This window comes from Elgaria multicarinata, chromosome 16 (genome assembly GCF_023053635.1).
Source record: "Elgaria multicarinata webbii isolate HBS135686 ecotype San Diego chromosome 16, rElgMul1.1.pri, whole genome shotgun sequence".
NCBI lineage: Eukaryota > Metazoa > Chordata > Lepidosauria > Squamata > Anguidae > Elgaria > Elgaria multicarinata.
In genome coordinates, this window is record NC_086186.1 from 10,018,171 (window position 1) to 10,090,259 (window position 72,089).

At 46.3% G+C, this 72,089-nt stretch overlaps 1 protein-coding gene across 1 annotated transcript; it reads right to left on the minus strand.

Moving 5' to 3' along the window:
* Positions 1-12,515: 12,515 nt before the first annotated feature.
* TBC1D21 (TBC1 domain family member 21) lies at positions 12,516-45,795 on the minus strand. The gene is made up of 11 exons (XM_063142639.1): positions 45,694-45,795; positions 41,711-41,818; positions 34,161-34,264; positions 33,567-33,661; positions 25,299-25,415; positions 24,101-24,201; positions 22,334-22,430; positions 20,965-21,062; positions 17,233-17,349; positions 16,726-16,815; positions 12,516-12,677 (listed from the first exon to the last, which is right to left on the minus strand). The coding sequence occupies exons 1-11, from the start codon at positions 45,793-45,795 to the stop codon at positions 12,516-12,518; spliced, it is 1,191 nt and encodes a 396-aa protein (XP_062998709.1).
* Positions 45,796-72,089: the final 26,294 nt, after the last annotated feature.

Below are 72,089 nucleotides of genomic sequence, written 5' to 3' on the forward strand. Positions count from 1 at the left end.
AGGGTGTGGATGGATGGGATTTTGCAAGGTGGCGTGGGAAGGCGGGTGAAAATAACCAAACGGGGACTCCAAATACTGCATTTCGGGGGGGGGGGAGGTTTTTTTGAAGGGGGTGTTTTAACTTCAGCAGATCCAAACCAAAGGTTTTTGGATCTAGAGAAAGATGAATGGTGTCTTTGAGCAGCTGCCCCGGTCTTGAATTGGATTGGCTCTTGGAGTGCGTAGTGAGTTGGTTAGGGAGCGGGAAAATGGGCTTCACAGAGTTCCCAAACGCTGGCAGATAGCTGCATAAAGACCTGTGTAGTTGAGAAAAGTCAGTAGATTTTAGCAGGCTTCTGCTGACAAAGATAGGCCCCATTTCCTAGGCGGGCCTCTCATAGTAACGTCACTCTTTTCTCATAGGGAGTAGTGTCTTATCTCACCCACGGGTAGGGAGGCTTTCAGTCCTAACCAGGCACTGTAAAGGCAATTAAGTCTGCAAGATGAGATGTTTTGGGTGAGAGGACAACCTCTCTCCTGATAGCTGCTTCTGAGAAGGGGGGCGGGGGAGAATGCCAGCTCATGAGCTGGAGGAAGGCAGAGAAGCTCATAAGATCCAGCCCATAGGCTTTGTACTTTGGTCTTGCTTATGGTTTGTGCTTTGGTCTCATGCATTACTGATTTAGAAGACTTTTGGGGCCTGAAAGAATGACTTTGGTCTATTGTGCTTCCCCTCCTTGACACCCAGCTATGAGAGCTTGATCAACTAGAAAGAAATGTGAACTTTCTTTACACGTTTATATTCTGCATCCATTTTCTATCAATAAACTGTCAAGTGACTTGATTCCATTATCACCATCCACCAAGCTGATAGTAAAAAAAAAAAACTTTAAATAAAATAAAAACAAAAACCGATGCCATATTTCTCTGGTGCTGCTGAGCTGGTTACAAAGCGCAATTAACATACGAACACTGTAAGTACAATAAATCCTTCCTGATCCTAATAGGTCATTACAATGCTTATTGCAGCAAGTGAGAAGGCACAGCAGAGACGGGCAAAGGGATTTCTCTCTCTCTCTTCATCAGGCCTACTCCAGGGTTGTTCCAAAATAGCAATCATGGGCCTCTGTTCAAAAAGGCCAACTTCTCCTTTGTGACAGCTATTTGTTCCATCGGACGATGTTCTGCAATGCCAACTCCTGCGGATGCCTCCCATAGGTGGGTTTTCACACTCCAGATTTGGGATGTCTGAGTTTTGTGAAATTCTTCCCACGTGCATTTTATGTCGTTCATTCCAGCATCCATTCACAGACGGATTTGAGGTTTTGGGTTTTTTCCCCTGTTATGCAGAAAAATACGGAAATAACTCCGGAAGAAAGTTCACAACAATTTACCTAATTTATGTTAGTACGTAACATTGAACATATTGTCCCGCATTCCATTTGACTTTTCCCCACATGTATTTTCCAGCAGGGCATACGTCTCAGCAGAAACATGTCTGTTTTCTTGAAAATACATTTGTGTACGTTTTGTGAAAGTAAATATAAAAAAATCTGGAAGTCTGCAGACTCCATGTGACCTGGGGAGGCCAGTTCACAGTGGATTCCTCAGGTCGGATTCCTAGAATTCCAAATGCATTTTAGTCCGTCTCAAATTTCTCCAGTATCACTAACCTCTTTGGACAAGCAGCGGATCAGCAGTAATTTATTATGAAGCAAGAAGCCTTCAGGCTAAAGCCAGAACCATGTAAAAAGGTACATTCCATTCCATGATAACAGGTTAGCATCGAAAGCGCGCACACACTGTTTAATTCTACACTGGTTTGGTAGTGCAGTTTTGAAATCAGAATATCAGGGATCCAATCTAGTCCTCTGGAGTTCCCAAATGACCATGCTTTCCCCCTAGCTTTCAACAAGTTGATGGTTTCCTAGATTTTCACAGCCCTCTCCATCCATTCTAATGCCACCCTTAAATTTTAGTTACTAGCAGTGAGAAGTTTAAGCTAAAATCTTCTGGTTTTTTTGTACCGAATGTCATTTTTGGTTGAAAGGTAGGGGGTAGAAATCAAATCAATCAATCAAATCAAACTAACAGGGACGGGACAGCGAGATCTCATTACGCCAGTCCTTTTACAACTTCATTGGCTGCCAGTCCAGGTCTGGGCCCCATTCAAAGTGCTGGTATTGACATTCAAAGCCCTAAATGGTTTGGGGCCAGGTTATTTGAAGGAACGCCTCCTCCCACATGTACCTGCCTGGACCTTAAGATCATCCACAGGGGCTCTTCTCCGTGAGCCCCTGCCAAAGGAAGTGAGGCAGGTGGCTACTAGGAGGAGGGCTTTCTCCGCTGTGGCACCCCGGCTGTGGAATGAGCTCCCCAGAGAGGTCCGCCTGGCGCCTACACTGTACTCTTTTCATCGCCAACTGAAGACCTTTTCATTCTCTCAGTATTTAACACTTAATTTTAACTTAATTTTAAATGTTACTGTTCTAACTCTGTATTTTAATCTTATATCAATTTTGCTGGTTGTGCTTTTTATACTGTATTCTGTATTTGTGTTTTTAACCTGCTGGTTGTTTTATTATGGTTTTAATGTTTGTGAACAGCCCATAGAGCTTCGGCTATTGGGCGGTATAAAAATGTAATAAATAAATAAATAAATACATATTTTGCTCCCCACCCAACTATTTTGCCTTTGGCCCCATCCTCCTTGATTTCAGTCCTGCCCTCCTCTGGAATAAAGCCATGAAGAGCTTGTCCAGAAGGGAATTCATCTGAAAAAAGGTTTGACACCCGCACCGTATACAATTATGTGTTGGCAAAAGGGCTGTCACTGTACATGGATATTCCAGCTGGCATACATGGCTCTCTCCCCACAGCTCCTATTTCATGCTCACCACAACCCTAAGACTTGGGCTAAGAGTTGTTGGGTGTGGATTTGAACTCCACATCCTTTCAGTCCTAGTATTATACCTTTAGCCACTACACCATCTTAGCATTCTTTGTGACCGTCTCTGTGGTTACATGTACGGGCAGGGTTGAAATTAACTCAGTCCACATTTTTATGCAGTCCACATAATGTTGCACTTTTGAATGAATAGGCCAACCGAAATGCAATTGTCCTTCAAAATTTGCTTCAGAGTTTTTGCAAAGGAGATCTCCAATGCATATATAAGAACACAACAATGCATACAAATGCTCCACGTCTGAGACAAACTGAATTTAAGATTGGAAAAATGAGAAACCAAAATTGATGAAATTATCGGTCCCCAGATGGAGTTCTTTGAAGTGTTACACCCAGCTTCACTATCACTCTGGCTTGTCCTCTTTGAGCCTTTTATATTTACCACACCTTTTCTTCTGGTGGAGTTCCTCTCCATGTAATGGAGAACTGGCAATGAATTTGAGGAATCACTAGAAATAATAAATTAGAAAAACAAAAACAACCAAAGTGACAGATCAATTATATTTGTACAGTAACCATATTACAAAGCTCTGTCTTCTCTTTGTCAGAATTTTTTTTTATCAACTAGCAATATATTATAAGATGTACTTATAACAAGATATGTTGTATATATAATAGATCTGTCACATTGTGATTGATTACTTTTCTCTTTTTGGGTGATTACTCTACGTTGGGTCCGATTTCTGGTTCTTACACGGCGAATCACCCTTTCCTTCTCAATTATTTCATGCAGAGATTCAACAGGTGCAGCCTAAGCTAACCATACAGGTGCTGTAACTAAGGTAGACCAATAGAATTAATACAGGCCAGGGGTCTCCAGTTGCCAAACTGAAGAGAGAATGAATTTCTATGCTTTGATCATGGAAGAAGCATCTTCCTCCAGCTTGGGGCATGTCTAGACCTCCCAGATTTCCAGGAGGGAGGGGGAGGACCTTGTGGTATTATGCTTGCGAGATCCACCCCCTCAGTCTACACATGGCATCAGGAGGACGGAGGACGTCACACCCGCCATTTTGGTTTTTTAAATTTTATTCAAGAGGAGTGCTCGAGCTCTCCAGTGCAAACAGTGTGTGTGTGTGTGTGTGTGTGTGTGTGTGTGTGTGTGTGTTTTAGAAACCCACAACCCTCCTGCTCCCCCACCCCACTTGCAAGGAGCTGGGACAAAACCGGGATGGGTGCCCACTCGTTCTGCAGTCTCGGGATCATCCTGAGACCATGGGAAAAACTGGGACAAAAGTGATGCCCACTATCCCGGGGCAAGGGAGGGACCATTCCTCCCTGCCCCTGGATCCCCTGTGCATCATGTAGACACACAGGATTGATCCCAGGGTGATCCCCAAGATAAACAGTCATCTAGCCATCTCTTTGGTCAACTCCTTTGGAGGAGGCAGCACCCAAGAGTGGGGCTGGAAGCCTCCTGCAGCAAGATGGACCTTGAAAAGTGGCTAGCAATGCCAACTCCTGATACTGGCCCTAAGGCGAGGCCTTCCCTTTGCCACTTTTATTATTACTGTCTTCCCAGTGCCTATCTGAGATGATCATTCCAGGAGCTATGATGATTGCAAAATATAGGTGTGTGAATCATTTGAAAATTTGCAGAGACATTTCCATTGCTGTCCATGTTTAGGGGCGTTTGGTCATGTCCCATGAAGATGTGAAACTCACAAAGAGGCTGTAAATCATACACAGAGGATGTTAAAGAAGAAGGGAGAGGCTCTATCTGGCATCATGAATCCACTCATTCTCTTGCAGGTTGGCAGGTAGAGCAGAAAATCTGCCAATATCATATTTAGAGCCTCTAATATGTGATGAAGGTGTCCAGATGTTAATACTGAGCTATGTCTCCTTTCTTCTGGCAACTGCTTTTTATTATTCCAGACGTTTTGCTGACATCAGACTATTTTTTTTTTGGTTGTTGCAATGGAGGCTCCTTGGGTATGAATCACGGGAGTCTCCACTAATACAGCTTGACATGCTTCGTTTAGAAGATACCAAAAGTTGAGCAGGAGAAAGAGGCAGAAATAGGAAATGCCCCAAGCAAGAAGAGCAGTCAACTTCTTCTCTAGGGAGGGGCAAAGGATCCTGGAAGGCTACACCATAAGCAGAAACTGTCCCTATGGATCAAACATATTTGTTCAAACTATTTCCTGTCCTCTGTTCCTGATCAATCATTTCCCCCAACCCCCCCCGCCCCTTTCACACCTTACATAGAAACCTCCCTTATACTGAGTCCATTTAACCAAGTACTGCCAACACTGACTGGCAGTGCCTCTCCAGGGTTTCAGACAGGACTTTTCCCTATTACTTCTTGGCAATGCCAAGGATGGGACCTGGGACCTTGCAAAGCAGGGATTCAGCCATTGAGCCACAGCCGCTCCCTTGGTGCATACCTTGTCAGGGCTGTTGCTGTGAGAATTTAAAACTTGAAATCCTTCAGGATCCAGCTCCCCCCTCCCCTGGATCCAGTGGAGGCTGGTGGCTTTGATCTCTGTGTTTCAGCCAGCACCAGTTCACACTCCAAAGAAGCTATCCAAGGTGCTGAACCTTGAGGAATGGATGCACCTGGCTTCCACCTTGATGCTGTCTTTGCCCCGGGGTCACTCCGAATCCGTGCTGTGTAGGTTAGATGACACAGCTAAAGATTCGAAGCTGTGAAGAGGTGAAGAGGCACAGCTGAAAAGTGGGGGACTTACCCTGACTTTTCCAGCCAGAGTGCGGTTAGCCTGGCTCTTCCACCAGTCTATCCTTGCTCAGAGCTACCCTGGGGTGTTCCCAGGTTGAAGGCAATTTCCTATAGCTCGCTGGAAGGGGCTGGGCCTGACAAGCCTAATGGTCACAGCAAAGCCCGTGCTCCCTCCCCTTGTTAGAACAACTTGCCGCCACTGCGTTCCAGGGATAGCGCAGGGTCTGTCGGTGGGGCGGCACCAACCCAGTGCCATGAAGACAGCCCATTGTCTCTAACGCATATGCATTATATTGAACTCTTGATATAACGTATTCTTTCTGCTCCTGGTTTTGTGTGTGTGTTTGTGTGTGTGTGTGTTTTAAATGGATATGTTTTTATTCTGTTTTTAAGTCATTATAGGGTTTGCATTTTGAATATTTCTCTTGATTGTTCACCACCTGAGCAACTAGAAAAGGCGGGGTATAAATCTGCTATAAAAGTAAATAGACAAAACATTTTGTGATCTTTACCACCACCAACAACACACAGCACTGATTTTCAGTAACAAAATTCTAGGCAAACGAACATCCCTGAACCAAAAAAAAAAAAAAAAAAGCATTTGAAATTCCTATGCATCTATTCCACACCTTTGTATTTGTAATTACAACCTGCTTCTCCAGCTGTTCAGCATCCATGGGAGAAAGATTTTAATGAGTGTAACTCTTTAAAACTCAGCAGGGGGCTCCCTGGACTCTCTTTCCCTCTGCCCTCCCCCTACATAGTGAGAAAGATAAAAGGAAGATGTATAAAATGGAAGCTCCTGAAAACCCCAATCCAGACAATTACAAATAGCTCTGCGAGGGAAGACCCTGTGATGTAGTTTCACCTGCGGCCCTCTGTCTGCAGGTCTATCCTGGAGATTAATGGGGATGTTTGGAACTGTGCCCCCGTTTGGTCTTACTTCTGGCTGCTTCCTTTCCAGCATTGCTCAAAAGGGTCATTAATTGTTGGGAAGCATCCAGGAACCCTTTAGAGATGGACTCGCCGTGAGCGAAGCACAGTCTGCTGCCTTCTTTGGATAGCATTTCCCAAGCTCCCTCTCTGCAATCGGACCCTGATTGCCCATGGCCAGCAGCAGAAGCACACACAAATGTTGATAGGGCAAACATTCAATGGAGTCACCATTCTCTCTGCGATGGTGGCTTATTTTTTTAGAAGAACTCTCAGGGATAAAGCGAAGACCCTTTGTTTCTGTGTGCCACTGCCCCCATGTGGCAAATATCAGAATGGCAGCATGGAACATCTCATTGGCAGTGAAGTATTCTCAGGCTCTAGACAGGCTCCGCCCACTCAGGCTGGCTATTGGGCCCTCTTGAACAGGAAGGGGTATAAAAGGCTTCCTGTTTGGGCTGTTTGCTTGGCCTAGAAAGCTCTTCCTGGTTTTGGTGTGTTTCTCAGTTCTGAGTCCCAGCTGGGACCAGGGCCAGATCTACACGTCATAGCGAAGATCTACACCCAGTGGCTCTTCTGGCGCGTCCCGGCGGTGGCGGCTCCTCCTGCAAAACCCTTTTCTCCCTCGGTGTGTTGGTATTTGTGTTTGCGTGCGTGTGTGCAAGCACACACCGAAGAGAGTCCTGGGGAGATGACACCGCAGGGGAGAGCGAGAGGCAGGAGCTGAACTCATCCGCCACGCGCACGCAAACGCAAATACAAACACACCGAGGGAGAAAAGTGTTTTGCAGGAGGAGCCGCTGCCGCCGGGACGCGCCAGAAGAGCTGCCGGGTGGGCGGGGGGATTATTCGAATGGAAGAACACGCGAGGGGGAAGCGGCCAGAGCAGAGCAGCGTCTTTGAATGGGGTAGAGATTCTTCCGCAGGCGGCGCTGCCTAGCTCACAGTACACACAGTAAAGAAAGAGGCACTTCTTTTAGGTACATCTTTAAAAAAGGCGCACGGAAGCGCCTTCGCTACGACGTGTAGATCTGGCCCAGGTTGCATGGGCTGTCAGCACCTCTCACTTGCCTTCTCTGTTCCCCCCATGCATTGGAGCGTCTTTCTCATTCTCCTGTTTCCTTGTCATATAAACCCTGCTGCCAGAGGCTGGACATGTGGGCAGTACCTCCCTCTCCACAGTGGATAGGGAGGAAAGGAGAAAAAGGTGATGATGCCAGGCCAGCAGCACAGATGGAGGAAGTGGAAGTGGCATTGTGGCTGGAGAGGAGAAAGCAACAGCAAGGCTGAGGGACCAGACTGTTGGCACCAGCCCTAACATTAGGGTGGGTCCTTATGCATCGCACACACACACACACCCTAAAAAAAGAAGAGGACACAGATTTGCACAATGTTTGCATATGCTACTTTATAGGTCTGCAAGCAAATTTAGCAGATGGGAAATGTAATCCAAAACAGTACATAATTAAACTATGGAATTCGCTACAAGATGTAGTGATGGCCACCAATTTGGATGGCTCCAAAAGGGGGTTGGATCAATTCCTGGAAGAGAAGGCGATCCATGGCCACTAGTCCTGATGGCTATGCGCTCCAGTTGCTAGGGACCATGGGTGGGAGGGTGCTTGTGGGTCCCTGGTCGACAGCTGGTTGGCCACTGTGTGAACAGAGTGCTGGACTAGATGGACCCTTGGTCTGATCCAGTAGGGCTCTTCTGATGTTCTGATGAGGGCACAAGGTTGGAAAATGCTTGAGTAGACAATGCTCAGTTTGTCAGATTAATAGTCTGACCAGGCATAATGCAGGTTACATAGACGATTTTTCCACTGTAGGAGATACTATGCTAAGGCAAAGGGTTGTGTATAGTGCGAGAACACCTAAAGGGAAGTCTTCTACTCACAGGACCTGCAATGAACTCATCCAAGTGGATGCTTGTACTCATAGGCAACACACTAAACTAATCATAGCAATGGAGTTGTTAAAGGGGGGAACTCTACACCTGTCTTCTCCAGCCTGGTGCCTTCCAGTTGGCTTTGGATTACAACTCTCATCATCCCTGACCATTGGCCATGCTAGATGGGGCTCATGGGAGTTGCAGTTCAACACGTCTGGAGAGCACCAAGTTGAGGAAGGCTGCTGTGCCCAGAGGACACACACTGAAAAAATAACCAGTAGCAAAAGGTAGATCCCAGAGAAGTATATTTTCTGGATATACATTAAAGTTGAGGCCAAACCCCAAATCAGAAGGCAGAACCTCAGGCCCAGGGGCCAAATCCAGACCTCTTGAGGTCCTGACCTGGCCTTTCAGGAATCCTCTGCCCCCACCCACTTTCCTCCGAGCACCAATCGCTGGGGGGGGATGCCCAGTTCTTGTGCAATTTTCTAACAGGTTGAAATGCCTCTCCTAAGGCTTTAGTGACTGGCAATAACAGCTTCAAGCTAAACTATGCTGATATTTTTGGTATTTTGATCCCACCCCCTTTTGCATCTGGCCATGACCCATTTGCCTCTGCCCCCTCCCACCACCACTGGAACGCCCCCCCCCCCCAAGAGCGCCTCTGAAATTGAATTCCACCCTCAGACTGGAAGGGTTTCAGCCCCCCCCCCCTCAATGCATAGCTGATTGCCCTGCAGAATTCCAGTTCACGAGAAGCAGCACAGCCCTGCTGCTCTATTTTGAGCTCAGGAATTATTCTTGCGCAGTATTTTATATATATATATATATATATATATATATATATATATATATATATATATAAAGATTTAGCTGTTTTTCCAGCTTGTTTAAGAGACCTCAAAGTGACATGCAAAGTATTTCTTTTAAAAAAACAAACCAACCAATACCACATCCATTAAAACAGAAAACTCTTAAAATCGCTGAGCAGCAAATTAAAATAACCATCATCAGCAAAAAAAGGCAACAAAACCTTTTTAAAACACAGTGTAAATCAACAGGATGTAGTAAAAGCTTTACCACTACCCCGAAAGATTTCAGGAGCAGTAACAGCAGTTCAGTCCAGAGAAGTGTGCTTGGACCCAACCATAGATGAAGGGGTCCACCAGAGGTTACATTGTTCAAGTCCCCCACCCCATGAGTTTAATGGTGCAGGTTGGATTTGAACTCAGCTCCCCCCACCCAGAGACCGTACTCCAGCTAATAGTTGCTGCTTCTCCTGTAATGACTTCAGTTTCTCAATGGGGCCTTAGTGAGTCTCTGAAGTGCCATTAGGTTCTTTGGAAAGGTCCACTCATTCATGTTTGCCTTTTGATGATTGCCACATCAAGTCGTGACCATTTGCATGAATAGATGAGCCGCTACCAACCACAACAACATTTCTATAGGGCAGATCCAAAATGACTGACCCGGCTGAATTGCTCTATCTTCGGGTGGGTCACGAGGAGGGCGAAAACCCGCCCTGGTAAGCGTGACCGGCCCCTTTGCTTTTGACACAAAATGAAATGGAGATGAATTGCAATGTTCAGCCTGCTCACTCAGTGGGAAACAATGCTTTACCATGAATGAGCTGCAGTGAACAGTAGGTTTATGTGCAATTTGCTCCTTTTCTGTGTCCACAGGGTTTTAATCCTCAGCTTCTGTGGCATCCAAACATGTAGAACTGTGGTTTGTTTAAACTTTGATTGGAGAACAAGCCAAGATCTGATATTATGGTTGATCCTGGCTTGTTCTACGTGTAGTTTTGAATTCCCAGAGTTTGGATGTCGTAGGAAATGTGGCTAATTTAAAATCAGTCATGGAAGCTTTTGATCTCCCTGTAAATGTAGGGTGACCATATGAAAAGGAGGACCGGGCTCCTGTATCTTTAACAGTTGTATTGAAAAGGGAATTTCTGCAGGTGTCATTTGTATATATGGAGAACCTGGTGAAATTTCTTCTTCATCACAACAGTTAAAGCTGCAGGTGCCCTGCCCTCTTTTAAATCTGGTCACAGTTTAGCTGCAGCATAGCTCCTGCAGCTTAAACTGTTGTGATGAAGAGGAAATTTCACCAGGTGCGACATGCAGACAAAGGACACCTGCTGAAATTCCCTTTTCTATGCAACTGTTAAAGATACAGGAGCCCTGTCCTCCTTTTCATATGGTCACCCTATGTAAATGCAAAACCAGGGGAGAGAGGAAGTGGGGAACCTGTGAGGTTGAGCACCAGGACTTGTTCTGTTATGGTTTCCCATTACATCTGAACCAGGCTTCCATGCTGAACCAAGGATCGGAGTTTGGGCAGAACTCAGATTGCTGTAGGTGCACAGAAGGAGCATTAAAGCATCTGGGAAAGACATGTACATAAGTGAGGTGCTGACCTCATGTAAGTGTCAGATATTATGGCTGGAGGTCACAAAGAATTGACCTCCCTTGAGATCCAAACATTCCTGCACAAGAATGAGGAAACAATTGGCTTTTACCAGAGAGAGAGAGAGAGAGAGAGAGAGAGAGAGAGAGAGAGAGAGAGAGAGAAGTTAAGAACCCAACGAATTAAAATTCTCTGCCAGATATTAGATCCCATGTGGAAATCCATGCTTGCAGAATCACAGCTCCACTAATAAGCAATGACATAGCCGCCAGCTATTTGTACACAGAGGTGGTCTTTCATGTGAGGGACTGGGCTAGAATTCACAGCACCTTCCTACATGCCTTGAAAATCGTATTAATTATGAAGAGTTTTCCTTTCTGCTTTAGGGAGCCAACCTATGCCTGGTTAGACAGGAAAAAGTCCTTCAACTCCTAGCATTCCCCAGGAGCCATGGGAGTCGTAGGAGCCTTTCCGATGACATGCATAGGATTGCACCCTTTCTGGTTCTCTCCTATCTACCAGCTTCTGTGGATCCTCTCCCGCTAAGACAATCATGGATATATAAGGATAAATCTCCTGGCATGTGGATCCTGACAGATCCCCCCTCCCAGGGAATGTAGCCCTGATGGAACCCTTCCTACACTCTGTGCCTACTAGACTAGCTTCAAGAGTTGCATGTGTGTGCACAAACCGAAGGGGAACAGGTTGAAATTGCTTTTAAGCTTTGCTTTACAACACTTCTAAGGCTCCTTGTGCACTGTTGCATTTTTCTTTCTTGAGCTCCACTAATTTTTGAGGGCCCTCGGGCAAGTCACCATCAGTGGACCCCTCCCTCAGTGAGTCTACCTTCTCACCACCATTGCCACCAGCTCCTCCTCCTCCTCCTCCTCTTTCTAACCATTGCTACCTCTTGCTGGCTTGAGAGGCAGAGAGGCAGTGAGCAAGCAGACAAGGGTGTCTCCATCTCCTCCTTCTCCACCATCACTGTTGTCTGGGCCAGAGCGAGAGGTGGTTGCAGTGGTGAAGAGAAGCAATTCCAAGGACCTCTTGTCAGTGGGCAAGAGATCTGGGGCCTTGGCAAGTGCCCGAAAATGCCTCCCCTTGATGACAGCCCTTCTGGAGATGATAGGAACTGAACCAGGACCTCCAGCATACAAAGAAAATACTGTACCAAGCGACGTTAAAAAACTCTGCAACAAATACAAATGAGTTTAAATCTGACCTATGGACTTGGGGAGTGGGTTTTTCAAAACTTTCTTGGGGGAGGGATTGGAGCAAATTCGCACTGTGGGTTGTTTGTGGTTAACAAACCATGGCTTGTCCGCACAGCTGGGTTCACACAACACAACAACCCATGAGTCAATGACAACCTATAGTTCAACGACAACCCACATTCTACCCCCTACCCAACCTGTACTCTGGCTTGTTGTGTTGTACGAATCAGGTCACTGAGCCAGACCATTGGTCCATCTAGCCAGACTGACAGCGGCGCCCCAGAATTCCAGGCAGGCTTCTTTCCTAGCCCTAGCTAGAAATGTCAGGGATCGTGCATGCAAAGCCTCTGTTCCACCACTGAGCTATGGCCCTTTGCGTATGTGTTTCAGTGGTGCCCCCCTCCCCTCCTTCTCTGCCCCTGTCGCATTTGATCAGTGTCAAATCAAGGTTCTACCGACTCTTGTCAAGGTCACTTTCAACATGTCACAGTTCGGCGGGCAGCCTCGCTCCACTTCGTTTGCAATTTTCTCCCTTTCGTGTTTGCTTATTTTGATCTTAAGTAGTCGTGCGCCCACGGAAACCACCAGCTGTGCGTCCAGCTAGAGGAGGAGAGGCGGCGAGGCAGCGGTGGAGAAGTGCAGGCAAGGGGGGTGAGAAAGCCAATGGAAACATTTGGTCTGCAGGGACCTCTTCGCCTCTGCCCTTCTCCCTGAAATGAGCGTGCGTGTCAGGCGGCTGGCACCTTGCGTTACCGTGAAAGGAGCCTGGAAGCTCGAAAGAAGCACCAGATGTTTTGTACAGAGGATGGAGGTGCAGAGATTCAAGAAGCTGCCATTTCACTGGGTCACAACAATTGCCTATCTAGCCCAGTATTGCCTACACTGGCCGGCAGCAACTCTTAGAATTGCCAGGAAGGGAAGGGCCTTTTCCATCACTTGCCATCTGATCCTTTCTCAAGGTGAGATCCCAAAGGCTTTCTGCTTGCAAAGCATGGACTCCCCTGCTACTGAGCAATACAGAAGGACATACAGAGGAGAGGCAGGATTAAGCTACAAACATAGACATGCATCTCTTATCTGGACTTCCCTATCTGTAAGATCATCAGTAGTCCTACTCGAGGTGGACTTGCATTCAGAAGTTAGAAACTCTAGAGACAGGGGCTGGGGTCGGGGCTTTCTCAGTGGTGGCATCCCATCTGTGGAACTCCCTCTCCCCTCAAGGGAGATTTGTCTTAACACTATGTTTGGGCAGTTTGGCTTCTGGCTGACCATTTCTGTCTGGGGTCTCCAACGTGATGTCCATGGGCACCAATGTGCCTTCAGACACCTCTCTTGACACCCAGCTCATGATTTTTATTTCACTTGTTAATATTTTTAATTTGTAATATTTTTAATTGTATTTTTTTTCTGGAAATGGCCCTTTACAGACACCATAGTTTCCAAGAGTAGATTTACAACAATGAAGGGCAGCCATCTTCATTAAAGATGGTGGCTCCCAGGGAGGGAGGATGGATGGCTACCAGGCACGAGAGGATGGGTCAGGTAAGTCACGGCTGCTCAGATAGCTCAGCGGATGGGAGGCAGTGGTTCACTGGGTTCAGGGGACAAGGGTGGGGTGGGGAATGGAGTCCTACAGACTCCCGGTTGGACTCATGACCAGGAAACCACAACATCCAACCCACTTAGGATGTTCGGATCTCTCTTTGGATCTGGATCCAAAGCATATCGGGTGGGATCTGGATTCAGCCGAGGTGGTGTGGGGCCAATTCAGAAGCTCCAAATCAGCCTCGAGGTAGAGCTACAGAGCCCTAATTTTCACCCTTTAGCCTATAGGGGAAAGCCGCATTTTTGGCTGTTTTTTTTTAAAAACGTATTTTTCTATGACTAATTTTGCATAAAATTATTATTATTTATTATTATTTAAAGCATTTTTATAGCGCCGCCTCACCATTTCTGGCATCGAGGCGCTTTACAATAACATATAAAACAATTCCATTAAAACCCTCAACCCACATTAAGACAATTCCATTAAAACCCTCACCCTCAAACCATTAAAAGCCCTCAACCCCAATTTAAACCACCCCCTCCCCAAACTCTTGTGAAAATAAAAACTCCTTACAAGGGCGTTTGAAGCAATTGAGAGTGGGAGCTTGTCTAATCTCGAGTGGCACATTGTTCCATAACCGGGGGGGGGGGCAGCCACTGAAAAAGCCCTGGCCCCCGCACATTCCAATTTGTAGCGGGGGACCATCAGGGCGCCCTGCTCCTGCGAGCAACTCTGCCAGTGGTGAGACACAGGAGAAAGGCGAGTGCTCAGGTATCCAGGACCCAAGCAATGCAGGGCCTTATACATGATCAACAAGACCTTGTAGCGCACCCTAGCAGCCACCGGCAGCCAATGGAGCTCTTGAAGCACCAAAGTGATAGAAGACCACTTTGGGAACCCCTTGACCAACCTGGCTGCTGCATTTTGTACAGCCTGTAGGCATTGGATTTGCTTCAAGGGAAGCCCTGTACACAACCGGTTGCAATAGTCCAGAAAGTAAACACACACACACACACACACACACACACACACATACACACACACACACCCCACCAGTCTGCAAGTCCACAGAATCCATGTGACTTGGGACATGCCAGTCTGCTGCAGAATCATAAAAATCCAAACTCATTTGATTCTGTTGCAGATTTCACTACCATCCCTACACCCACATGCACACCCACCCACACACCACAACATGGTTACAGAAAGGGGTTGCTTCTCTCTTCTCCCTGTGGATCTGATGCAGGGTAGCAGATCGGCTGGCTTGTATAGGAGCTCCCACTTATATTCTGCTCGAATATTTGCAAATAAAGCAAACGTGACCTAAAAACCCATCCAGTGTTCACTCATCCAAAGGATACCAAACACTGCTCACAATACCACGGAATGTTTTACATCATGTGTATGTTCGTGTGTGTGCATGTCCATAGCGGCTCTTGAAATGAAATGTATAAGGCTGTCACATGAAAATTTCAGCACTCCGCATGGACAGTATGCAGAATGCAAACTTGCCGTTCAACTCAAACCATCCTCTCCCAGACAGAATATTTGTTACCACTTGGGTCCCAGCTAGAAGAAACACAATGTCTAACAATCCAGTACTTTAAGAGAACAGTGGGGCCTCAGCTAGACCTACTGGGTCTAGAGCGACGGAGGGGTGAGGATCTCATGATATTTTTATTGCGAGAACTCCCCCTCTGTTTACACGTGGTGTGCAATGATCTCGGAGGGATCCGCCATTTTGGGGATTTTTTTGTTAAAGGAGCAGAGCGCACGAACAGTCGTGCACAAAAGGTAAGTTTTTTATTTTAAATAATTTGTCCCGCTCCCCCCACCCCATCCCTGATGGGCACAGAGCACCTGAGGAGTTCTGTGCCCTGTGTGCGGGTCCTGGCTCCTCGTGAGTAACTACAAGAAGCCGGGACAAACTGTGATGCCCACCCACATGTTCTGCGGTCTCAAGATTAGCCTGAAACCATGGAAAAAGGGTAGGGCGAGATCCCGGGGAAAGGGATCCTGCTCCCGGGATCCCCTGTGCATCATGTGGACACACAGGGACGATCCCAGGGATCGCCCCTGGATATCGCCCCATCTAGCCATAACCTGGGTTTGCCCTGCCCCACATAGATGGGAGCAGCACCTGGGAATCTGCCCTCAGTTCCTTCTCATTGTATGTCACTATCACCACTCTGGGCCACATGGGTATTTATAATGTGGCATCTTTATTTCTATTGCTGGCTGAAGAACTCCATGAACTTGTCTGGAACCTGAGGAGAAATGGGGAAAACATCAGCAATATATATTTATTGGTTTGTTTGTTTTTAAATCACTTCGTTCACCCTTACACCTCATTCTTCTAATCAGATAAGAAGCCTGCAATGACATGTTCTAGAGAAGAGGTCTTCCCCTGCTCAAAAGGAGAATTCATCATTTGTCTCGATTTTGCAACTCCTTTTCCAGGCTCCCTACTTGTAGGAATGGGTGAGAAACGCATGCAGTTCATTTTTTTTATTAAAAATAAATCAATAAATACTGAAATTCTAACATTCCTTCACAAACAGAATCTCTGTCTGTCTATCTATCTATCTATCTATCTATCTATCTATCTATCTATTTAAATCAAATGTGGGAGAAAGCAAACTTGATAGATTCGTCCATCCAGTTGGAGGTGTTCAAGTGCTTGGCTTAAATTATGGCCTCAATTGGCATAAAATACATTAATTATGGCCATAATTTGCCCAAGGTAAACCAATTGTAGCTGCAATTCCCATTGCTTGTCCTGCTTAAAGAAAAAAAAAGCTACAAAAATTCAGAGGGCATGCAGATGGTTGGATTTCTCCATGATGGACACCCCCTGGACCATACATTGGGGGATTCATACATCCCTTCATGTATTTGGCCATAGCTAGGCCTAAGGTTTATCCCTGGATCGTCCAGGGGTCAAACCTGTTCATCTAGGTGACACACAGGGGATCCAGTGCTCAGGCAGGGGCGAACCCTGGATGATCCCAGGATAAACCTTCGGTCTAGCTGTGGCCTTTGTCTTCCTTGGGATTGTGAGGACAGCCTTTTGGAAGTTGGAAGGAGGAGCCAGTACTTCACCTTGTCTTTATATTTCAGCAAAAGTTCATATATGCTACTAGCTTTGGTGATCAACTCATCAGCATCCAGATCTGCAATGTTGTTACAAAGCTGTATAGAGAAGAACAGTGACAATATCAACAATCCCCATCTTGACGTTTCCCATGTGACAATGCATTTTGTTTTGTTTGCAAACATGTTATGTTCTTATATCTTCAGATCAGATTGTAAGAAGAATCCCGGTCCATCTAATCCAGGGTCCATATTCTTACTAAGGACGGGGAAGAAATGCTTCTGGTTCATATTTTATCTGCAAACCAGGCATGCTGCATTGGGTTCCATCCAACCCTACAATTTCACAATTCCGTATGATCTAGAGTTTTATAGGTGGCTTGCAGTATCGAAACCCCCGGGCTTCCAGTTGTGAGTTGGAGCTTTGGGCCTATACCCTTATATTGCTTTCCATGTTATTTGGTGATACATGAACCCAATGCTTGAAACTTTAAGTCTCCTGCTACCCTGGCTTACCATTAAAATGTCCTCTTCACTCATGTCTTCTCTGAGGACCTGATCTCGCACCAATTGCAGCAGTGTATAGGCTACCATCACTTGGAAGTTCCTGCAGGGCAGGCGAGTCAGAAACACCTTGGAGGAGATGAACACAAGCTAGGATCAGTGGATGACATTGAAGAGTTTCCACCCTTTGCGATCTTGGCTAAACATTTATGCTACTTCTTCTACACCATCATTCACTTCTCAACAGTCAATGCTCTTATATTTGCACACTACGCTACATGTCTTATATAATAATGTGCCCACAGGCAGGAGGGTAACAACAAAGTGATCTGAAACCAACTGTTATACCTGATTATTACAGAAGACACCTGCTTTGTAATGTCAGAAGATCATCCCAGACTGCAGGACACAGAATCATGGGCTCAAGTTACAGGAAGCCAGATTCTGGCTGGACATCAGGAAAAACTTCCTGACTGTTAGAGCAGTACAACAATGGAACCAATGACCTAGGGAGGTTGTGGGCTCTCCCACACTAGAGGCCTTCAAGAGGCAGTTGGCCATCTGTTAGGGATGCTTTAGGGTGGATTCCTGCATTGAGCAGGGGGTTGGACTCGATGGCCTTGTTGGCTCCTTCCAACTCAATGATTTTATGATTCTAAGAAGGTGAACTCCTTAAAAGATCAGGTCAGCCCTCCTGAGATCTCCAGGCAGGATGCAAAGCATTTGTAGTGACTTCCCTGAGCCCTGAGAACCAGCAAGGAATCTGACCTATTACATTAAAAAGGCTAGACTAATCCCAACCACCTGGATGAATTGAACTTCTTTGGAGCACTGTCTTAAGAGAGAGCCAAGAACTTCCTCCTTCCCAATCCAGATGGAGATTTGCCCTCTCACCTCCCTCCACATAATTACCAGCAATTGCCTGGCATACGAGAGCCTACTCAGCAGGGAGAGCAAGCGCGGAGACGCTCAGTCTCTGCAAATATTAATTGAAAGAAGAAAAGTTGCCGGGCCAACTGGAGGACGACGGAGGCCAAGACGGCTAAGCAAATGGCTGTGGGTTGGTGGGTCAGGAATCCTGCTGCTGCAGCAATCCTGGGTCCTCTCTCTGGGATTCAGCTTAAAAGGCAATAAAATAAAATAAGGCTTGAGAAGAGCGGTGGAGGAATCGCTAATTCGCAGCAGCTGTGTAGTTGGCATGAGTGCCCAAGGTTCACTCGCAGAAGAACATACATACTGTAGGCTGCCTCTCCTCTGGCACGTCTGCCAGGGCCCTTAATTTTTGCCCAGAGAGTCAACAAAACAAGAGTGCCAGAAGTCCTGAAACAGATTCTGTTGTCAAAAACTGTCTCCAAATCCACAGTGGGTAGAAGGTCAGCTTTTGCTCCCTGAAATCCAAACACAGATCTTACGGATCGTGTTAAAAAATGCCTCCTCCTCCTCCCGCTCTTTTTTAACCCATCCTCCTCCTCCTCCTCCTCCTCCTCCTTCTCTCTCTCTCTCTCTCTCTCTCTCTCTCTTTTAATCCTCCTCCTCCTCCTCCTCCTCCTCCTCTTCCTCTTCCTCTTCCTCTCTCTCTCTCTCTCTCTCTCTCTCCCTCGTCTCTCATCTCTCTCTCTCTCTCTCTCTCTCTCTCTCTTCTTTTAAACCCTCCTCCTCCTCCTCCTCCTCCTCCTTCTCTCTCTCTCTCTCTCCTCTCTCTCTCTCTCTCTCTCTTTTAATCCTCCTCCTCCTCCTCCTCTTTCTCTCTCTTTCTCTTTATAACCCTCCTCCTCTTCCTCTTCCTCTTCCTCTCTCTCTCTCTCTCTCTCTCTCGTCTCTCTCTCCTCTCTCTCTCTTTAACCCTCCTCCTCCTCCTCCTCCTCCTCCTCCTTCTCTCTCTCTCTCTCTCTCTCTCTTTTAATCCTCCTCCTCCTCCTCCTCTTTCTCTCTCTTTCTCTTTTAACCCCTCCTCCTCTTCCTCTTCCTCTTCCTCTCTCTCTCTCTCTCTCTCTCTCTCTCTCTCTCTCTCTCTCTCTCTCTCTCTCTTTTAACCCTCCTCCTCCTCCTCCTCCTCCTTCTCTCTCTCTCTCTCTCTCTCTCTCTCTCTTTTAATCCTCCTCCTCCTCCTCCTCTTTCTCTCTCTTTCTCTTTTAACCCTCCTCCTCTTCCTCTTCCTCTTCCTCTCTCTCTCTCTCTCTCTCTCTCTCTCTCTTTTAACCCTCCTCCTCCTCCTCCTCCTCCTTCCTCTCTCTCTCTCTCTCTCTCTCTCTCTCTCTCTCTCTCTCCTCTCTCTCTCTCTCTCTCTCTCTCTCTCTTTTAATCCTCCTCCTCCTCCTCCTCTTTCTCTCTCTTTCTCTTTTAACCCTCCTCCTCTTCCTCTTCCTCTTCCTCTCTCTCTCTCTCTCTCTTTTAAACGAGACACTTCCTAATTTGGGAGCTGTGTCTCCTCCTCTGTTGCTCCAAGGAACGACATCTGAAAGCAATGTAAATTTAGTATGACGCACGCACACCACACCTCCAAGCCATGAGATGTTCCAGGAGGACTGCACTCACCCAGGGTAATGTTTCCTTCAGAAGGAGGTTGCAGGATGCCCACGGCATTTTGTAATATTTGCATTTATTTACAAATATGCCAGTTGAGCCACAGCACTAATACTCTCTCTACCACATCCTGCTCCCTAAGGATGGGAGGAATTTTGCATTTTAACATGAACTTACTCAGTTTTAGGGTGGAGTTTGGGTGTCATGAAAGGAACCACATCCTATATTATTGACTTTGTTTTTATGGGATGAAATCCAAGATAAAGCCTACTTGGAGTAGAGTAGACCCACTGAAATGAATGAGGTTTCAATTAGTCAGGACGAACTTAAATCCCATTCGTTTCAATGGGTCTAGTCTATGTAGGACTTACCTTGGATTTTGCCCATTGTATTTTTACTGCCAATTACAGGGAGAGGTGGTTCTGGGATTTCCTGTCTTGTGGACCAAAATAATTTAGCTGGCTTTTGGTACCATGCACGTTGATTTGCATGGGTTGGCAGTGCCATTGGCTGCTCCGCCAAGATGGAGTGATGGCCACGAATTTGGATGGCTTTAAAAGGGGGTTGGATAAATTCCTGAAAGAGAAGGCGATCCATGGCCACTAGTCCTGATGGCTAAGTGCAACCTCTAGTATCAGAGGCAGTAAGCCTGTATACACCAGATGCTGGGGAATATGGGTGGAAGGGTGCTGTTGCACTCATGTCCTGCTTTGTTGGTCCCTGGTTGACAGCTGGCTGGCCACTGAGTGAACAGAGTGCTGGACTAGATGGACCCTTGGTCTGATCCAGCAGAGCTCTTATTTCTTAAATGTCATAGAATCATAGAATTGTAGAGTTGGAAGGGGCCTATATGGCCATCGAGTCCAACTCCCTGCTGAATGCAGGAATCCACCCTAAATCATACTTGACAGATGGTTGTCCAGCTGCCTCTTGAAGGCCTCTAGTGTGGGAGAGCCCACCGCCTCCCTAGGTAACTGGTTCCATTGTCGTACTGCTCTAACCATCAGGAAGTTTTTTCTGATGTCCAGCCAGAATCTGGCAGGGGGTTGGACTCGATGGCCTTATAGGCCCCTTCCAACTCTACTATTCTATGATTCTATGATTTTGCATTTTCATGGTTTTATTCTTTCTAAACTGCTCAGAGGGCTTTGGCTGTTGGGTGATATAGACCTGCAGTAAATGAACACAAATAAAAATGAAACAGGTAGCGCAACCACTCACCTCCCACAGTCTCCAGACATCATCAAAAGACTTGAGGACTCGCTGGAAGCACAGGCAGAACCATGGGCACAATGACTTCACGACTTGTCCTTTCTTGTCTGAAAAAAGAAGAAGATGAAGTAAGGAACCCACAGTTTAGATTCCATGAATCCTGTCTCTCAACACAGTAGGAGATTGCTTGACCTCTGGAAATGCTTTCCTCCTACTACACAAATCCATGATTACAGTCTCTTGAAGCAGTGGGGTACTGGTGTTTCTGAGCTGGGAACTGAAGGTAGCACATCTGGATTTAGCCAATCATCTCCAATGGTGATGCTTTGCTAGGGATGCTTAAGGAATTTGATTTGGGTAATTTCCAGTACCAAACTGACCTGATCTGCACCTCCCAGATAAATGTGCAGATCAGATCATTATCCTGCAGATGTTGCATTCCCCCTCCCAAATTTTGCAATTCAGTTCTTTGTTTATTAATTCATTATTCAAAATACTTTAGAATAGGGGTGTAGTTGAGTAAAATGGGTTAAGAAATTGGAATTTTGTAATAAAATACATTTGATAATATGTATTTAAACAGTATTTAAAGAATAATTTCCATACTGATTTTTTTTTTAAAAAAACAATCTATCAGTTACACAGTAATGTGGGAACAGGACAGAACAGACTCATGAATGATTATATATGAAAGTTACAAGGACCAAAACAAAGTGCTCCATCTATCCCTACTCTTTGTATACGTTGAGCTCCTGGCCAGAGGAGACCACTTCAGAGGTGTAGGAATTTGATCTCTCAAGCACAGCTTTCTCCTACAGTAGACCTGGGGCAATTTGAGGGGTCCTGTGACCTCAACTAAGGTGCCTGAGAATCTCTTAGAATTTGTTCTCCTCCCTCTGCCCATGGCTCACCAGAGCACTTGTGGCAACAGACCAAGTAGAATGTTCAGAGCTATCACAGGAGTGCCCACCTTGCATCCAGAAGACCTTTTCACCTGGAGTATACTCGTGAAGAAGTGTCTACTCAGAAGCAAGGGTATATTCATGAAGAGGAGGACCCAGCTGTGGTTACTGACAAGGCAGACCCTGCTGCAACTGGTGAATCAAAGGCAGCCAATATAAAAGTTCCTAGTCTTCCCCAGACTTTTGCTGGGTTAACGGATTCCATAAGGTTATTTTGCCCCAGTTACAGACTCAGGGCAGTGTATTGGCCTTGGCCTGCACAACATCTGACCCATCAAGTGAAGGAGATCGACCAAGAATCATGTATTGTGGGCTACTAGAGGTGGTGGACAACCCTTTGTATTTGCAGGCACAGGTGGGCAGCATGATGGTATGGGACCACATCTGAAGAAGCCTGGCCAGGTAGTGGAGCTTACCCAGGTGCTTGGCAAGGACTGGATCCATAAATGCAATCAAATATCTTAGCATGATCAAGTTCTTCTCCACCCCAAGGTTCATAATGCAGCTGTTCTCCTGGAAAGCAAAAATCTGGGATGACAAAACATTCATAGCAACATGGAAAGGCCAGATGGGCCAGCCTGGCTGTGTCCTGTTCTTGCAGGGTTCAATCCACAAGATGGAAATGGATCCTCCCCAAGATATCCCCAAGGCATCAGCAGAGCCAAAAAAAACCACATTTGTTCCAGGGACTGATTTGTACTCTGCCAAGACCCAAGTCTGTAACATGGCTATGTGACAAAATGCAGATGTGCTGCCTTCTGTTCACAAGGAAAGGAGGCAACACAGAACAGATACTCCTGTGCCTTGCTGCTCCAAGGGGTTTTATTTATTTATTTATTTATTACATTTTTATACCGCCCAATAGCCGAAGCTCTCTTTGCAATTGGTTGCAATTGGGGCTGTGCACTGCCCAGCGTTTATTATTAACAAAATAATGATCAACATTTTACCTTAAGGAAAAAACTGAGTTCTGCCACCCATCATATATTAGGCTAATTTATTAATTCATTTGGAATATTTCCACACCACCTTTCCACCTATCACAACCTGACGAGGTGGCTTTAAAACAGCAACAACCCATATACCATGGGTTGTACATATCCAGCTGGCATCTCTCCACTCACTGAAGGCTCTTTTGATCCAGCAGAAGCTTCCTCAATGGACGCAATTTTAGGCAGTTTCTCCTGCAGCCTCCTCTCTCTCTGATCTCTCTCTCTCTGATCATTTTCTTCTCTGTGGCAGTGACCAGGATGGAAGACTCCCTGCCCCTGTCATTAATCTGCTGGAGGTATCCTCTGCTGAGGAGGAGCTAGAGCTCCCAGTTGACACCAAGGAGCCACCCATAGCAAGAGATCTGGGGGAGCAGAGACCTCAGGGGAGAAGATCGTGGGTCCTTCCCCCACAGGGGGAGGGAGTTCTGCCCCTGATTTGGAGGCTGGCTGAATACCTGGCTCCTGAGAGCATTGTCACCTCAAGGCAGGCTAGTAAGACTCCTTTAAGAAGAAATGCTTGATTATAAAGAAGCACCCCCGAGAGGAAGGGACTCTTTGGGAGCAATGGGTGTAGTGAACATCAGCTGAACCCTAGGTGAGGCCCAGGAAGCTCTGGCACTATAAGCCTGCAATGTCAATCTAGCCCTTGTTGGAAACTATGTCTTACTTTTAGCTCTACTCTCTGGTACCCTGATCTTAACTCATGTTTGGACCTACGTGTTGTTGATCTTTGGACTTCTGCCTGGTGCTGCCTTTTGGACTCCAATTTTTTATTGAATTGATATTCTGTGTGTTTTGAGTACTCTGACTTCACTCTGGAAAATCCATGTTCGCTTGGTAAAACCATGCCTGGCTTTTTGCATGCTTGACTTCTCTGTTGCAATGAACTCTGTGTTTGTATAGCACAGAGCTAAACCTAGCTAGAGCAGGACTCCCCCCCACCCCCACAAGAGATTCATTATGCCCCACCACTGTTGGTCTTTCATCCTCATTTAAAGACTTCCTTTGTTTAGACAAGCTTTTGACTGAGTTCGTCTCCCTGTTCTATTTTGATTTGCTCCACTGATGAGTTATTTTATTGGATCCATTTTGATTTAAGTGCATTTCTTGCTAGGAATTCTAAATATCATAAGTTGCCCTGACTGCTCCTTGTTGGAGCAAAATGACAGTATCAAAACCTCATGACCATACAGTTTTTTGCAGGAAGAACTGGAAGAGCCAGTAGATCTCATGTTCTTTTTCCACAAGCAGACGGAAGAGCAGGAGCATTTCATGGAAGCCTTGTTGGTATTCTGCCAAGGAGGAGATGGGGAAGGAAGATAAAGAGATTAAACTTACTGCCCAAGAATTTTGTCCCATCCTTGTTCCAGTTCCCTATATTTCCCACCAGGGAATTCACTATCTCTCTTAGCACCTGTAGGTATTATCTCAATGATATTCTCTACATTAGTTTGATTCCTGCTCAAAGCTCCATCACACCAGAGGTTAGCACGCTCCCTACCATCGCTTCTCCGCCCGTGTTTTCATTCCTCAGTTACTTCCTCTTTCAAAAGAGGAAGTACCCAACGAGCACGAGGCCCATTGAGTCCGCTGTTCTAATGGCGCTGCTTCTCCGGGACATAGCAGGAGACAGCAGCAATTCCGTGTTTAAAAATACATTGGACTTAATGAGGGTTGTTGTTTTTTCGTGCAGGGAAGGCCAGAAGGGGTGGAAGACATGCGGAAGGCAGACGTCATGTGAGGGACCTGAGCAAACTCTGTGAGTGCCCAGTAACGAGTGTGCAATAAAACGCTCGTCGAATGGAGCTTTCATTGGAAATACCCACAACTTCTTCTCCGTTACCAGTCTGCCTGGTCATTGAAGTCATCAGAGAATCATAGAACCATAGAATAGTAGAGTTGGAAGGGCCCTACAAGGCCATTGAGTCCAACCCCCTGCTCATTGCAGGAATCTACAGATGATGCATCCCTGGTGGTTCTGCATAGACCTGAAGTCCATTCAGAGTAGAGCCTTCATTGTATTGACTTCCTCTCAATGAAACTCCTTGCGTGTTGACGTCAGGCCAGAACTTACATTATTTCATTTTCTGAGCCTGCTGAAGACTTTTTTTTTTAAAGTTAAACAAACCTTCCTTGGCTAATCAACCCAATCTGGTTTTAAAGATTTAACTGTATTTTGATTATTTTTCCTTCCCTTTTTAAAATTCATCGTGCAGGAATTTTATTGGATGCAGAATACCATATAGACCTTGCAAATAAATAAATAACTTCACCCACCAGAACAGACGAATGCTTTGGCACATAGAGATCTGCCTGATATGGAGTCAAAACATTGGTCCAGCTAGTTCGGTATTGCGTTTTATTAAATATATATATATACTGAACTCACCCATCCCCACTTCCACATTGCACATGTAGTTCAGGAGAAGGATCTTTTCCAGCTGATTCTTATCCACGAGTGTGTTGCCTTGGGCATCTTTCAGGTAAAGTCTCTGAACATCAGACTCTGTGGGCAAAGGAAGGGCTGCATGAAGCTCCTGCCCGAAACCAAACCAGAGTACAGGGTAGCCCCTGCACAGCCCCTCTGAGTTTGCACCAAGCAAGGACCTGGATTCCATCCCAATCATCATGATTTATGCTGCAGTAGATGCCAACAGCTCAGGAAATAAAGCTCATGTTCTTCCTTTGGGGGCAAGCCCCTTTCAACTCCGGCCAGATCTACACCCAGCGGGATATAACACTTTGAAAGTAGTTTGAAAATGGTATATGGAAGTTATCATAGACCCCAACAGTTGTCAGTGCACTTCAATGCCATTATAAAGCAGTAGTGTGGATCCTGCCCCTATGGGACTGGTGCCTGATATTAAATATGCCTCAGGTGGCTCTGTGTGGCTACAATCAAAAATGCACTTACCTGGCAGTACGTCCCACTGAACTCAATGGGGCCGGCCTCTGACTAGGACTGTGTATGCTAGGGTGACCCTATGAAAACGAGGACAGGGCTCCTGTATCTTTAACAGTTGTACTGAAAAGGGAATTTCAGCAGGTGTCATTTGTATATACGGGGAACCTGGTGAAATTTCCTCTTCATCACAACAGTTAAAGCTGCAGGTGCCCTGCCCTCTTTTAAATCTGGTCACTCTAGTATAGCTCCTGCACCTTTAACTGTTGTGATGAAGAGGGGATTTCACCAGGTTCTCCATCTATATAAATGACACCTGCAGAAATTCCCTTTTTAATGCAACTGTTAAAGATACAGGAGCCCTGTCCTCCTTTTCATATGGTCACCCTAGTGTACGCAGATCAATGTAATCTGATTTGTGTTTGCTCAGACGTCCCACTGTGTTCTATGGGGCTTATCCCCTCTTAGGGAAGTCTTAAGAAGTCTCTGCTTTGGCTCTTGCCTCTGTCATGGACTTGTTAGGAGGCCTTAGTGTAGCCCTTGTCTCTCTTAGCTTCATCACACCAGCGTTATACTGTGCAATCACTGTGAATTGCGTGCAAAGGACTCCGAAGTTTTCCAGCTTATCATCTGCTTTTACTGTGAAGCACTCCCATGCATCCTGCTTTAATTGTGCTTCTTAGCCAAAAGAACCAACGTCTTTTGGACTCCTTTAAGAACGAATCTGTTGTCGTTCTCCGAGTGGCGACTGGGGGCGCAGGAGGAGGATTTGACATTTTTTTTTAAAGTGCAAATTAAACTAGGGGTGTGCACGGACCCCCCGCTCCGCTTCACTTGCAGATCCGCCATTTTCCGGATCGGGCCGCTCCGCCCCGCCCCCGCTCCGCCCACTTCCGCTCCGCTCCGCTCGGAGCTCCGGATCCGGAGCTCCGTTTCCCCCCCCATAGGCTTGCATTGAAAGCTAAAAAATTATACAACTTTTTTTCTGTTCAAGTTAGAAACCTCATGTTTGGCACCATGACACCTCATGGGGATATACACATGCACGCCAAGTTTCAAAGCAATCCCATCATCCCCTGATTTTTGGCGAATTTTTGAAAATCGGGCACCCCACACACAACATCCCTGCGAGGTGGGCAGGGGAGGAGGGAGGGAAGGCAGGCAGGCAGGCATGCAGCTGGCATTTCTGGGGGCATAAGGAAGTGAGCCAAGGATAAGCCAGTAATGCATATAAAATGGAATAAATCAATCAATAAACAAAGGAGGGGTGGAATTAAAAGCAGCAGTGTTGCTCAATAAACAGCAAGAAGAATTTTTAAAAAAAGGCTATATCTGTCTTTTACCAGCAATAGGGGGACGTGCCCGGGGGAGGGGGAAGTAGCTGCCAGTTCAAGACAGCCACCAACAGCTCTGAGAAGAAGTAAAACGCTCACTTCAACTCATAACAGGCATTGCTCTACCACTGAAAAGTGACCATTCACTTCAACTCATGATAGGCATTGCTCCACCGTTTTACTCTCTTTGGAAGGCTCTAATGGCCTTCCAGTGCAGGAGAGAGTGGGGGCACGTCTACGATGAGATGCCCTAGGGGAGCTCATCCCCTTGCACCACATCTATTCAGTTGTTCACCAAGGTTAGGGTGGGGAGCAGTGCTGTGTTTCTATCTCTTATTCTTGGCTTAGTATATGATTTCAGGTTGTGTTTGTGCATTTGGTGGGGCTACTGTGTTAAAAAACACGGGGAAAAGCCCGTTCAGATGAAGAAAGAGAAGTTTCCCAGAATCCCAAGTTACCTGTTTTGCCTATGCCCTCCTCCAACTTTGGGATCATCATGACCGGGAGCTGACTCTGCCCCTCAGCCCTTTGAAAAAGGTATTTTTCCCGCCGATTTTTAAAAAACTTCTAGCGCGCGACCCGTACGACGCAGAAAGTTGAGAGTAGTCTCAAAATGACCCCCATCCATGACTCTCTGTGCACAAGAATTTTCAGAACGATAGCTTAAACCCCCCCAGTTATCCCCGATTCTTTCCCTCAATGCAATCCTATGGGCGAAAAGCCGAAAACGCCGTTTGAGCCGCGCGGTTGACCCGATTTTCACAAAAATATAGCACGCGACCCAGACAACGCAGAGAGGTGAGAGTGGTCTCAAAATGACCCCCATCCACGACTCTCTGTGCACAAGAATTTTCAGAACGATAGCTTAAACCCCCCCAGTTATCCCCGATTCTTTCCCTCAATGCAATCCTATGGGCGAAAAGCCGAAAACGCCGTTTGAGCCGCGCGGTTGACCCGATTTTCACAAAAATATAGCACGCGACCCAGACAACGCAGAGAGGTGAGAGTGGTCTCAAAATGACCCCGCCACTCAGGGTGTGATTTAGCTAACAACAACAACAGCGACAGCTCTACGCTATGGGGATAATTCGAGGGAAACGGGTACGTGGGATGAAGCTCTCAGCCTCAGTCATACCCATCTGCAATATGGGTGATGGTTACACCAATCTACCTTACAGGGCTGCACTCATGAAAGGTCTCTGTGTCTGAGTTTTGGGGATCCCCCCACAGTTCATTCTAGTTCATGTCAGCAGGGTCTCCTGTCTCTATGTAGCACGTTCAGGGGGCTGAAGGGGATGTTGTGGGAAGGAATTCGCAAGGAAGACCACTTCTGCCAGCACTGGTGACCCAGCGTAAGTCTGGATTCAAACCTATGTAAAAACAAAAAAGGCAAAATGCGCACAGGGGAGTAGCTAAGTCAATTGAGTGGAATGGGGCGGGCTGTTTATGAAACCTGCAGTACCATGCTTCCAACTCAGGACTTATTCCTGAGTAAACATGCAGAAGAACAGGCCGTAAACCTCCCTGCAAAAGTAATGGAACACGACATCAAATTGCCTTAACGCTCCTTGTTGGTATAATCTGATGCCTGTAGCCATGTGGGAGAAATTAGAAGTGGAGGAGGGAAAATATGTTGGTGGAGGCTAATCAAATCCTTTGCTGGGCAGAAGCCACTGAGTGTATGAAGAACTCAAATGTCCCAGTTTGTGGCCGTAAAATCTGATGCCAGGTAAAATACTAGTTTTTCACAGAAAGCTCTTCCTCTTCCCTCTTCAAACGTTCATTGCAAGCAAGCTCCCAGCAGTGGGTAAGTAAGATTAGAAAGGGAGAGAGAGAGGGAGAAGGGGAGAGAGCGCGCGCGAGAGAGAGCAAGCTTCATCCCATGTACCTGCTTCCCTCGGATTATCCCCGTAGCGCTAAGCTTTCACGGTTGTTGTTGTTTTTGCTACCAGGCGGCAGTGATCCTTTGCATACCAGGAAGTGAGTTTACAGGGGGAAATGTAAAAAATCAACGAATGACCCAAATCAATTCAAATTTGGTATGCTTAAAGCTCTCCCTAATATCTATTACTGTGCGAATTTTGGTGTCTTTAGCTTTAAAGCTTACACAGATGTAAGCATTTCTTTAAAATCCTGCTCCTGCGCCCCAGCGGCGGCTCGAAAGATATGCTCAATAAGTAGGGGCTAAATACGGGGAATCTTTTGGCTTTATAGCACAGTTAAGGCAGGCTGCATGGGAGTACTTCACAATCAAAGCAGATTATAAGGTGGGAAACTTCTGAGTCCTTTGCATGCAATTTGCAGTGATTGCACAGTATAACGCTGGAGTGATAAAGCTCAGAGAGAGAGAGAGAGCAAGAGAGAGCGAGTGGGGGCAAGGGCAAGGACAGGGGAAAACAATGAGCCGACTGTGGAAAGAAAGATGTCAATTAGGGATGTCCAGAGTTTATCAAATCCATCCCACGTGTATTTTGTGGAATGTGCAGTGTCATTCATTCCAGCATCTGTTCACAGATGTATTTCATCCCCCCTCTCCAATTATGGTGAAAAATACGCAAATTATCCTGTAAGAAAGTTTGCCATATGTATGTGTATTGTTCCCTCATTCCATTTGACTTTCCCCATGTATATTTCCCAGCACAGCATATGTTTCAGCAGAAACTTGTGTATTTTCCTGAGAATGAATTTGTGTAAATTTTGTAATCATCATCATCATCATCATTATCATCATCATCATCATCTGGAAGCCCACAGACTCCACATGACCTAAGGAGGCCAGCATGCATTGGATTCTGCAGGTCAGATACTTAGAAATCTTAGCTCATTTTAGTCCATCTTAAATTTCTCCAGCAGCCCTAGTGACAGTATTCTGTAGTTTAAAAAGCAGCTGCCTCTATGTTATACCTGCTATTGGGGTGCTAAGACAATTAGTCCTAAGGTCCCCTAGTCACCACAAGACTACTGAGCTCAGAACGGAAGAGGCAGGAGGATGGTGTCATTGGAACAACTAAGGCCATGGCTAGACCAGGCCTATATCCCAAGATCATCCCTGTGCATCCACATGGGATCCTGGGAGCAGGGAGGGATGAGCCCTCCCTTGGCCTGGGATATGGCCCCACACTTTAATCCCACTTTTTCTGCAGTCTCAGGATGATCCCGAGACCGCAGAACGTGTGGCCGGGCATCGCAGGTTGTCCTGGTTCCTCACGAGTAACCACAAGGAACTAGGACGGGGACACGGGGCATAGAGTTCCTCAGGAGCTCTGTGCCCATCGGGGTGGGGCGATGGGGGGGGCGAGGGTGATTTTTTTAAAAAAATAAAAATAAAACCTCACTGTTTGTGCACGAGTGCTCATGCACTCCTTTCCCTTTAAAAACTGAAATCCAAAATGGTGGCTGCGGAGTCACGCGCTCAGGCCCGGTGCTGCCATAGAGGCAACTCAGGCAGCTGCCTAGAGTGCCAAGCAAACAAGGGCGCCAAACAGCGTACCCGGAAGCTCCTCTCCTAGAGCGGCTTCCGGGTGTGCTGTTCCAAAGCTGTCCACCCATTCTCCGCCCAACCCCAGCGTCCTGGCTCCTTCAAAGCCAGGATGCAGGGGTTGGAGGCGGAGGCTTCAGTACGGCGCGCCAGGAAGCCACTTCCAGGCACGCCGCTTCAAAGCCTCTGCCCCGCCCCCCAACCCCAGCATCCTGGCTTCAAAGCTGGGAGTGGGAGGGAGTGGGTGGTGAGTGGGCGAGCGATGGGGGGAGCCGGAGTGGTGAGTGAGCGAGGGAGCGGGGGCGGCGGGCGAGCGATGGGGGGAGCAGGAGCGTGTGAGCGAGGGGGAGCCGGAGCGGCGAGCGGGCGGGGGTGGCAGGCGGGCGGGTGAGCAGGTGGGGGGAGCAGTGAGTGAGCAAGTGAGTGGGTGGGCAGGCGAGTGAGGGGGCGGTGAGTGAGCGAGCGGGGGGGCCCTTCAGAACGTGCCTGCCTAGGGCGCAGTATAATCTGGCACCAGCCCTGCACGCGCTGCATGCAAATGAGGGCGACGATCTTGAGGTCATAAAATTGCGAGATTGTCACTCTCTGACCATGGCCTGAGAAGATTCATTGCTCAGTTCAGACGTTACTGGGCAAATGCCCTGGTGTGCCTGCCCATAACAACGCCTATGCCTGAGTGAAACTGAGCTTGACAGGTTCACCTGTTCCTAATAGGGAATCAGAAGTTGCTCACCTGATATGCTAATTTCATTCTTTGTCAACTACTGAAATTGGTTATAAGGGAGAGGGGGAACAACTCAAAAAAGTAGCTGGCTGACTTAAAACAAAGGAGGATTTTTCAAAAACTGTTGGAGAAGGTGAGACATATTGAAACCCTGAATGCCCTTGAAGAGCGGGACACAGAGGAGCAGTGATCTAACATGCTATCTTTTTGTATAAAATTGGAAAGTGATTTCATTTTATACCAGTTCTTGGGAGGAGGAAGGGCAATCAAAGGGGAACAGCTCCCCGGGTATGTGACCTGTTTAAGGAATTCTCTGTCGAGATGGAATGTCTATTACTTCTGCAGGGCCTGGTTGGATCTCTCCTGAGCTGTAAATCTTTTTTTCTACAGCTCACTTGGCATGATTTATGCCCGTCACATTGATTTGTAGCATTAATTTTGCTGTATCGTTTAATATTCCTTTTGTTATACAACTGGGAAAAGCCTGAATGGGAAACTGAAAATAATCGTGAGAATCACTTATGCGCTGCTTGTCATCTGTGAGAAAATAGTTAGGCAGAAATCCTATACCCACTTACCAAGAGTAAGTCCCATTGAATGCAATGGGGCTCATGTCTGAGTAGACATGTATAGGATTGCACTGTTAGGTGCTTTCCAGACTTGCTTTTTCAAAACTTTATCTTCTCTCTCTCTCTCTCCCTCCCTCTCTCTGGCCTATCTTTCATCCTGCAACTCTTTCTCTGGGGACTTATGACCTTGCACAAGAGGGATGCTGTCTTCAAGCTAGGAGTAAAAATGTTCCAGCTCTTGTCATCAAATATGGCATGTGGGGGGCTAGGCTTAAAGGATGACTCAAGAATGTCACATGTTGGAAATGCAAATGAATTTTTAGGTAAGGAAAAAAAATGTAATTGACTTGGAGGTCAATTACCATCCATGACAATTTTGTACTTATTCATTCATAAGTCTGTTCTACCTTGTCCCATCTCCGTATTTATTTGCATTTTTTTAAAAAAAACAAAAACCATGAAATTTATATTTAAATCAGTAGGTTTTAGACATAATTTTTCTCACAAAACAATCCTGAAACATTTTTTAAATCGGTATCACAAAATTCAGAGTGGAGTGACATTTGACGCATAACCGTGTCCCCATTATTGTGGGGTCTGTGGACTAGGACAATTTGTATCCCAGTTCACAAAGACCCAATTCCTTAAACATTCCTTGTCAGCATACCTTAGCTAGCTGCTCAGTCTGTTGCATTATGGGATTCGTAATGTTGGGCTTAGGACGGACAACCCATCCTAAAATAGCTCTTCCACTAGTGTAAGGATCATGGTTTCAAAAATAGTGGTCTCCCAAACCCTTAACTAACCTAGGTCTAAGTTACTATCAAACTTTTCCCAAAGGCTAAGAAAAAAGGGCATTTGTAAGCCTTAAAAAAGGAACCTAGGGCATGGCTAGACGAGAGAGATGATGTCATGATATGATGATTGCGAGAACCTCCCCCTCAGTCTACACATGGCGTGTGACATCCCAGGAGGAAGAGGATGTTGCACCTGCCGTTTTGTGGTTTTGTTTCAATCGAAAAAGAGTGCTCCTATGAAAAAGTGAGTGTTTTATTTTAAAAACAAGCCCAGCTCCGCCCTCCCACCCCCAATGGGCACCGAGCTTCTGAAGAGCTCCGTGCCCCATGCCTGGTTCCCTGCTCCTCATGGTTACTCATGAGGAGCCGGGATGAAAATGGGACGCCCGGTCACACTTCCTGTGGTCTTGGGACAAGCCCGAGACCACAAGAAAAGTTGGGATTAAAGGGTATGCCAATATCCCGGGGAAAGGGAGGGATCATCCCTCCCTGCTCCTGGGATCACCTGTGCATCATGTGGATGCACAGGGATGATCCCGGGGCAACCCCTGGGATATTAGCAGGTCTAGACATGCCCCTAGTTGGAGGAAGGGGATGTAGCCAGGGGTAGAGCGCTTGGGCAGGATCTAGAATACTGCTTTATAGTGGTATTGAAGTGCACTGACAACTGTTGGGGCCCGTATACCACTTTCATACCACTTTCATAGTGCTATATCCTGCTTGGTGTAGATCTGGCCTTGCTTTGTATGCAGAAGGTTCTAGTTTCAATCCCCATCACCTCCAGTTAAAAAAGGGTCAGGTAGCAGGTAAAGTGAAATTCCCCCAGTAGCCAGTCATGCTCCAGACAACTTACTGATGCTGTTCTGGACCTCCAGGAAATCCTGAAGCGCGCTCTCCAGTAATGGCTGGATCTTTTCACACATGTTGCACAAGGACTCGTAGTTTTTCCTGCGCAGAGGGGAGGGAAGGAATCAATCAGTGTTTGAGGGTGCAACGCAGAGTGCGCTAAAGGGACGATATAGCCCAGCCTTTGCCAGTCCTCTATATGTGGTGGACTAAAACACCCATCATTCCTCCACCAGCATGGCCACCGGAGAGCACCAGGTTGGGGGAAGGTGGATATAGCGAAGTTCTTAGGGTCAGCGCCTGCTCTGAGCGAAGTCCCCTCTGGTAGGACCCCTCCTCTCTTTCCTACAATGACCCAGACTGATGCTAGGTCAGGAGCATTGTGGGAAACAGATATAACAAAGTCCAGGGCTACCTAGAAACTAAACCAGTGGTAGGCGTAATCCGGTGCCTTCCATTTGTTTTTGGACTTCAGATCTCAAAAGCCCTAGCCTGCACCCCCCATGGTCAAAGATCATGGGATCTGTAGTCCAATACAGCCAGAGGACACCTACTTGCCTACCACTGGACTAAACCATGTAATGATCCCATATACACACACCGTCTCCTGCTGTTCACCACGAGCCTCTCATCGTAGGTACTTCGCCAGGAGTAATAGCCTGTGAGAAACTTCCATGCTTCCAATTTTGCAGAGGGATCCAAGCCCTGGAATGAAAATGGTAGGGGGGGGGGAAGAGAGAGAAAAAAGGAAAATAAGGCCCAACGTGGTGTGTGTGTATCAGGAAGCTTACTCATTCTATTCCCCCACTTTATCCTAGCGATTGAGGTGATCGGTTGTTTTTTTAATCAGTTTTTTAATAATAAACACAAGGTTGAATTCATTCGAGAGTAAATTGCTTTATTGATATTTGTCTTGTAATCTTCTCTCCAGCTGCCGTTGCTACAGCCAGCTCTGCATCGCACCTTAAACCATTGCTTTTGTTGGCATTTTAACTTCGTCCACCCCCCCACCCACCCCACCCGGCCCCTGCTAGGTGGCTTTGCATTAGGAGGGACAAGCCTTCACACAGTTGTGAGTAGGGCTAAAGGCGATAGTGTTGTGGCAGAAATCCGCCTGGGCCTGTGAGGACAGTGGACACCCCCACATCCAGGCTTCATGGGCCCCACTGGATGTGCCTGGTGGATTTTTGCCCCAACGCTAGAAGGGGACGCAGGTCAGGAAGGAACTGTTCCACCCTGACCGTCATGTCTAACCTTACTGCCCCTGTCTTGGGAGAAGATGTTTCAGGTAATCAATCAGAATCAGATTCAGAACTAAAAGACGCAGCACCAGACACCAGCCAGCCTGTACCAGTGGGGGAGGAAGCTCTCACAGGCGATTCCCCAGCTAGGAGTCAGCCCTCTCCAGAGCTTATCTCCTCAAGGCCAAATCCTACACACTCAGTGGGAAGTGAGGTTTCTTCTGGAGGTGAGCGCCCCAACAAGCTAGCTGATGCTAGGGTCTGCTGGAAGCTCAAACACACAGCGCGGAAGGAAGGCGTGAGAAAGTCAGTCCGACTAGGATTGCGCCAGAACCTGCCTCTGCACCAGGCTCCCTGAAGTTAAGGGCATTTAGCAAGTAGTTTCCTGCTCTTCTTGAGTGGACAATTGTCTTGCTTAGTTTGCATAGTTTTGCCTTGGGGAACGTTTCCAAGAAGTTAGACCCTCTTCAGGTTGAAGAGGCATTTGTTGCTTAATAAAAGCTTTGTGGATTACTTAGCAAGCCTCGTCATTTGCCTCCCATCGAAAGCAAGAGTTTCCTGAGAAACACGACACTGACCTGCCCCTTTGTCCTCCCCACTACAGCATTAATGGTGGCCACCATTGATGCAGTGGGGAGGGGCAATAAACAATTACCCCAAGGATGGAGAAATTGCGTTTCTTCCTCCCCCCTTTTGTGCTGATGGGGACCTTAAAGGCCTTATTAACAGGGACTTTAAGGCCCTCATTGGTGGTAGTAGGGAGAAACACGATTTCTCCGAGGCTGGGGAAATCATGTATTTCCCCCCTCTCCTCTAATGGCGGTGTTTGTTTTTTAAAAAAACCTTTTAAAGCAATGGTGGGCAGTCTCTACCAAAATTAGTAATCCTCTCCTACCCTGTCCTCTCCCCTTTCTGGCTTCCAGCATGTCCATGGCCAACGTATCCATTTTACCAATACCTGGACTGACGAGAACCCTCAACAAACTAGCTGCTCTTTGAGATAGACAGAGCCTAAACCAGTGCATTCCCTTTCACCCCTTAGCTAGAATTGAAAAGCACTAGAGAATAATTAAACTTGAGTAAGCAATCACAGGCAATCCAACTTGTCCGCCCCCCCCCCGCCCCCCCTGGAAGGACAGCAACAAGTTCAGAGGCTGGGAAACTGTTGCTCTCCAAGTCCCAAGAACAGATGCTGTGCAGCTTAGGTAACGGAGGCAGAGGATGCAGATGGGGGAAGAACTTGACAATTTCTCAAAAAAATAAAATGAAAATTACACATTGGGGATAAATGGGATCTGCTGAGGTCATGGCGCCAGCTAAATTTATCAAGGCAAAGACTAACATTTATAACTATCTGTGGAGATGATGGCGGGTGGCGGGGATGGGGGGGAGGAGAACATTTTCACAGCTTTCTCTAAAAGTGCCAGGTTTCCCTGGGTTCATCAGGGCCTTTGTGGCTGTTTTCTTTCTCTCTTCTTCAATGGAAAGGGGAAAAAGCACATCTCACGGATGGAACAAATTCATTTGAGAGCTTGCCGGTTGCTGACAAAATCACTTTCTTGATGGGTGAAGCTAATTTGCCAAAGGAACGGCAGACAGAGAGACAGAAGGGGCGAAACCTTTTATTGGCTTAATTGGCAGATTGATTGGTTAGGTCAATTGTCTCTCACCCCCCCCCCCCCGCCCCAAACTGGTTGTCCTCCAGAAATGTTGGACTAAGACTCTGAGCGTCCCTGACCCTTGACCAAACTGACTGGGGCTGATGGGACTCACACAACAAAACATCTAGGAATCGTACAAGAAAACACCAGGTTGGGGAGACTGGGTTATGGGCAATGGAGATGGTGGGAACAAGTAAACATGCAGACAATTTGGGTTACAAATGTTTAGTCCAGGGTGGAAATCTCTCTTTAAGCCTGAAGGCTGAATTCAAGTTTTAAGAAGCTCTTGGGGGGCGGGCATTCCAGTGGTCAGGGCAGAAAGCAAAGCAACTGGGGCCAACCATACATACACACCCTCCCCAGTATATTGTACCGTAAAACTCTTACTGCCACTAGCTAAGCGTTAGAAGAGTGATTTTGACATTTTAGAATGCAGGAAACAATGATTAAGAGCAGTTGTGGGGAAAGGGTGTGGGGCAAGAGGCAGGAGTGCCATTGGGCCCATTCAGAAGACACCTTAAACCATGGCTTTAACCATGGTGGTTAAGCCAGAAAGCCAGGCTGTGTTCAGAAGACACCTTAAACCATGGACTTAACCATGGTGGTTAAGCCAGAAAGCCAGGCCGTGTTCAGAAGACACCTTAAACCATGGCTTTAACCATGGTGGTTAAGCCAGAAAGCCAGGCCGTGTTCAGAAGACACCTTCAACCATGGACTTAACCATGGTGGTTAAGCCAGAAAGCCAGGCTGTGTTCAGAAGACACCTTAAACCATGGACTTAACCATGGCGGTTAAGCCAGAAAGCCAGGCCGTGTTCAGAAGACACCTTAAACCATGGCTTTAACCATGGTGGTTAAGCCAGAAAGCCAGGCCGTGTTCAGAAGACACCTTAAACCATGGACTTAACCATGGTGGTTAAGCCAGAAAGCTAGGCCGCGTTAAGACACGTTAAACCATGGCTTTAAGCCAGAAAGCCAGGCCGTGTTCAGAAGACACCTTAAACCATGGCTTTAACCATGGTGGTTAAGCCAGAAAGCTAGGCCGTGTTCAGAAGACACCTTAAACCATGGACTTAACCACGGCGAATAAGGCTTTCTGCTTTAAGTTTTGTGGTTTAAGTTGTCTTCTGAACACGGCCTGGCTTTCTGGCTTAACTACCATGGTTAAAGCCATGGCTTAAGGTGTCTTCTGAACGGGGTCTTTGTGGGAGCACGTGTGCATCGTTACGGCATTTCTGCATGTGTATTGGTAGAAGTGGGCAGGGCTAGGTGGATGGCTACAGGCACAGAATTATTTTTTTTATTACTCCTGAGGGATGCACACCAGTGCAGATACACAGTAACACATGAGGGGATAGGAACTATGATGAATATGCACTCCTGCGCAGAGATAGGTTGCGTTTGGTTTTTTAAAAAAAGAAACTCAGTGGTGAAACTTGCCGATACCCATGCACACGCCCCCTCATAGCTAATGGCAGTTTGCTGATCCTGGAACTCATGGCGAACAGCAATGACCTCGCACACACCGCACATGTTCCTCGCAATGGACACGAGAGAGCCAAAAAACCCGTGACAAATGCAGAGCGATATTCCAGGAAAACTGAGAGGTGGAACCAAGATCACCATGGCAGCAGGTGAATATCATGTGGCCCGTTAGTGATGACTGCGATACCATCCTGGGATAAATGGCTGATGTAGACACCCCCTTAGTCTTGCTGAGCTCAGATATTAGTGCTGTTGTGCTGGGGTGGATGGGGAGGAGATCACGGCTTTAAGTAATTTGATTATGAACTGTATTTTTTTATTTATTACACATATTTTTATACACCCAATCAATCATATTCCCTGGACTGTTATAATGTTCTATGTTTGCGCTGTAAGCTTCCCTTTTACACATTAGTAGAAGAGTAGGATATAAATAATTATTGGCAGGGCTGTTGTCATTGTTAACTTTGCTATTATTACTATGCAGCTGGTTTAATTAAGATGCAGAAGATTAAGCAACTAAAACAAAATACTTAATTGGTTGGCAGCTCTGCTGCATTTATGATGATCCGTCCCCAAAGTTCTGTGTTAATAACAGACACCATTTCTCCGGTGTTTCCTACATCTTCCTGAAACGCCAGCAGGAAGCTAATCCTCCTGACCCCAAACTTATTTTCTGGGCAAGACCACTTTCACACCCGTGGAAAGAACGCCTCCAGGGAGGCATGCTTTTCCTAAAGTTGCCCAGGCTTCCGATCACCATGGCAACTTCACCTTGGCACAGGAGATGTGCTAAATGAGCTTGGGGAAGGAAAGACACAAATCCTTCACATCTGTTAGATGCTCATATAGACAGTTCAGTCCCCGCTCAGCTGTTCTGGGGTCTCTGAACGAGGCCAGGTTGTACTTGACCTGGTGCCGTCAGTAAAAGATCTGCAGTGATGATGGCAATAGCAGCAGTACCAGGTAATCAGTCTCCTATGTCTATGCCATTATTTTGTCTCTCTTCTTCTTTTCAAGTTTTATTTTGCCTTATATGTATTATATATACATAGAATCATATTATATATACATAGAATCATGTGTCCAGTTCTGGGCTCCACAATTCAAGAAGGACGCAGACAAGCTGGAGCGTGTTCAGAGGAGGGCAACCAGGATGATCAGGGGTCTGGAAACAAAGCCCTATGAGGAGAGACTGAAAGAACTGGGCATGTTTAGCCTGGAGAAGAGAAGATTGAGGGGAGACATGAGAGCACTCCTCAAAGACTTAAAAGGTTGTCACACAGAGGAGGGCCAGGATCTCTTCTCGATCCTCCCAGAGTGCAGGACACGGAATAACGGGCTGAAGTTAAAGGAAGCCAGAGTCCAGCTGGACATCAGGAAAAACTTCCTGACTGTTAGAGCAGTACGACAATGGAATCAGTTTCCTAGGGAGGTTGTGGGCTCTCCCACACCAGAGGCCTTCAAGAGGCAGCTGGGCAGCCATCTGTCAGGGATGCTTTAGGGTGGATTCCTGCATTGAGCAGGGGGTTGGACTCGATGGCCTTGTAGGCCCCTTCCAACTCTACTATTCTATGATTCTATGGTATGGCTGCACACTGACTCGGCTGAGCCCCTGAATCCTCAGCCCAAATAGAAGGTGGTACCCCAAGGTGAAGTGGATTGGCTCTGAAGTGCCTTGGTGTGCATCGGGCCAATCTGAAGCAGTGGCGGGCTCCTCCTCCTGCCTGCCCACATGGGGACGCCAGCACGAGGAAGCCAGTGTGAGGCCAACTGTGGGTCAATTGGACTTCCCTTCATCCCTCCCTGCTTGGGGCAGGTGGGTTGTGCACAGCCCTATCTATTTTAAAGAAGGGATGTGCCGCTGGAGTGTCTGTGCACACAGGACTGGCCCTCTGGGGATCTTCCAGAGTCTTCCCTTAATTTTTAGATCTCATTAAAAAAAAAGTCTCCAGCCCTTTATTGGTGGTGATATGGTTCTCATTGAGGTCCATCAGCCCTTCTCTGTGTTATACCCCTTCAGACTACAAGGGCCAGGTATCACATGATTGTCTGTAGTGTTGTAGTGTAACCTGGGTTCTCAGGGATGAAGCACTGGCACTTTTGATTAGCAGGGATTGTCAGGGTTCCTTCTGTCCTGGACCCTCTAAGGATCTCTGTCTCCTTAAGAGTCTCACCTTCCTTCTTTTACCTCCCCCTTCCCTGTAATGTGGGGTTTTGGTTGTAGACATGGGGTGAGAGACACTTCAGACACTTGTGGCTTAACTACTGAAGTAAAAAGGTATTTAGTCAATAGAGCTGAGTGATACAAAAGGCATTAAAAGAAAATAAAGGTTGCAATAACTCATTCTTTTACCCTAAGCTGCACCTAGACTTCTTCAACCACTTATTTCTGCTCCTTCTTCATGGTCTATTCTTCCCTGGCTCTGGTCTGGCTGGGTCTCTCACTCTTTCTTACACTCTTCCTCCAAAACAGAAAGTACTATTCCCATTTTGAAGAAATGAAACTTACCTGGAGAAATGAAACTCCTCTTCTCAGGAATACCGCCTCCAACTGAAAAACTCCAGGTCTCTGAGCCTGACTTTATTTCCTTGTGTCTGTAGGCCTCAAACCTTCACAGGACTGCTGGCTTCATCTGCCAAACACCTCTCCATCATAATTTCCTGTTGCCTCTCAGCTTAGCTGCTATCTTCACAGTAACTGGGGGTGGGGAATGGATTTCCCCAGCAACAGTGTATTGCTGTGAGCTATCCCTGTTGCAATGTAATGTATTTTGGGGTGGCTGGTTCTCAAATGGACAATTAAGACCTCCTCCTGATGGAAATGAAACTTGTGCTTCTTGATCCGGGGTGGGGAAGCCCTCTGGGAGGAATTACCCCTGGGCTTTACCTGAAGCGTGGGAAGCCAAGGAAGCTACAGGCTGCTGGAGAGATGAGTGTACAATAAAGGACGGGCAACTCCAACCCTATCACAGAATCATAAAATCATAGAATAGCAGAGTTGGAAGGGGCCTACAAGGCCATCGAGTCCAACCCCCTGCTCAATGCAGGAATCCACCCTAAAGCATAGAAAGATTTAGCACTGGCTTTAATCTGCTCTGGAACATGCACTGGACCTGGATCCGTTGCTTTGATGCTATGTGGACACAGGTTGGGCTCCATGAATGATTCATGGGTGAAGGGAGGAAATGCGCCTAGAAGAGGCACATCCTTCAATGTCATAGAATCATGGAATCATAGAATAGCAGAGTCGGAAGGGGCCTACAAGGCCATCGAGTCCAACCCCCTGCTCCATGCAGGAATCCACCCTAAAGCATCCCTGACAGATGGCCACTTGCTCAGTATCCTTGGCCACTCGCTCAGTATGGCAAGCACAAATCATTTGAAGTCAACCCATGAGAGATTCTCTAAAATGTTCTTCTCCTTTGAACTTGTTTTCAAAAGCGATTCCTTTTCTACTAAGTTGAATGAGAATGGGTGAGAAAAAATGTGGGGGAAATGTTTTGCACGTCGCCATTCCAAGCCATCTCAGTTCTTATCGTGCATCCATGAATGAAGAGAATAACGTTTATGTTTAGGGGCAGCCACAGAGTGTGGTCTTATGTTTTAGGGGAGGAGGGAGGCAAATGATCAACAGTATAGCAAAGATGGAAACTTCAGCTGCCCAAACGTTCCCTCTTGCCACCGCCACCACCACCACCCCTCCTGCCCCCCACATCCCGTACATATTACAAATCCTGCTCCGTGTTCTCAACACTCACTCACCCGCTCCATGATTTGGGCTGAAATGTAGTCTCGAGATTTGAGCAACTGGCCGCTGTCGTCAAAATAACTCTCCCATTCACAGCTGTCTACGGGCCACTTCTTGAAGCTCTAGAAAACAAAGTCAAGGTCTTGCAGTTCATGGCAGCGGATATCACATCCTCAGCAGATGGAGGCTTGCGTTTGTCCCACTCAGGAGGTCAATCGGTAGAGTTGCACCAGTTTGGAATTAGGACATACCTATTCAGAGTGTGAAACTGAAAATGTCTGGATCTTTCAAAGCAGAGGTGGGGAACTCCAGGCCCGGGGAGCAAATCCAGCCTCCCTGGGATCTGAATCTGGTCTTCCAGGGTTGCCGAGATGGTCACACCCTCTCCTCTGGCCCCTCTCCTTTTTATCTGGCCACCAATGGTCTGGTGGTTTACCAACTTTTGTGCAGATCCCTCCCCCCCATTCTAAAAGGCTGGAATACCTCCCCTAAGGCTTGGTTACTAGCAATAAGAGCTTGAAGCTACACTATGTCGGCATTTTTCAATACATTTTTGGCCCCTCCCCATTGGCTTTCGGGCCCACCCACCACTGGAATGTGGACACCGACAGCTTCTCTGAAGTTGAATCCAGCTGTTGGGCTGAAAGAGGTCTGCCCACACCTGTTTTAAAGTGTTGGTTTGGAAAGTAGACTGGGGGGGCGGGGCGATATTTCTATGGCATCATGGCCTGCTAGGGGAGTGGAGGACTTGTAGTTCAGCCCAGAGTTGGCTGGTGTCAAAAGACACCACGAGTGACATTTCCTCGAAAGAGGAGAGGCCCAGCACCTGGTGCCAGATGCTATCCTGACCCTTTTCTCATGATGATAATTTTTATTCCTTGAGGAAAAGAAAAGGGTAGTATGCAGTGAAGAACTGTCACTCAGGCTATTTGGGCATTCACCCAACATGTTTGAAGGGCCCGGCTGATTTTAGGGATTGAACACCAGGCTGCTTGACCATCCCGAATAATGACTTCACATTGTTGAAAGGAAGAGCGGTGTCATTGAAGCCGAACAATGACTCTGATCAGCACTGGGTGGCAAGCCCTGTTTTTAATTTCTCACAATGCCCTTGACCTAGCATTGCTCTGTAGCATTGTGGAATGATTTCCCAGGGCCCTCCTGGCACTCGAGGCTCTCATGGCACCTATTATTTGAGTTTCCCACAATGCCTTGGAACAATCCTTTGCTGGGGGCATTGTGGGCAATTAAAATGGCTGCTGATTGCCCAGTGCTGATTGGAGGATCCAGGGCAGGTGCCACCAGTAGAACCCAGCAGGATGTCATCTAGGGTGGCTAGGTGTTCTACATCAAAGAGGACAGTCCTCTGTTGGAAGGGCTGTCAGTGGACAGTTGTTTATTTGTAGGCATCTGTCAGAAGGTCTGTCCAGTCCAAATCCAGTTTAAAGATAGAGAACCCCAAGAAGTAGGGGAGCAGGGGCTTTAAAGTTGCCCATCAACAGTTACCACCCCGACAGCAGGCTGAGCAAAAGGGACACACGTTACCTGCTCACAATCATCCCCATGCTGGGGATGTATTGTATTTCTGTTCAAATCACAGTTGTTATTTCCTAATGTGCTTATTTATTTATTTATTTATTTATTTCATACCGCCCAATAGCCAGAGCTCTCTGGGCGGTTCACAAAAATTAAAAACATTCAAAGTATAAAACAACAGTATAAAACCATACTATAAAATACAATATAAAAGCTCAACCAGATAAAAACAGCAGCAATGCAAAATTACAAATTTAAAACACCAAGTTAACATTTATTTATAGACTGTTAAAATGCTGGGAGAATAAAAATGGGGAACCTGGCGTCTAAAAGCATATAATGTAGGTGCCAAGCGAACCTCCTTAGGGAGCTCATTCCACAGCCGGGGTGCCACAGCAGAGAACACACACACACACACAGGTATCCCCTGCTTCTGTACATCTAGATTAGTGTATGCAATTTATGTAAATCAATGTCCTCTTCTATACTCTTTTTTGGTGGGGAAAATGCCCACTCTACACATTCTGCCTTTGCAAATGGCAACTGTAGAGCCTTCAGGAATGAGTAATGGTTAGGGGAGAGGTTGGCTAGAAATCTTGGTATGAGAATAAGTGAATGTGAAAGGTTGGAAGGTCCAAACTTGCTTTGGAACCGGGTGTGGACATTGCTAGAAATGCCTCCTCATGGTGGCTCTTGTCATGCAGTGAGCCACTGAGGTACAGCAGCCTTTCTGAATGGATCAAGCTATTTTCTACACATGACTGCAAAATAGCTCCAAGTAAAGTCTGCTGTGAAGCCCCATGGTGGCGCCTCTCTCTCTCTCTCTCTCTCTCTCTCTCTCTCTCTCTCTCTCTCTCTCTCTCTCTCTCACACACACACACACACACACACACACACACACATATCCCTTGCGTCCCCTCCCCCACTTTCTAAAAAGTGGCCAATTTTCCAATCGGGAAACTCGAGCTGTGAGATATTTGCACTTAGATTTAGTTACAAAGGGCTCTGCAAGATTGAATGCATAATTAGTTACAAACAACCTGATGAGAGGAACTTGGGGAAATAAAATCAATGAGATCAGGTAGAGGGGCCATTTAAGCAAATCTCATTAGAATCACAGAAGGTCTGCGGCCCATGGAATCGAAAAAGAAATAATGGGATTCAATTTCAAGGCACAAGAGTTTCTTCGGGTCGTGGAGAGAAAAAAAAAGCATCTCTGTGGAAATGGAGAACAGGCCAAAGCCTGCTGAGAGTGGTGCATTAATTGCTGTCAATGACCTGCTGTTATAAACACCTAGCTTCTTAGGAACAATGCCCAGGAACTTGCAACATGTAGACAGCTAAATCCGAATGTGCAGGCTTTCTTAGTTCTGTTGACCTTTGTTTCAATACTGTTGATGCTCCCTCCCCCTGTTTCAGTGCTCTGGACCAGGGGTTGGACAGACTTCAGAATCTACCATGTCTTTTCCTATATCACTGAGTTCTGCCAGCTGGAGCCAGATACTAAATAGTGGCTCAGGCAGAGATCTGCCAGGGCTGGTACCATTAGAGGCAGCAGTGATGTGCTGTTGGACAGAGCTACACAGCCTGCCTTGTAACCTCTAAACTACCTTGCTCTCCTCAAGTGTGCTGGAGGATGCTGTCACGTTACCACTGTTGAAGTAAGGTTCAAGTATCACTCTGAGAGCCTTCTGAATCCTTGCAATTTCCACCCACTGGTTCTAGCCCTGCCCTCTGGATCAACAGAGAACGAATCTGCTCTATCTTTATCAGGAGAGCACTTCGGATAGTTGGAGATTGCTATCAAGTATCCTCTTCAGCTTCTCTCCTCCAGGCTAAACACACCCAACTCTTTTAACTGTTCCTTCTAGGATTTGGTTTCCAGACCCCATTGGACATACTGTACAGGCCCTGATAGGGATGAGATGCCATACAGTTGGATCTTCTGGTCTTACAAAGCAGGTGACTTCTCTAATGCCGGGTTCCATAGTTAGGCTCAGATCACTTTGTGGCTCTGTCTTCTACATGACAGACCTTCAGAGATCTGAAGTAGGGTCAGTGCCAAGAGTTGGCATGGGCGAGGGCACACACCCCAGCATGGTCCACTGACAAGATACCCCTGGACCTGCTCCTCCTCTTCACCTTTGCAACCTGTTTGTTCATCTGCCTCTTGTCCTGGCCCAGACGACAGTAGTGGTGAGAAGGTGGAGCAGCAGATGCCATGGCCTATTTGCTCACTGGCTCTTGGCCTGTCAGGCAAGCAAATGCTAGCCATGATGAGAAAGAGGAGGAGAAGCGAGAGCAGCTGTAAACAATGGGCATTGAAGGTATCTTTCCATGCGCCCTCAAAAACCTGATGCTGGCATTGATCTGATGACAGCTATCACGGCTCCCCTTAGTCTGGTCTTCTCTAGCCAGCTCTTCCAATGTTTCCTCTGAATGCTCATGGACCAGTACTTACCAATATAGTTGAGATTGAAGCTCTGAGTCCTGTAGATCTTGTAAGATCTTCTTCAGAGGACAGAGGGCTTTCAAATATCTCTCTCTGCATCCCTTTCCTCATTGTTCAACAATTTGTTTATTATTTTTAACAGCGATCCAAATGGAATAAAATCTGAATTCTGTTCACGGTCCTAGTGGCCTTCCCTTTTTTCTTTCTTTCTTTCCATCAAATGGAAAGTGAGCCCCATAGAAATGAAGCTGATTGGTGTGTTTTGTTTTCATTTTCCAGAACTGACACTGGTTACCATAGCAGCACCTCTGTGAGGTCACCGAGGTGTGAGGTCACAGGAAGGAGAAAGGATCTGTAGAAGAAAGGGCATGCTTTCAAGGGCAAGGGCATTTGGGGAAGGCACGAGAGCCGTGTGTCTCTAGAGAGGGTCATAAAAACTCAGGCAGTTAGAGGCTAAACCGCTCTAGAGGTTTAACCTCTCTGCCTGCATTCCGTCAAAAATGAGCCTCAGATGGAGCAAAGTCCTACAGATGTGGCTTCTGTCAGCACTTAGGGGCAGGAGAAGACGGTTACCCCCAAGTGTTTTGGATGACAACTCCCATCAGCCCATGGTCAAGGATGATGGGAGTTGTAGTACACAATGTCTAGAGGGTGCTGGGTTGCATCCCCTTGTTTTAACCTCCCTTTTATTTATCTTACATTTTCAACCTCTAGAGGACCTATGGGCAACATACACAACTCTCCTCCATCTCCGTTTTATCCTAAGAACAACCTTGTGAGTTAGGTTAGGCTGAGAGATAGCAACTGGCCCAAAGTTACCCATGGCTGATGGGGTATTTAGACATCAGAACATCAGAAGAGCCCTGCTGGATCAGACCGCACTGAGGGTTCACACAGGGGCCAGGGGGTACAGCGATTGGCATGATGAGCACCTCCACTTCAAAATGGACCACTACACTACTGAGGTTGTGGAGTACTGAGCTGTCCCAGGGAGAAGAGAAGATTGAGGGGAGACATGATAGCACTCTTCCAATACTTAAAAGGTTGTCACACAGAGGAGGGTCAGGATCTCTTCTCGATCCTCCCAGAGTGCAGGACACGGAATAACGGGGTCAAGTTACAGGAAGCCAGATTCCGGCTAGACATCAGGAAAAACTTCCTGACTGTTAGAGCAGTACGGTAATGGAACCAGTTACCTAGGGAGGTTGTGGGCTCTCCCACACTAGAGGCATTCAAGAAGCAGCTGGACAACCATCTATCAGGTATGCTTTAGGGTGGATTCCTGCATTGAGCAGGGGGTTGGACTCGATGGCCTTGTAGGCCCCTTCCAACTCTGCTATTCTATGATTCTATGTTCTTCACTTCACAGTGCTGGTCAAGTCATCCTTCCTGTCCCTCTCAGAAAGAGGCACCCAACTCAGCCACTGCTGGGAGTCACCACCTCTCCCAGAACTGTCCGGATCCTTTTCTCCAGGCTGAGAGAAGCACAGAACTCAGTGCTTCTCTTAGCGTGGAGCACAATAAATTCAAAAATATGGGTGGAGCAGGGTGAGGTGATGACATCAGTGGGTGTGGCTATGCCAGATAACGTCACCTGGCCCGTGGAGGACACCACACACACTTAAACTAGTTCTGCTATTGAGAATGCTGATATACCCCAGCTACAGAGGCCAATAAGAGGAGACTAAGGCCTTAGCTAGACCTAAGGTTTATCCCTGGATCATCCCGGGGTCATCCCTGTTCATGTAAATGACACACAGGATATCCCAGGAGCAGGCAGAGATGACCCCGGGATAAACCCTAGGTCTAGCTAAGGCCTAAGAGACTAGTATATTAGTGCTCACAGATCCATCTGGTGCACTGAAAATAATAATCTTGGACACTAGATTTTGGGGGCACCACTAGCCTGACTTTGAGGGGAGACTGCTGAGGAAGCCTTGTTGGTTCAGTGATGCAGCTGTGCTGATTTCCAGCAGCTGTGGATAATAGACGGCGCTTTCCCCTGGCTAAAGAAACTGAAACAAATTGTAAATGGGTTGGAAGGGAATGAAATGAAGGGGGGGTTGATGCAGAAGACCCCTTCAGACTCCAGGGACACCTAATGGAGAAGGAAACCTCAGTTAATTACCTGCCTTGTAACTGATCCACTCAAAAATGATTTTTTAATGGAAAAGTAATGCACTTTGCTAGCCATGCTTGTATCACAGAAGCAAAACAGGAGAGGACTTCCAGAGTGCCGTTGGCTGCCCTGCGCTTGCTAAGCTGCGAACAATGTTAATGAAAAAGTTGAGGCCAAAGGAAACAATGCTAGGATATCTGTCAGGTTCAGGGAATCATAGAATCATTGAATAATAGATTTGGAAGGGGCCTATAAGGCCATCGAGTCCAACCTCCTGCTCATTGCCTTGAAGGAAAGTGGCACAAAACTAATTAGAACATTAGTCCATATCGTTCAGTATTGTCTTCAACAATGAATGACAGGGGATTTCCAAGATTTTACACAGGCGTCTTTCCCAACCCTATCTGGATATCAGGGCCAGCCCTACCATGAGGTCGAGTGAAGTAATTGCCTCAGGCAGCAGATGTTGAGATGCGGCAGCAAAGCAATTGACATGCAGTCTTCTCTGTGCCCCCTAAGTGGGTCTGCTGCTTTCAGGTTCAGTGGAAGGCGCTCTCCAGGATTTCTGGCAGGAATTTTTCCAACCCTACCTGGAGGTACCAAGGATCAAACAGGCAAGGAAGCTACTCTACTACTGAGCCATGGCCACCTGGTTGGCCAGTTGTGGGTAACGGGACCCTGGGGCTACATGAAACATTGGTCTGGTATTAACATTCAAAGTGCTGATACTAACATTAAAAGCCTTAAACAGTTTGTGGCCAGGTTATCTGAAGGAACGCCTCATCCCACATGTACCTGCCCAGACCTTAAGATCATCCACAGGGGCCCTTCTCCATGAGCCCCTGCCAAAGGAAGTGAGGCAGGTGGCTACTAGGAGGAGGGCTTTCTCTGCTGTGGCACCCCGGTTGTGGAATGAGCTCCCCAGAGAGGTCCACCTGGCACCTACACTGTACTTTCATCACCAGCTGAAAACCTTTTTATTCTCTCAATATTTTAACACTTAATTTTAACTTAAATTTAAATTTTACTGTTCTAATTCCGTATTTTCATCTTATATCAATTTCTGCTGCATGGTTTTATCCTGGTTGTGCTTTATATACTGTATTTTGTATTTGTGTTTTTAGACTATTGGTTGTTTTATTATGGTTTTAATTTTTGTGAACTTCCCAGAGAGCTTTGGCTATTGGGCGGTATAAAAATTAATTAAATAAATAAATAAATAAATAAAATAAATTGGTCTGACCCAGGAAGGCAAGTCTAATGTTCTTCTGAAGGCTTAAATGTGTTCCTGGTCTATTCACATCTCTTGAAGAGAGTAGCTAAGAACAAAGCCTCCCTGTACAGGAGCAGTTGACCTTTGACTACCAGTAACTGCTGGGCAATGGCAGTGGCAGTGAGACAAACCCTCACACACAGAGAGAAAGAGCTACAGTCTTCAAAGCCCTGCTTCCAGACTAGCAGATTGCTGGACTAGGTTCTTAAACCTCAGTCTTTAAAAATAAACACCCATCTATCCTTCTTGCCAAGAAAATAGCTGCCCAGAAGCCATATAAGTAATACAACCTTGGACCAGATAAAGTTTGACTACTGTCATATGGGGGAAAGGGACTTCTTATTGCAAGCATGCTGTTCCCAGATCCAGCATCTGCATAATAACTCTTTTAGCTTCCTTGACAACCTCGTCCATCTTTTACGGATGGAGTGTTGTGAGTATTCCTTGCCTCTCCCTATTTTTTCCACTTTTTTTTTAAACTGCTCCATCAAAGAGATCTATGAAAGGCTCAGTTCTCAGCCACTGAGGCATCTATTTAAAGTTTACATACCCAACAACACTCTGGAAGATGCATTAATGGGAAATTGCTGAAAGAGGCTCTGCCCACAGCTTTTCACAAGAAGTGTTCTCTACAAACACTGAGCCATCAAAGTTTAATGCTCCCAAGTTAACAAAATCTAATGTTCTCTCGTAATTCTCCCCCTTTCAGTTTAAATGCTTGTGAGAATTGGTTAGTTATTTAGAGCCTGCAAGGGACTGACATAGTGGGGTATGTGTGTGTGTGTGTGTGTGTGTGTGTGTGTGTGTGTGTGTGTGTTGTAGCTAGGTGTTGAGGGACAGGTGTTTAACCTCTGCTACTGATGCACAACTTCACTGAAAAAATTGTTATACTGCCTCCTTTGTTGCTCCCATGCGAAAGTGCCTCCTACAAAACTCTGTTGAATGCTTTGGCTGTATCTAATGGAGGCACTGTGCTACCATGGGGCTGCTCCTACTTGCAGGGCCGATTCCAGGGAATGGTACTGGGGGATTCCTGGTCCACCCCATGGCTATTAAGCTGTGGGGTGCCACAGGGTTCTATTCTATCCCCTATATGAAGCCGCTGGGTGAGGTCATTAGGGGTTTTGGGATTGGGTGCCATCAGTATGCTGATGATACTCTGCTCTGCTTCTCCTTGTCATCAGAGTCAGCTGGAGTGGTGAAAGTGCTGGACCAGTGCCTGGAGGCTGTAATGGGCTGGATGAGGGCTAATAAACAGAAGCTGAAGAAAAAGAACCATAGGAAATCTGGAGACTTCCTATCAGCAGTTAGTACCTAGAGACAATTTTGTGTTATCAAATTTGCAGATGACACAAAATTGGGTGGGATAGCTAATACCCTGGAAGACAGAAACAAACTTCAAAGTGATCTTGATAGGCTGGAGTGCTGGGCTGAAAACAACAGGACGAAATTTAATAGGGAGAAATGCCAAGTTCTACGTCTAGGAAATAGAAACCAAATGCACAGTTACAAGATGGGGGATACTTGGCTCAGCAATACTACAAACGAGAAGGATCTTGGAATTGTTGTAGATCGCAAGTTGAATATGAGCCAACAGCGCGATACGGCTGCAAGAAAGGCAAATGCTATTTTGGGCTGCATTAATAGAAGTATAGCTTCCAAAGCACATGAGGTACTGGTTTCTCTCTATTTGGCCCTGGTTAGGCCTCATCTAGAGTATTGCATCCAGTTCTGGGCTCCACAATTCAAGAAGGACACAGACAAGCTGGAGTGTGTTCAGAGGAGGGCAACCAGGATGATCAGGGGTCAGAAAACAAAGCCCTATGAAGAGAGACGGAAAGAACTGGGCATGTTTAGCCTGGAGAAGAGGAGATTGAGGGGAGACATGATAGCATTCTTCAAATACTTAAAAGGTTGTCACACAGAGGAGAGCCAGGATCTCTTCTCGATCCTCCCAGAGTGCAGGACACGGAATAACGGGCTCAAGTTAAATGAAGCCAGATTCCAGCTGGACATCAGGAAAAACTTCCTGACTGTTAGATCAGTACAACAATGGCACCAGTTGCCTAGGGAGGTTGTGGCCTCTCCCACACTAGAGGCCTTCAAGAGGCAGCTGGACAACCATCTGTCATGTATGCTTTAGGGTGGATTCCTGCATTGAGCAGGGGGTCGGACTCGATGGCCTTGTAGGCCCCTTCCAACTCTGCTATTTTATGATTCTATGATTCTATGACCAGCAGGTTTACTGCCTCTGCTACTGGGGGCAGCACATAGCTATCAGGATTAGTAGCCATTAATAGCCTTCTCCTCCAGGAATTCAGCCAACCCCACGTTATGGTGGAGGACGCTGTCCCTTTGTCAGTGACGAAGAAAGATTCAACTGCCTGTCCAGTTAGCTTTTGTACATTGAAGGGGAAAGAACACCCACCTTGTTTATCACTGCAGGCAGTAAAATGTTCCAGGCCATCCTTGCAGGGGCTGAACCCAGGATCCTGCACATGCAAAGCATGTGCTCTCCCACTGAGCTACGGTCTCTCCTGCATTGCGTTTACAATTGCTGTTGAGCTGCGAACAGTGATTGTAAGCAAGTGAGTAAATTTCCTGGAGTAGATGAGCTCCCAGAGGAGAATGAAAGCCGAAAAGCTTCTGAATCTGCTTTTGTCCTCTTTGTAATAAAGCTGTCACTGTTTGAAAGGGCTGGTGCACGACACGTGCAGTCTCCCTAGATGCCACGTCACCCCCCTTTCCTGTGCCTGCCTCTTGCAAAATCCTAACTAACTGCTCTTTCATTTACCATCCATGGAACAGGAATCCAAAGGGAAGCCCTTCAGTCACCATTTCATTGCTGGCACACGCTGATGCAAAAGCTGTCGAGGGATGGTCACGCTCTGCAGGAGAGACGGGCCTGTGTCTTACATCTCATTTATGATTTAAGTTACAGAAAGAAAGAAAAGAGAAAAGGGAAAGTTCCATCAGAAGCAACATCTGCAACAGCTGTGCCCATTACAACAGTAATGAAAGCAGATGAGACAGGACAGACGGAAATTGCAGGTGTCCAGATATGAGTGACAGAAGAATGAGGTGATACTTTGTTACAAAGCAGTGGAAGCTGTTGGCTCCGATATTAGTGGGGTGGTGAATCCGCTCCGGGTTTTACTCAGAACCATTCAGAACTCTAAAGGAGCTAGAAGCACCTTGGACACCTGCTTTAGAGCTCTGACTGAAACCCGGAGCGGATTCATCACCCCACTGACATCACAGCCTCTACTGTTTCAAATTGTGCAAGGAAATAGAGCAATCTCACATCCAGGAAAATCACAAAATCAGGGCTGGATTGCAATTATCCAACTTTGTCCATAGCGTTAGAGACAGTGTAATTGTTTGAATTGATTATGAGACAATTGATGCATCATCCACAAAAGTGGCCAGATAAACATTGCATTTCTGGCAAACTTATCCGAGGAAGGTTCCATTAAGATTGGGTGTGGAAGAATCATGAAATATATTTTATGTACGATACGTACAAATACATTCCACACCCATTGCCTATTGCCTGCAAGCTCATTGGTTTGCCTGCTGCGATGTCACAGACCATTCACAATCACAGCCATGACAGCTATGGGGGAGGGATCATTCCTAGAGGTTTTCACATTCAGTGAAGCTACTGTGGAAGAAATGGATAGCTGATCTGCCTGAATAAAAGAATAACACAGAATTGGTGATTAGGGACCTATAGACAAGGACATGTTGCAGGGGCTGGATTTCACATTGGTTCGAACTTACTAGGAAAATATTTGTTTGCTGTTTCTACTTTTCATCCCATCTGCAATTTCCCAGCAGGCCAATAAAGCTAAACATCTGTCTCAGGATCCCACAGTATGTGTGCATCAGAAAATAGGCAACCAGAAACCAGATAATCCAAGCTGAGATCGTTTTCATGGACACATCAGTTCACTCTATTTCATTCCTTTTTGCTGTTTCACTCAGCAGCTGCTTTGGTTCCTCGTTTAAGAAAGAAGTATGTCTTCTTCTTCTTCTTCTTCTTCTTCTTCTTCTTCTTCTTCTTCTTCTTCTTCTTCTTCTTCTCCTCCTCCTCCTCCTCCTCCTCCTCCTCCTCCTCCTCTTCCTCCTCCTCTTCCTCCTCCTCCTCCTCTTCTTCCTCTTCCTCTTCCTCTTCTTCTTTTACTTCTTCCTCCTCCTCCTCTTTCTCCTCGTCTTCCTCCTCCACCACCACCTCCTCCTCCTCCTCCTCCTCCTCCTCCTCCTCCTCCTCCTTGTCTTTCTCCTCCTCCTCCTTCTTGCTATATAAGCAGGGATCACATAGCCAACATGTTGACATCACAGAGCCCATCAGATCTGGTTAAGTGATGATATCAGAAAGCTAAATAAGAACGTGACCAGTGCTTGCTGCCTTCCATCTATTATTATTATTATTATTATTATTATTATTATTATTATTATTATTATTATTTATTTATATAGCACCATCAATGTACATGGTGCTGTACAGAGTAAAACAGTAAATAGCAAGACCCTGCCGCATAGGCTTACAATCTAATAAAATCATAGTAAAACAATAAGGAGGGGAAGAGAATGCCAACAGGTACAGGATAGGGTAAGCAGGCACAGGGTAGGGTAAAACTAACAGTAGAAAGTAACAGTAGAAGTCTGCACAACATCAAGTTTTAAAAGCTTTAGGAAAAAGAAAAGTTTTTAGTTGAGCTTTAAAAGCTGCGGTTGAACTTGTAGTTCTCAAATGTTCTGGAAGAGCGTTCCAGGCGTAAGGGGCAGCAGACGAAAATGGACGAAGCCGAGCAAGGGAAGTAGAGGCCCTTGGGCAGGCGAGAAACATGGCATCAGAGAAGCGAAGAGCACGAGCGGGGCAATAGTGTGAGATGAGAGAGGAGAGATAGGAAGGAGCTAGACCGTGAAAAGCTTTGAAGGTCAACAGGAGAAGTTTATATTGGATTCTGAAGTGAATTGGAAGCCAATGAAGAGATTTCAGAAGCGGAGTAACATGGTCAGAGCGGCGAGCCAAGAAGATGATCTTTGCGGCAGAGTGGTGAACAGAAACCAACGGACTGATGTGAGAAGAAGGAAGGCCAGAGAGAAGAAGGTTGCAGTAGTCCAACCGTGAAATAACCAGTGCATGAACAAGCGTCTTGGCAGAAGAGACAGACAAAAATGATCGAATCCTGGCAATATTATACAGGAAAAATCGACAAGATTTAGCTACTGCCTCAATATGAGGAATAAAGGAGAGCGAGGAGTCGAAGATAAAGCCAAGGCTACGAGCTTCCTTGACCGGAGTAAGCGTAACATCATTGACAGTAAGAGAGAATGAGAGATGAGGAGAAGGTTTAGTAGGAAAAACAAGCAATTCAGTCTTTGCCATGTTAAGTTTCAAGCGACGATGAAGCAGCCAAGCTGAGATATCTGAAAGACATGCCGAGATACGATCGTGAACATCAGGAGAAAGTTCCGGAGATGACAGATATAGTTGTGTATCATCGGCGTACAGATGATATTGGAGGCCATGAGATTGAATAAGCTTGCCCAAGGGCAACATGTATAAGGAAAACAACAAGGGGCCAAGCACCGAGCCTTGCGGAACCCCTACTGAAAGGGGAAAGGAGGAAGACGAGCTGCCATTAGTCAACACGCTGAAAGAGCGACCCGCTAGATAGGAGGCAAACCAGTTATAGACAGAGCCACAAAATCCAAGGTCATGAAGGGAATCTAAGAGAAGATCATGATCAACCGTGTCAAAGGCTGCAGTTAGATCAAGGAGAATAAGAACGGAATAATGGCCTTTAGACTTGGCAGTAAGGAGATCATTGGTGATCTTAGTAAGGGCTGTTTCGGTGGAATGCAGAGGACGGAATCCAGATTGAAATGGATCCAAAGCAGAGTTACTAGATCAATACTTTCACCCTGTTTCACAGATTTTCCCCAGGACTATCTCCATAGTGTGTGTGTGTGTGTGTGTGTGTGTTTGCAGTGGTTGAGGTTTTTCCTGAAACATGCTCTGTATGATCCATGTCAGCTCCAGGACACCCACATAGAATTTTAGGTAAGAAAGAGCTCTACTTTATTTTTCAGGAAAAAGTTCTGTATGTTCAACCTAAGGCACTCCCTGCCTCTGAGGAGCAAGTTCCTTGCTCATGTGGAGACCCCCATCTACACAGTGGCCTCCTTTAGGGTTGCATGACAATTTCTTCATTTTTGAAATGGAAATATTTTTTAAAAAAATCAACTACGGGAGACATAGAAACTGATTGTTTTGTCTGTCCCTAACCTCAATCCACCTCTGGCAGGTTTTGTGTCCTTGGCTCTGAATTCCCTTGGTTGGCTTTAGTTGGGGCACTGAGGGAGCCTTGCCTGGGCCATCTCTGTTCCTTTTGTCACATTCACTTTTATAGCCCCATAAATTGCTTTAAAGCCTTTTTATCTAGTTATTTCTCCATCAGCGCCCAAGCTGGTTTGATTCTGTCTATAAAAGAAGCCACAGTAATACAGAGTTGTTGGGGTACTTTTTATGTCCATGCAGTAAAAGTCAAATTGACATTAATTCTTCAAACCTTCTGGGCTTTTTGCTGGAAACACACAAAAGCTTCCTGGGATCAGAGAAGGAAGTCTGTCTAAAGTAATTCTGCTGATTCCAATGCAAATACTCCAAGGGAAATGTGGCAAAAATTCCAACTATCGGGGACTAAAGTCAACCCTATCTATAGCCGACCACATTTGTTCTTCACCTTGTTCAGAACATACAAGCATAGCAAGTCCTTATAGTACAAAATTAATAGGACACATGGGTAGGAAGGATACACCAACTTTTAACTTAGCTCCTATGCACAGCTACTCACCCAGGGACCATAGGATTGCTCTTTAGGTATGTATATCCCTATAAATTGAAATGGAGCCCAAGAGATAAAGCTTCAACAAATTCCTTTTTTTATTTTTATTTTTATTTTAGTCTTCTCTTTCTTTGGCTCTTACACAAATTTCTCTGCTGTGGCAGCTCCCCTCTGGTCAAAACTGCTCAGAAAAGCAAGTTGTTCAAAGGTTTAATGTGCCAAATCAGCAACAGGGGAGGCGGAAAAGCTAAAATTCTGGAACAGGCTAATTTCCAGTCTTTGGAGACAAAGCTCCATTAATCTTTCATATTCTCTCTCAAGCTTGTCACCAAGTTGTTCAGATGTTACTGGAAAATGTGTAAAAAAGGAGAAGATGGGTGGGAAAAGAGGAAGGTGCCCAATAGATACAGGATATAGGATATAGGAAGCTGCCTTATACCTTGGTCCATCTAGCATAGTATTGTCAACACTGACTGTGAGCAGATTCCTGTGGTTTCAGGAAGGATTCTTTCCTTACTCTACCCAGAGAAGCTGGGAATCGAACCTGGGACCTTCTGCATGCAAAGGAGTTGCTCTGTCACACTGAGCTATGGCCCCTCCCATAAGGAAGGAAGAGGCTTAGCAAAAGGCTAAGTATTGACATGACTGGCTTGTTTGAGGGCATCCATTCCAAAAACTGGTGCCTTCCAGGTGTGTTGGACTGCAAATCCCATCAGCCCCAGCCAGGGGAAAATAGGTGTGGACAGGGGAAGAGGGTGGCACCTTCTGGGAAACCTCGGAGGGCTAGATTGGGACTACAGGTTGGGCAGATTTTGTCCATGGGCATGTTTCATCAACCCCCGTGCTAGGATTATTGGGGGTGGTTTTTCATTGGGATGCTTGTGAGAGGCAAAGGCAGGGCCTTGAGATCCAAGCCTTGAGATCCAAGCCTTGAGATCCGAGCCTTCTTTCCATCATCTCCTTCAACAACTCACCACTTGGACGCCCTCAGCAAATCATCCCAGCCTTCTGTACTTTGCTTTCTCTTTAGAAAGTAGAGATGGAAATACTTCTGAGATATTGCAGGTGACAGCTGCTGTCAAAACGGAAGCAAATTAGTATTATTTACTATCGCATTGATCTTGGATGAAAAGCAAGGCTCCCTCTTCACAAGAAACCTTCTCCCTGGGCTTAGGAATTGGACCTCTGAAGAAGTCAATGAGGAAGAAGTTTGTTCCTTAAACCTTGACTAGTAGCAATGTGAAGCCAGTGCAGTTAAGAACATAAGAGCACAAGAAGAAACCTTCTGGATCAGACCAAAGGTCCATCTAGTCCAGCATTCTGTCCCCACAGTGGTCAGCCATCTGTTGACCAGGGATCCACAGCAGGCCATGGGTGCACTGCACCCTCCTGTCGATGTTCCCCAGCAACTGATGGATACGGGTGCGAGCACACACCGAAGAGAGTCCTGGAGAGATGACACCGCGGAGGAGAGCGAGAGGCAGGAGCTGAATTTGTCCGCTGCGCGCACGCAAACGCAAATACAAACACACCGAGGGAGAAAAGTGTTTTGCAGGAGGAGCCGCCGCCGGCGGGACGCGCCAGAAGAGCTGCCGGGTGGGAGGGGGGATTATTCGAATGGAAGAACACGCGAGGGGGAAGCGGCCAGAGCAGAGCAGCATCTTTGAATGGGGTAGAGATTCTTCCGCAGGCGGCGCTGCCTAGCTCACAGTACACACAGTAAAGAAAGAGGCACTTCTTTTAGGTTACATCTTTAAAAAAGGAGCACGGAAGCGCCTTCGCAACGACATGTAGATCTGGCCCTGGTTACAGCTCTAACCACCCAGAGTGGTTAGATCATCCTGCCCATACCCCTGGTTTAAATCAACAGTGAACCTGCAGTCCTAATAGCAGGGCCGTGGATGTTATTCTTGGTGCAGCCTCAGGGGACAAATGCGAAACCATCTCAATGTCCAGCAAAGGCAGGTTTCTTGATGCTGCAGCTTTGAAAAAGTAGGTTGCTGATGTCAGGAAGAAAAGGGTCTCGTTCAGAGCTTCCTCTCAGATCCCTGGCTCAGCCTGGCCACTAGATCCCTTCAAGTCTTTTGACATGACTGATGCCAAAACAGCAATTTCAGCAGCTCTATGCCTCTGAATAATAATAAGAAAAAAGATTTTTCAGCCAGGAAAATCATTCATCCTCTTCTTCCCAGTGTCCTCCTTTTCTTATGCTGGTGTTGCTTAACTATGTTGAGCCTCGTCCAAAAAAACACCCATCAAAGCTTAGCCAAGGGCAGGTTTGTTTTTTAAAACTTAGCTAGTTTCATGGAAATGAGCCCCAGATATTTGGGACCTCAACAACAGATGGGGAGGGACACCTTTGGATTCCCCACCACCACCACCTGACTGTCAGTTGTGACTTCCTCCACAGTCTGGAAAAGGAGGGTCTGATTCCACAGGGAGCTTTTGGGCTTCTCTAAATGAGCGATTTATAGCATGCTCATGACTGGTCGCTCATGGAAGTTTGTGGGTCGATTACATGATGTCATGAATGACCAGGACATCTCCCGTGGCAATCTTGCAAATTCCTCCCTGAGAAGAACCACTTTTAAAGTGGTGCAAGCACTTGAGTCATTGCTGACTCCTAGAGGGACGCCTGCTTTCACTGACATTTTCTTGGCGGACTTTGTAGCGGGGTGGTTTGCCATTGCCTTCCCCAGTCGCAGTTACCTTTCCCCCAGCTAGCTGGGTACTCATTTTAACGACCTCGGAAGGATGGAAGGCTGAGTTGACCTGAGCCGGCTGCCTGAGAACCAGCTTCCGCTGGGATCGAACTCAGGCCATGGGGAGAGTTTTGGCTGCAGTAACTGCCACTTACCACTCTGTGCCACACAAGGCTCATTCTTTAAAGTGGTAACATCCTAAAAAAAGTGGGATTTTCTGCCACTAGATGGCACTGTCTCAATTGAAGTGAACAGAGGGGGAGTATTCAATTCAAACCATGTGGTTGCCTCTCTCCATCCATGTAATGCAGTCCATAACAATTGCACCAAAAAGCAGGAAGCACAAACACCACAGGTAATCAACATAATTTCCCCTTACGGTAAAGATGCCCTTTGTGTGCAGTTCTACACCCAGATCTTATGTGGAAGGTATGGAGGACAGGAGTGGACACAACTCACATGATCCTACTCTTTCTTCCATGCATTGAAGGATAGAAGAAGTTGGCTTATACCAGGTTGCACTACCTGTCCATCTAACCCAGTTTTGCCTAGGGATGAATGGGAATTTCATTTCTGTTGGCAATTCATGTGGACGTGTCCCATTTACAATCCTGAACCTGAACATGGGCAGGAGTGCTCTCCCCTCTGAGACAGCGGTGGCAAGAAAGTAGACTCCCTGAGGAGGAAGCCCATTTAGGGTGCCATGCCCAAGGGGCTTCCAAAACATGGAGACGGTTCTGCTTCAAACACCTGTATTAGAATGGAGATAGCAACATGGGACAACTGTACCACGCAGGCTATCAAAGCACCTCTCATGAAGAGACCAGGCCCTGTCAGACGTAGCTTCATGTGTTCCTTTTATCCCTTCCTACTCCTGCATGCACTGAAAGATGAGTCTTGTTTGCCTTTTCCCTTCTTCAAAAAGCTTGCCGGAGCAAGGAGAACATTCTCGCTTTTGCTTTTGACTGCCACATTGAGTGGCACATTCTCAATTCCGTCTCCTTTATCATCATCTTGAATATGATCTTCCTATCAGGCGCTGATCACAGCAATGTACACAGGGGCTGATGAGAGAGGTGGCATCTCTCCGTGCTGTCAACATCAAGGTCCTACGGATTGTCATTCAGGAGGACGTGGCGTAGCTCCGACAACAAAGTGATGCAGTCAGACTTCTCCAGACTCTCAACGGTTTCCTCCCTTCAGCCTCCTCCCACACTTTGGCATGCTGGGGTTTCTCATTCGCTTCCTCTCCACACGGAAACAGGTATTGCAGGTGCTGCAGTTCAACTGGGTGACTTCAGCAGATGGGATGCTAAGCGTGTGGGCATTACTGGATACAGCTTTACTGTCATGCCATTGGCTTAGCTTAAAACAGGCCTTCCTGCCTTGAAGCTAAGCAGAGCTGGTTCCCTTGAGCTTGAGCAAATTTGCTGTGGCCGAAAGCAGAGCGAAAGAAAGCAACTAGGTGGGCACAGGAGGGGAGAAGGAAAACAGAGCCGCTGTCAGGGTTAGGCCTGTTTTCCCTAGTGTGGGGGAAGCGGGTTCAGGGGCTGAATTGAAATCAGAGTCTGAAGAAGAAGGAGAAGCAGGACCAACACTACGCTAGCCTGCTTTTTATACTGTATTTTGTAGGGGTGTGCACGGACCCCCCGCTCCGTTTCACTTGCAGATCCGCCATTTTCCGGATCGGGCCGCTCCGCCCCGCCCCCGCCCCGCCCACTTCCGCTCCGCTCCGCTCGGAGCTCCGGATCCGGATCCGGAGCTCCGTTTCCCCCCCCCATAGGCTTGCATTGAAAGCTAAAAAATTATACAACTTTTTTTCTGTTCAAGTTAGAAACCTCATGTTTGGCACCATGACACCTCATGGGGGTATACACATGCACGCCAAGTTTCAAAGCAATCCCATCATCCCCTGATTTTTGGGGAATTTTTGAAAATCGGGCACCCCATTCACACCCCTTTCCATAGCTCCGTCAATTTGCACGTTAGAAACCTCAAACACGCCACCATGAAAGCTTATCCAGGGATACATACGCACGCCCAGACTCAAGGCAGTCCCATCATCCCCTGATTTTTGGGGAATTTATGAAAATTCAACACCCCTTTCCATAGCTCCGTCAATTTTGCACGTTAAAAAAACCCCTCAAACTCACCACCATGACAGCTCATCCAGGGATACATACGCACGCCGAGACTCAAGGCAGTCCCATCATCCCCTGTTTTTTGGCGGGGCTTAAACCTGCAAAATTTGGAACTTCCAAAACTCCAAGTGAGCGCAGGAAGGACTTCTCCCCTGAGTCAAAGCCACACACACACAACATCCCTGCGAGGTGGGCAAGGGAGGAGGGAGGGAAGGCAGGCAGGCATGCAGCTGGCATTTCTGGGGGCATAAGGAAGTGAGCCAAGGATAAGCCAGTAATGCATATAAAATGGAATAAATCAATAAATAAACAAAGGAGGGGTGGAATTAAAAGCAGCAGTGTTGCTCAATAAACAGCAAGAAGAATTTTTTAAAAAAGGCTATATCTGTCTTTTACCAGCAATAGGGGGACGTGCCCGGGGGAGGGGGAAGTAGCTGCCAGTTCAACTCAAGACAGCCATTGCTTCACCACGAGAGCTCTAAGAAGCAAACGCTCACTTCAACTCATAACAGGCATCGCTCCACCACTAAGAAATGAACGCTCACTTCGACTCATGATAGGCATTGCTCCACCGTTTTACTCTCTTTGGAAGGCTCTAATGGCCTTCCAGTGCAGGAGAGAGTGGGAGCACGTCCACGATGAGATGCCCTAGGGGAGCTCATCCCCTTGCACCACATCTTTTCAGTTGTTCCCCAAAGTTAGGGTGGGTAGCAGTGCTGTGTTTCTATCTCTTATTCTTGGCTTAGTATAGGATTTCAGGTTGTGTTTGTGCATTTGGTGGGGCTACTGTTTTAAAAAACACTGGGAAAAGCCCGTTCAGATGAAGAAAGAGAAGTTTCCCAGAATCCCAAGTTACCTGTTTTGCCTATGCCCTCCTCTAACTTTGGGATCATCATGACCGGGAGCTGACTCTGCCCCTCAGCCCTTTGAAAAAGGTATTTTTCCCGCCGATTTTTTAAAAACTTCTAGTGCGCGACCCGCACGACGCAGAAAGTTGAGAGCCCCATCCACGACTCTCTGTGCACAAGAATTTTCGGAACGATAGCTTAAAAACCAACCCAGTTATGCCCGAGTCTTTCCCTCAATGCAATCCTATGGGCGAAAAGCCGAAAACGCCGTTTGAGCCGCGCGGTTGACCCGATTTTCAAACAAATATAGCACGCGACCCGCACGACGCAGAGAGGTGAGAGTGGTCTCAAAATGACCCCCATCCACGACTCTCTGAGCACAAGAATTTCCAGAACGATAGCTTCAAAAAGGACGTAGTTATCCGCGATTATTTGCTGCAATGCAATCCTATGGCGAAATGTTTTCAAGATGGCAACCGGAGCGCTCCGCCTGAACTAGGAGCTCCGAAAAATGGTCGCTTCTCTTCGCCTTGCTTCTAGGGGTCCACGGTCCGCTCCTACTCCGCCTCTGGGTAAGGCGGAGCAGGCCAATCCGCTACTGCTTCTACGCTCCTAATCGGAGCGGATCACACCCCTAGTATTTTGTATTTGTGTTTTTAGATTGTTGGTTGTTTTATTATGTTCTTCATGGTTTTAATTTTTGTGAACCACCCAGAGAGCTTCGGCTATTGGGCGGTATAAAAATGTAATAAATAAATAAATAGGTAAATAAATAGCCAAGACAGGAAGGAGGGGACGAGATGCTTCAGGACTCTTCAGGACAGTTCCAACTATTGGGTGGATGATGACGATGATGATGATGATGATTTATTACATTTATATACCACCCCATAGCCGAAGCTCTCTGGGCAGTTTACAAAGATTAAAAGACTGAACATTAAAAAATCAATATACAAAATTGAAAACCATAGAACAGCTAACATTTTAAACTATTTTAAACTCTCAGCCAGGCCAAAGCTAATTCTGGAGCCAGGTAAAGCTCAACATATGCTGTTAAATGCCTGGAAGAAAAGAAAAGTCTTGACCTGGTGCCGGAAGGATAACAATGTTGGTGCCAGGCGAGCCTCATCGGGGAGATCATTCCATAATTGGGGAGCCACCACAGAAAAGGCCCTCTCCCTTGTTGCTGTCCTCCGAGCTTTCCTCAGAGTAGGCACCCAGAGGAGAACCTTAGATGTTGAGCGTAGTGTTCAGGTAGGTTCTTATTTCATTTTTACACTGCCCCATAGCTGAAGCTCTCTGGGTGGTTTACAACAATTGATAAAAGTACAAAATACAACATAATAAAACATGGATTTTTTTTAAAAAAAAATGTAAACAGCTAAAAACAAATAACGATGGGTGAACTCAATCATGCCCATTCCATTCACTTTACTCACACATAAAAGGGACCTTTTCAGCCAGCATTTGTGCATTGTGGGAGGGGGGGGGAGAATTAATTTCCAGAGCCTCCATTGCTGCCTATAATGGAGGCTTTGGACAAGGGCAGACGGCCATTGGGTGCTTGACCCTTGGGCCCATGAATGCACAACAAGCACCCGTCTGGGGGTGAGGGAGCACGGGGGAGTCTGTCAGACTCTCGGACCAGTTGGGTGCCCATAACATCCTTACAAATAAACAATGTTTAGAAATGAAACAAACAGTGGCAGATTCCTAATGAATTAGTCCTACTTTGAGGGCATAACCAATTAATTCAGAACTCCAAAATTTGGGCAGATGGGTATTTATGAACATCTTTATAAATAAACAAATAAACAAATATATATGAAATGTACAGGTTGCAAACACAGACTTAGAACAGGCGTTCCTCACTCTCGCAAAGGTGTGGATGGATGCTGCTTTTTAAGACAGTACCTGTTCTAAGGTGATGTAAACATGCATAGTCTAAAACCAAAGAATGCTCCCCGCACTTCAAAATTATTGTTTTATTCATATATCATAAGTATCTCTACCTGATGAATCAATTAAAGCTATAGGATAAATTGACTAAAATTTCCTAAAGTGGATGACAGTCCTAATTTCATTGTCAGTAACCGAGTGGGGGAAGAAATAAATAAAAATTGAGGCAGGTTTCGAACTGAAGTGGAAAGATTATTCTTCTGGAATAAAAGTCACGAGAAGCCCGATGCATTTTGATTTTATTTTACTTTTTAAAAAAAAATCTTCCTTGGGATCATTTTTTCTCTGGAGAGATAAAAGAGTTCACTTTGCAGAGAAAGAACATCAGACAGTTCCCATGAGGAAGATTTTAAATCAAAGGACAGTGAGCTTCTCACAATTCTTATTCCACAAGAATAAACTTTCCAATTCGGCACCCATTTGAGGCTTGTCTTTATTCTCATTCTTTTTGGTCTTTCTTTTCATTCCCCACCCTTCGTGCTTCTTAGTGATGGTTGAACTCCCCCTGGCTTCATTTGGAATTCAGCTTGGCAAATTCCGTCCACACGCCGAAAGATACAAAATATATTTCTTTCCTTCGAGTCCAGTTCTGAAATGTGGAAATGGATTGCCCATCTGATGGCATCTCCAGGTGTGCAAAGGAACCTTGCCACCCTTCCTCCTGTGAGTTCTTCACCTCCCCTTTTCTTTTCCAAATGGTACCCGAAAGAGATGACAGCATCAGCAACAACTGGGGATCTTCTCTGCAGGGCCAGAAACAGTGAAATGGCTATGATCTCTCCTCTTTGGGGAGAGACCGTAGCTCACTGGTCTCATACACCCTTGGGTGCTGAAGGTCCCAGGTAGAGATGTCACAAGAGTTTGCAGGGTGGGTGGAGGGTGGAGTTCAATGGGCTCCCTTGTGACTGCCCTCCTGGACCCTGCTTGCAAGCTGTGGGGCATTCATGAGAGCCCAATGAAGTCACCCACCCCTTACCAAGCTGCTATTTTATTACTTATTTATTTACAAAATTTGTATACTGCTCCATATCTGAAACAGATTCCAAAGTGCTGAACATAAGAATTAAAGCAGTAAAAGATGCAAGAATTAAAACACCATTGTTATATGAAACACACACAGCGCCAAAAAAACCTTGGGTGTCAGTCAAAGAATGCTTCCTGGACTAAGACTGTTTTCAGGGGTGCTGTTTTCAATGTTGGCACCTGCCTGACCTCCAGTGGTAGGGAGTTCCACAGAAAGGGGGCCACCACGCTGAAGGCTCTTCTCCTGGTGGACTCCAATCGGGCTGTAGGTCCATTTTGCCCAACAATGGTGGCTTGGGCGTTTCTAGGAAGGGAATGTTGCATAACTGCCCTCTTTATGGTCACCCTTTATGCAACATTCTCTTCCCAGAAACACCTGAGCTGCCATTGTTGTGCAAGATGGCAGTCTGGTAAGAGGATGGACAGCCCCACGGCTTCCTTGGGTGCTTGACAGGTCATTGGGAAGCTCACGTGGTGGATGGCAGCAGCGCTTAGTGAACACCCAGTGAAGCCAAGCATGGATGAGCCTGCCCATCCCTAGTTGCAGGTTCAATCCCTTGTCTCTCCAGTTAAAAGTATCAGGAAGCAGGAGAGCTGAGGAACCTCAGCCAGGGACCATGGTGTGACATAGACACTCAGCATAAATGATGGTGGGCTAGATGGACAAACAGTTTAACCTGGCATGGACGCTTCTTCTCCATCAGGGAATACCTCTCTGGGTGGCCCAAATCCCAGCTGCTTCATCACCAGTTCATTAAAGAGCCTTCAAAAGAAAATGCGAGGAAATTGACATCAAAAAGCCATGAGGAAGAGAGCACTCCTGGAACTCGCTGGCAATTCATGGAGCCTGTTTGATCCTTGGCGCTGACCCCCGCGACGGGAAGCCTTTGATGACAAATGTTGCCTCCCCTTCCTAGCCTTCTGATGAAAGGAGCCTCAGTCACTTTCACAGTTCCACTGGGTGCAAGGCCAGCGGCTCTCACGGTTCCACGCTTTTGCACAGTGATGCTCGGAAGCTCCTTGACACTGTCTAAATTTGATCTCAGCAGGGGATTGCTTTCTAATCGTATCTCATTTGAGTCGCAGCCGCAATGTCTCTGTGTTGAGATTTATAGCCCCAAATGACCAAAATAACATACTTTTACGCTCGGCCAGCAGTCGGTGTGTGGATAATCCCATCATGCTGTATCAAAGGATTCGGTAATTTGCTTAACCCTAACGAAACGCACAGCTAGGCCTTGCTAATGTCCATGGGCTTGAATCTCTCGTTGCTCCTCTGCTGAGAAGCCAAGCTGCCTTCCGTTTTGGCTAGGCAAAATGCCGTTGCCTCAGTCCTAAAAGGCACAGAGATTTTTTGAATCCTGTGGATTCTTAAGGGGGTCATGTAACATGCTGTATGTCCCCCCCACCACCACCAAGGGACACTGGGAATTGTAGTACTGAAAAGGATACTGGGAGTCACTTGTTACAGATTTGAAGTGTCACAATAGTTACAATTCCCAGGGTTCCCTGATGAGCAACCACGAGCATTAAACAAGTTTGAGATGGGTCTAAATCACACATGTGTTGAACCTCATTTAGCCTAAGGAAGACACTCCAGGGACTAGGGCTGTGCATGGACCCCCTGAACTTCCAGATCAGGCCTGAACCACTTCGGGTCGATCCAACCCTCCCCCACTCCACTCTGCGGAGCGAGATCTGGAGGGGCAGATTGAGATTTCGCCCCCCCTTCCCTACTTACCTGCCTCCGTGGCAGACGGTGGAGGCAGGTAAGTGGGGAAGGGGTGACAAAATGGGGGCTGAATAAGCCCCCCTGCCCCCTTACCTGGCTCCGCCGTTGCCACCACACTGACTGTGTCAGTGGCGCTGCCGCCAGGTGAGCCCCCTCCCCACCACTTACCTGCATTCGGAGCTCCGGATGGAGGCGAATCACTTTGCCTCGATCTACAGCTCCCCCGACCCAATTTGGATCTGCCTTTGGCAGAGGCGAATCGGGCCGCTCCGCTCCTGCTTCTATGACCTGAAACGGAGTGGAGCACAGCCCTACCAGTGGTGGACATAGGCAAAGGAGCCAAAAGACCAAAAATACCAGCATATTTTAACTATCGATGTCTTGATTTTGTGAAATCCATCCTGTGAGTGTTTCATGGATTGTGTGTGTAGATGGAATGGCGGGTGGGTGACAACTTATCTGGAGTGGCCACTTGTGTGTCACCCCAAAACAAAAGAGGGGCACAGAGATGGAGAAAATTGTGAAGCAGGACACATGGCCATATTCATCTTACCCTTTGCTCAGGCAGAAAAATCTATTGGGCCAGCCGTGTATGGAGGGGAAAGCTGTCAGCATGTATCTGCTAAGAGGACTACACAGCCCAGGGCTTGTCAGTTCACCCTTATTCCTTCTTCCCCTGTAAAAGTGCCACTTACGAATGGCGTCTAGGGGCTTTCATTTTGGTCTGGTCTAAATGGCATTGATTCTGCAGAACCTGGTTAATAAAATTTTATTTATTTATTTATTTATTTATTTATTTATTCATTTATGATCCAAAACAAAGATGGCAAGGACCTAACAGAAACAGAAGAAATCAAGAAAAGGTGGCAAGAATATACGGAAGATCTGTATAGGAAGGATAATAATATCGGGGATAGCTCAGACGGTGTGGTCAGTGAGTTAGAGCCAGACATCCTGAAGAGTGGGGTTGAATGGGCCTTAAGAAGCATTGCTAACAACAAGGCAGCAGGAGACGACGGTATCCCAGCTGAACTGTTTAAAATATTGCAAGATGATGCTGTCAAGGTGATGCATGCCATATGCCAGCAAATTTGGAAAACACAAGAATGGCCATCAGACTGGAAAAAATCAACTTACATCCCCATACCAAAAAAGGGAAACACTAAAGAATGTTCCAACTATCGGACAGTGGCACTTATTTCACATGCCAGCAAGGTAATGCTCAAGATCCTGCAAGGTAGACTCCAGCAATTCATGGAGCGAGAATTGCCAGATGTACAAGCTGGGTTTAGAAAAGGCAGAGGAACTAGAGACCAAATTGCCAATATCCGCTGGATAATGGAGAAAGCCAGGGAGTTCCAGAAAAACATCTATTTCTGTTTTATTGACTATTCTAAAGCCATTGACTGTGTGGATCATAACAAACTGTGGCAAGTTCTTGGTGGTATGGGGATACCAAGTCATCTTGTCTGCCTCCTGAGGAATCTGTATAACGAACAAGTAGCAACGGTAAGAACAGACCATGGAACAACGGACTGGTTTAAGATTGGGAAAGGAGTACAGCAGGGTTGTATACTCTCACCTTACCTATTCAACTTGTATGCAGAACACATCATGCGACGTGCTGGGCTTGACGAATCCAAGGCTGGAGTTAAAATCGCAGGAAGAAACATTAACAATCTCAGATATGCAGATGACACCACTTTGATGGCTGAAAGCGAGGTGGAGCTGAGGAGCCTTATGACGAAGGTGAAAGAAGAAAGTGCAAAAGCTGGGTTGCAGTTAAACCTCAAAAAAACCAAGATTATGGCAACCAGCTTGATTGATAACTGGCAAATCGAGGGAGAAAACGTGGAGGCAGTGACAGACTTTGTATTTCTGGGCGCAAAGATTACTGCAGACGCTGACTGCAGCCAGGAAATCAGAAGACGTTGACTTCTTGGGAGGAGAGCAATGACAAATCTTGATAAAATAGTTAAGAGCAGAGACACCACACTGACAACAAAGGTCCGCATAGTTAAAGCAATGGTATTCCCCGTAGTAACCTATGGCTGCGAGAGCTGGACCATAAGGAAGGCTGAGCGAAGGAAGATAGATGCTTTTGAACTGTGGTGTTGGAGGAAAATTCTGAGAGTGCCTTGGACTGCAAGAAGATCAAACCAGTCCATACTCCAGGAAATAAAGCTCACTTGAGGGAATGGTATTAAAGGCAAAACTGAAGTACTTTGGCCACATAATGAGAAGACAGGATACCCTGGAGAAGAGGCTGATGCTAGGGAAAGTGGAAGGCAAAAGGAAGAGGGGCCGACCAAGGGCAAGATGGATGGATGATATTCTGGAGGTGACAGACTTGACCTTGGGGGAGCTAGGGGTGGCAACGGCTGACAGAAAGCTCTGGCGTGGGCTGGTCCATGAAGTCACGAAGAGTCGGAAATGACTGAACGAATAAACAACAAATACCACCCTATAGCCAGAACTCTCTGGGCAGTTCACAAAATTTAAAAATATTCAAAGTATAAAACAGTATAAAACCATAATATAAAATACAATATAAAAGCTCAACCAGAGAAAAACAGCAGCAGTGCAAAATTACAATTTTAAAACACCAAGTTAAAATTTATTTATAGACTGTTACAATGCTGGGAGAATAAAAAGGTCTTCACCTGGCATCTAAAAGCATATAAAGTAGGTGCCAAGCGACCCTCCAATGAAGCACAATGCTTATTGCTCTTCTTTGTCATCATTTGTATTTATGACTCAATGTAGTATGATTCCCTCCTTTCTATAGGGAGTTTCCTCTATAATAACAAAAGAATAAAGAAATAAAATTAAATAAAAAATATAATGAAGCACAATGTATGCAATTACGCCCCTCTCTCTTAACTTACTCCGTCTGCACAATGTGTATGTCTTGCAGTCGGAATTTACTTTTCATCAACACTCAAACTGGTGGTGGTGGTGGTGGGGACTTTGGTACAGAATCAAAACTGCAGCCGATTCACTGCCCTGGATATGCAGCATGGATCAGATGCTTCAGGCACCTGGATTTGTGTTTGCTAGTGGGATTCCTTGCCCGGCAGGCATCTATGTCACATAACACATTTTGCTCATTTCCACTGTCTGTTAGGGATGAAATGAATATTTGTGGTTTTCACTGAGAGCAAAAATCGCATTATATGTAGCAGCAGATCATTGGCCTGAATATAGAGCAGAAGTTTTCTTACAGCTCTGACAGGCAGATCTGAAGAAGAAAGGAGAGAGAGGGAGGGAGAGAGAGAGAGAGAGAGAGGAGTGTGCTTGGTTGCCTAAGATGTTGTACAGTTAAGCCTGGTGCGTTGTGCAATAAATGGCACTTTCTGCAATTGCAAACTAAGGATGGGCAAATTCCCCTGCATCTTGTTCAGGGGCAGCTTGATGACAAATGACGCTTGCCCAGCTCTGGTGGGCATGCGACTCAAGCCGCCTGATGGTCCATGGGCACCCAGCGAGAGCTCCTCTTTTTCCTGCAGGCAGCTATTTTGTGCAAAAGTCACAGACACACTACTTGTGTAAATTGTGATTTGCATAAAATGGCAGCTGTAAATAGCACCATTTAGGCCAATCTACAGACACCTATATTTTTTCCTAAATTGTGCTATTTACAGCTGCCATTTTACACCATGATTTATGTAAGTAGCATACCTGCATTGTTGCGCAAAATGGAGTCCCCGCGTGAAAAGAAGGAGCCGGGAAACCGCAAGCTTGCCTGTCTCGGCACGTGCTGAGTTGGGCCAAGTTGGGGTCTGCAGATTGGTGTCTGAGAAGTCAAGTTGGTGAAAACTCACCAAGCTCCACCCTCAAATAAGACATCCTTATAGCAAACCAGTCAGTACTTTGAACGGGAACCACTGAATGGGAAACTGGACTATGTAATCCACTTGGTGTGGAGCTGTCTTTAATGATGGTTCAGAGGCTTTGGCTGGTACAGAAAGCAATGGCCCAGATGTTTGTGAAGGTCAAGAGTTTGAAGAACATAACAAGTATACTGTACCAAATGCATCAGTTACCAGTTTATTTCTGGGCCCATCTTAAAGTGTGTCTGGTTATCTTTAAAGGCCTAAATGTTGTTTTCACTGCTTTTACTGCTTTTAAATTATATATTGTTTTATAACAATATATATGAACTTGGTTCATGGTTTAATTTGTTTTTAACTGTGCATATTTATTGTTTTATACTGTATGCTTTTATCTGTACGCCGCCCTGAGATCTTAATGATGTAGAGCGGGATACAAATGTTTAAAATAAATAAATGGTTTGGGACTGATTATTCTTTGAAGGACTGCTAGCACCTGTATGAACCTGCTTGGGGCTTAAAAGTGACCTCTAAGGCCTTGTTCATGGGCACACCTTCAAGAAGAATTAGATAGGCAAGCACCAGAGAGAGGTCTTTTCAGTGATGGCCCCACGTGTATGGAATTCCCAAGGCAGGGACATATGTCCCTTATATTGCCAATTTCTGAAGGCAATATAGAACACCCCAAGCTGTGTTTTATTGATGTTTTTATTCTCCATGTTTAACTCCTGCTTTTTAGTCTCTTCTTTTAGAAGACTTGATTTCATATTTATTCTGTTTACAATGTTTGTTTTATTGTTTCAACTGCAGTGTAAGTACCATGTTCTTACTGTCATGTTGTTATTTTTATAGATGTTGTAGTGTACATGGTAATGAATTTTGTGTTTTTAATATGTGGTGTAAGCTACCTTGGGAGAGCTAAGTTTGAATGTTGGCAAACAAATGCATAAATAAATAAATAAATAAATAAAGCTCAGGGCCTTGAATAAGGAACCTAATATGAAATAGCAAATCTGTCTAGTATTTTAAAACACCCTATCAATGTGCACTGTTCCCAAGAGAACTTTGGCTGTTGGGCAGCAGAGAAATATAATAAATATATAAATTTGAAAAGCAGTCTTTTACAAACAAACAAGCACACATACTCTCTCTCTCTCTCTCTCTCTCTCTCTCTCTCTCTCTCTCTCACACACACACACACACACACACACACACACACACACACGTACTTCTGTTAGAATAAAGTTTTTAAAAATCATGTGAGTTCTCTCTGCCTATAGATCAGCCTTCCTCAACCTGGGGCGCTCCAGATGTGTTGGACTGCATCTCCCGGCATTCTGGGAGTTGTAGTCCAACACATCTGGAGCACCCCAGGTTGAGGAAGGCTGCTAGATGAAAAGAGAACAAGAGGTAGTTCCCTACAAAGTAACCAACAATCTGGATGGTTTTAAAAGAGGTTAGAGAAATACATGGAGGATACGGTTATAAGTAGTGGCTACTGGTCATGATGGCTTTATATCGCCTCCAGTATCAGAGGATGTGTGCCTCTGAATACCAGTTGCAAGGAGGTTACTATTTAGGGTGACCCTATGAAAAGGAGGACAGGGCTCCTGTATCTTTAACAGTTGCATCGAAAAGGGAATTTCTGCAGTTGTCATTTGTATATATGGAGAACCTGGTGAAATTCCCTGTTCATCACCACAGGTAAAGCTGTAGGAGCTATACTAGAGTGGCCAGATTTAAAAGAGGGCAGGGCAGCTGCAGCTTTAACTGTTGTGATAAAGAAGAAATTTCACCAGGTTTCCCATATATACAAATGACACTTGCAGAAATTCCCTTTTCAATGCAACTGTTAAAAATACAGGAGCTCTGTCCTCCTTTTCATAGGGTCAGCCTATTACTATTGTACTATTGTCCT

Bases quoted from the DNA above. Each gene is read 5' to 3' on its own strand.
- TBC1D21 (XM_063142639.1), bottom strand. From the start codon at position 45,795: ATGAGGAAAGGGATGCAGAGAGAGATATTTGAAAGCCCTCTGTCCTCT. The intron at 22,431-24,100 runs GTATGGTCATGA...TTTGCTTTCCAG, and splicing joins AGTTCTTCCTGCAAAAAACT to GAGAACAGCTGCATTATGAA. The intron at 17,350-20,964 runs GTGAGTGGTTGC...ATCTCCTCCAAG, and splicing joins ATGTCTGGAGACTGTGGGAG to GTGTTTCTGACTCGCCTGCC.